The sequence below is a fragment of the Chiloscyllium punctatum genome, chromosome 34 (assembly GCF_047496795.1).
Source record: "Chiloscyllium punctatum isolate Juve2018m chromosome 34, sChiPun1.3, whole genome shotgun sequence".
Classification (NCBI taxonomy): domain Eukaryota; kingdom Metazoa; phylum Chordata; class Chondrichthyes; order Orectolobiformes; family Hemiscylliidae; genus Chiloscyllium; species Chiloscyllium punctatum.
In genome coordinates, this window is record NC_092772.1 from 66106904 (window position 1) to 66178992 (window position 72089).

Here is a 72089-nt window from a genome sequence, read left to right on the forward strand (position 1 = left end):
TGAGGGGTTCAGAGTGGTTTATATACAGATTAACAGATATCCCGGAGTGAATTACAGCCTGGATCTAATTCAGGGGTTCAGAGTGGTTTATATACAGAATAACAGATATCCCGGAGTGAGGTACACCTGGAATCTAATTGAGGGGTTCAGAGTGGTTTATATACAGAATAACAGATATCCTGGAGTGAGTTACACTCTGGATCTAATTGAGGGGTTGAGAGTGGTTTATATACAGAATAACAGATATCCCGGAATGAGTTACAGCCTGGAATCTAATTGAGGGGTTTAGAGTGGTTTATATACAGAATAACAGATATCCTGGAGTGAGTTACAGCCTGGATCAAATTGAGGCATTCAGAGTGGTTAATATACAGAATAACAGATATTCCAGAGTGAGTTACGGCCTGGAATCTAATAGAGGGGTTTAGAGTGGTTTATATACAGAATAACAGATACACTGGAGTGAGTTACAGCCAGGAATCTAATTGAGGGGTTCAGAGTGGTTTATATACAGATTAACAGATATCCCGGAGTGAGTTACAGCCTGGAATCTAATTTAGGGGTTCAGAGTGGTTAATATACAGAATAACAGATAGTCCAGAGCGAGTTACAGCCTGGAATCTAATTGAGGGGTTCAGAGTGGTTTATATACAGAATAACAGATAGCCCGGAGTGAGTTGCAGCCTGGAATCTAATTGAGGGGTTCCGAGTGGTTTATACACAGAATAACAGATATCCCGGAGTGAGTTACAGTCTGGAATCTTATTGAGGGGTTCAGAGTGGTTTATATACAGAATAATAGTTGTCCCGGAGTGAGTTACAGCCTGGAATCTAATTAAGGGGTTCAGGGTGGTTTATATACAGAACAACAGATATCCTGGAGTGAGTTACAGCCTGGAATCTAATTGAGGGGTCCAGGGTGGTTTATACACAGAATAACAAATATCCCGAAGTGGGTTACAGCCTGGAATGTAATTGAGGGGTTCAGAGTGGTTTATATACAGAATAACAGATAGCCTGGAGTGAGTTACAGCCTGGAATCTAATTGAGAGGTTCAGAGTGGTTTATATACAGAATAACAGATATCCTGGAGTGAATTTCAGTCTGGATCGAATTGAGGCATTCAGAGTGGTTAATATACAGAATACCAGATAGTCGAGAGTGAGTTACAGCCTGGAATCTAATTGTGGGGTTCAGAGTGGTTTATATACAGAATAACAGATATCCCGGAGTGAGTAACAGCCTGGAATCTAATTGAGGGGTTCAGAGTGGTTCATATACAGATTAACAGATATCCCGGAGTGAGTTACAGCCTGGAATCTAATTGAGGGGTTCAGAGTGGTTTATATACAGAATAACAGATATCCCGGAGTGAGTTACTGCCTGGAATCTAATTGAGGGGTTCAGAGTGGTTTATATACAGAATAATAGATATCCTGGAGTGAGTTACACTCTGGATCTAATTGAGGCATTCAGAGAGGTTAATTTACAGAATAACAGATAATCCAGATCGAGTTCCAGCCTGGAATCTAATTGAGGGGTTCAGAGTGGTATATATACAGAATAACAGATAGCCCAGTCTGAGTTACGGCCTGGAATCTAATTGAGGGGTTCAGAGTGGTTTATATACAGAATAACACATAGCCCAGACTGAGTTACGGTCTGGAATCTAATAAAGGTGTTTAGAGTGGTTTATATACAGAATAACAGATAGCCCAGGGTGGGTTACAGCCTGGAATCTAATAGAGGGGTTCAGAGTGGTTAATATACAGAATAACAGATATCCCGGAGTGAGTTACAGTCTGGAATCTAATTGAGGGGTTCAGAGTGTTTAATATACAGAATGACAGATATCCTGGAGTGAATTACAGTCTGGATCTAATTGAGGCCTTCATAATGGATAATATAATGAATAACAGATAGTCCAGAGCGAGTTACAGTCTGGAATCTAATTGCGGGGTCCAGAGTGGTTTATATACAGAATAACAGATATCCCGGAGTGAGTTACAGCCTGGAATCTAATTGAGGGGTTCAGAGTGGTTTATATACAGATTAACAGATATCCCGCAGTGAGTTACAGCCTGGAATGTAATTGAGGGGTTCAGAGTGGTTTATGTATTGAATAACAGATAGCCCGGAGTGAGTTCCAGCCTGGAATCTAATTGAGGGGTTCAGAGTGGTTTATATACAGAATAACAGATAGCCCGTCGTGAGTTACAAACTGGAATCTAATTGAGGGGTTCAGAGTGGTTTATACACAGAATAACAGATATCCCGGAGTGAGTTACAGCCTGGAATGTAATTGTGGGGTTCCGAGTGGTTTATACACAGAATAATAGATATCCCGGAGTGAGTTACAGTCTGGAATCTAATTTAGGGGTTCAGAGAGGTTTATATACAGAATAATAGATGTCCCGGAGTGAGTTACAGCCTGGAATCTAATTGAGGGGTTCAGGGTGGTTTATTTACCGAATAACAGATATCCTGGAGTGAGTTACAGCCTGGAATCTAATTGAGGGGTCCAGGGTGATTTATACACAGAATAACAAATATCCCGAAGTGGGTTACAGCCTGGAATCTAATTGAGGGGTTCAGAGTAGTTTATATACAGAATAACAGATAGCCTGGAATGAATTTCAGTCTGGATCTAATTGAGGCCTTCAGAGTGGTTTATATACAGAATAACAGATATCCTGGAATGAATTTCAGTCGGGATCTAATTGAGGCCTTCAGAGTGGTTAATATACAGAATAACAGATAGTCGAGAGTGAGTTACAGCCTGGAATCTAATTGCGGGGTTCAGAGTGGTTTATATACAGAATAACAGATATCCCGGAGTGAGTTACAGCCTGGAACCGAATTGAGGGGTTCAGAGTGGTTTATATACAGATTAACAGATATCCCGGAGTGGGTTACAGCCTGGAATCTAATTGAGGGGTTCAGAGTGTTTTATATACAGAATAACAGATATCCCGGAGTGAGTTACTGCCTGGAATCTAATTGAGGCCTTCAGAGAGGTTAATTTACAGAATAACAGATAATCCAGAGCGAGTTGCAGCCTGGAATCTAATTGAGGGGTTCAGAGTGGTTTATATACAGAATAACACGTAGCCCAGACTGAGTTACGGCCTGGAATCTAATTGAGGGGTTCAGAGTGGTTTATATACAGAATAACAAATATCCCGAAGTGGGTGACAGCCTGGAATCTAATTGAGGGGTTCAGAGTGGTTTATATACAGAATAACAGATAGCCCGGAGTGAGTTGCCGCCTGGAATCTAATTGAGGGGTTCCGAGTGGTTTATATACAGATCAACAGATATCCCGGAGTGAGTTACAGCCTGGAATGTGATTGCGGGGTTCCGAGTGGTTTATACACAGAATAACAGATATCCCGGAGTGAGTTACAGTCTGGAATCTAATTGAGGGTTTCAGAGTGGTTTATATACAGAATAATAGTTGTCCCGGTGTGAGTTACAGCCTGGAATCTAATTAAGGGGTTCAGGGTGGTTTATATACAGAATAACAGATATCCTGGAGTGAGTTACAGTCTGGAATCTAATTGAGGGGTTCAGAGTTTTTTATATACTGAATAATAGATATCCCGGCGTGAGTTACAGCCTGGAATCTAATTGAGAGGTTGAGAGTGGTTTATATACAGAATGACAGATATCCTGGAGTGAATTACAGTCTGGATCTAATTGAGGCCTTCAGAATGGTTAATATAAAGAATAACAGATAGTCCAGAGCGAGTTACAGCTTGGAATCTAATTGCAGGGTTCAGAGTGGTTTATATACAGATTAACAGATATCCCGGAGTGAGTTCCAGCCTGGAATCTAATTGAGGGGTTCAGAGTGGTTTATATACAGAATAACAAATATCCCGAAGTGGGTGACAGCCTGGAATCTAATTGAGGGGTTCAGAGTGGTTTATATACAGAATAACAGATATCCTGGAGTGAGTTACAGTCTGGATCAAATTGAGGCCTTCAGAGAGGTTAATATACAGAATAATAGTTGTCCCGGTGTGAGTTACAGCCTGGAATCTAATTAAGGGGTTCAGAGTGGTTTATATACAGAATAACAGATATTCCGGAGTGAGTTACAGCCTGGAATCTAATTGAGGGGTTCAGAGTGATTTATATATTAAATAACAGATATCCCGGAGTGAGTTACAGCCTGGAATCGAATTGAGGGGTTCAGAGTGGTGTATATACAGAATAACAGATAGCCCAGTCTGAGGTACGGCCTGGAATCTAATAGAGGGGTTTAGAGTGGTTTATATACAGAATAACAGATACACTGGAGTGAGTTACAGCCAGGAATCTAATTGAGGGGTTCAGAGTGGTTTATATACAGATTAACAGATATCCCGGAGTGAGTTACAGCCTGGAATCTAATTTAGGGGTTCAGAGTGGTTAATATACAGAATAACAGATAGTCCAGAGCGAGTTACAGCCTGGAATCTAATTGAGGGGTTCAGAGTGGTTTATATACAGAATAACAGATAGCCCGGAGTGAGTTGCAGCCTGGAATCTAATTGAGGGGTTCCGAGTGGTTTATACACAGAATAACAGATATCCCGGAGTGAGTTACAGTCTGGAATCTAATTGAGGGGTTCAGGGTGGTTTATATACAGAATAATAGTTGTCCCGGAGTGAGTTACAGCCTGGAATCTAATTAAGGGGTTCAGGGTGGTTTATATACAGAACAACAGATATCCTGGAGTGAGTTACAGCCTGGAATCTAATTGAGGGATCCAGGGTGGTTTATACACAGAATAACAAATATCCCGAAGTGGGTTACAGCCTGGAATCTAATTGAGGGGTTCAGAGTGGTTTATATACACAATAACAGATAGCCTGGAGTGAGTTACAGCCTGGAATCTAATTGAGAGGTTCAGAGTGGTTTATATACAGAATAACAGATATCCTGGAGTGAGTTACAGCTTGGATCAAATTGAGGCATTCAGAGTGGTTAATATACAGAATAACAGATATTCCAGAGTGAGTTACGGCCTGGAATCTAATAGAGGGGTTTAGAGTGGTTTATATACAGAATAACAGATACACTGGAGTGTGTTACAGCCTGGAATCTAATTGAGGGGTTCAGAGTGGTTTATATACGGAATAACAGATATCCCGGAGTGAGTTACTGCCTGGAATCTAATTGAGGGGTTCAGAGTGGTTTATATACAGAATAATATATATCCTGGAGTGAGTTACACTCTGGATCTAATTGAGGCATTCAGAGAGGTTAAATTACAGAATAACAGATAATCCAGATCGAGTTCCAGCGTGGAATCTAATTGAGGGGTTCAGAGTGGTATATATACAGAATAACAGATAGCCCAGTCTGAGTTACGGCCTGGAATCTAATTGAGGGGTTCAGAGTGGTTTATATACAGAATAACACATAGCCCAGACTGAGTTACGGTCTGGAATCTAATAGAGGTGTTTAGAGTGGTTTATATACAGAATAACAGATAGCCCAGGGTGGGTTACAGCCTGGAATCTAATAGAGGGGTTCAGAGTGGTTAATATACAGAATAACAGATATCCCGGAGTGAGTTACAGTCTGGAATCTAATTGAGGGGTTCAGAGTGTTTAATATACAGAATGACAGATATCCTGGAGTGAATTACAGTCTGGATCTAATTGAGGCCTTCATAATGGATAATATAATGAATAACAGATAGTCCAGAGCGAGTTACAGTCTGGAATCTAATTGCGGGGTCCAGAGTGGTTTATATACAGAATAACAGATATCCCGGAGTGAGTTACAGCCTGGAATCTAATTGAGGGGTTCAGAGTGGTTTATATACAGATTAACAGATATCCCGCAGTGAGTTACAGCCTGGAATGTAATTGAGGGGTTCAGAGTGGTTTATGTATTGAATAACAGATAGCCCGGAGTGAGTTCCAGCCTGGAATCTAATTGAGGGGTTCAGAGTGGTTTATATACAGAATAACAGATAGCCCGTCGTGAGTTACAAACTGGAATCTAATTGAGGGGTTCAGAGTGGTTTATACACAGAATAACAGATATCCCGGAGTGAGTTACAGCCTGGAATGTAATTGTGGGGTTCCGAGTGGTTTATACACAGAATAATAGATATCCCGGAGTGAGTTACAGTCTGGAATCTAATTTAGGGGTTCAGAGAGGTTTATATACAGAATAATAGATGTCCCGGAGTGAGTTACAGCCTGGAATCTAATTGAGGGGTTCAGGGTGGTTTATTTACCGAATAACAGATATCCTGGAGTGAGTTACAGCCTGGAATCTAATTGAGGGGTCCAGGGTGATTTATACACAGAATAACAAATATCCCGAAGTGGGTTACAGCCTGGAATCTAATTGAGGGGTTCAGAGTAGTTTATATACAGAATAACAGATAGCCTGGAATGAATTTCAGTCTGGATCTAATTGAGGCCTTCAGAGTGGTTTATATACAGAATAACAGATATCCTGGAATGAATTTCAGTCGGGATCTAATTGAGGCCTTCAGAGTGGTTAATATACAGAATAACAGATAGTCGAGAGTGAGTTACAGCCTGGAATCTAATTGCGGGGTTCAGAGTGGTTTATATACAGAATAACAGATATCCCGGAGTGAGTTACAGCCTGGAACCGAATTGAGGGGTTCAGAGTGGTTTATATACAGATTAACAGATATCCCGGAGTGGGTTACAGCCTGGAATCTAATTGAGGGGTTCAGAGTGTTTTATATACAGAATAACAGATATCCCGGAGTGAGTTACTGCCTGGAATCTAATTGAGGGGTTCAGAGTGGTTTATATACAGAATAACAGATATCCTGGAGTGAGTTACAGTCTGGATCTAATTGAGGCCTTCAGAGAGGTTAATTTACAGAATAACAGATAATCCAGAGCGAGTTGCAGCCTGGAATCTAATTGAGGGGTTCAGAGTGGTTTATATACAGAATAACACATAGCCCAGACTGAGTTACGGCCTGGAATCTAATTGAGGGGTTCAGAGTGGTTTACATACAGAACTACACATAGCCCAGACTGAGTTACGGCCTGGAATCTAATAGAGGAGTTCAGAGTGGTTTATATACAGAATAACAGATAGCCAAGGGTGGGTTACAGCCTGGAATCTAATTGAGGGGTTCAGAGTGGTTAATATACAAAATACCAGAAAGCCCAGACTGAGTTACAGCCTGGAATCTAATTGAGTGGTTCAGGGTGGTTTATACACAGAATAACAGATATCCCGCAGTGAGTTACAGCCTGTAATCTAATTGCGGGATTCAGAGTGGTTTATATACAGAATAACAGATATCCCGGAGTGAGTTACAGTCTGGAATCTAATTGAGGGATTCAGAGTTTTTTATATACTGAATAATAGATATCCCGGAGTGAGTTACAGCCTGGAATCTAATTGAGAGGTTGAGAGTGGTTTATATACAGAATGACAGATAGCCCGGAATGAGTTACAGCCTGGATCAAATTGAGGGGTTCAGAGTGGTTTATATACAGAATAACAGATATCCTGGTGTGAGTGACAGTCTGGATCTAATTGAGGCCTTCAGAGTGGTCAATATGCAAAATAACAGATAGTCCAGAGCGAGTTACAGCCTGGAATCTAATTGAGGGGTTCAGAGTGGTTTATATACAGAACAACACATAGCCCAGACTGAGTCACGGCCTGGAATCTAATAGGGGTTTAGAGTGGTTTATATACAGAATAACAGATAGCCCAGGGTGAGTTATTGCCTGGAATCGAATTGAGTGGTTCAGAGTGGTTTATACACAGAATAACAGATATCCTGGAGTGAGTTACAGCTTGGAATCTAATTGAGGGGTTCAGAGTGGTTTCTATACAAAATAACAGATAATCCAGACCGAGTTACAGCCTGGAATCTAATTGAGGGGTTCAGAGTGGTTTATATACAGACCAACACATACCCAGACTGAGTTACGGCCTGGAATCTAATAGAGGGTTTTAGAGTGGTTTATATACAGCATAACAGATAGCCTGGAGTGAGTTACAGCCTGGAATCTAATTCAGAGTTTCAGAGTGGTTTATATACAAAATAACAGATATCCTGGTGTGAATTACAGTCTGGATCTAATTGAGGCCTTCAGAGTGGTTTATATACAGAATAACAGATAGCCCGGAGCGAGTTACAGCCTGGAATCTAATTGAGGGTTTCAGAGTGGTTTATATACGGAATAACAGATATCCTGGAGTGAGTTACAGTCTGGATCGAATTGAGGCCTTCAGAGTGGTTTATATACAGAATAACAGATAGCCCGGAGTGAGTTACAGCCTGGAATCTAATTGAGGGGTTCAGAGTGGTTTATATACAGAATAACAGATATCCTGGAGTGAGTTACTGTCTGGATCTAATTGAGGCCTTCAGAGTGGTTAATATGCAGAATAACAGATAGTCCAGAGCGAGTTACAGCCTGGAATCTAATTGAGGGGTTCAGAGTGGTTTATATACAGAACAACACATAGCCCAGACTGAGTTACGGCCTGGAATCTAATAGAGGGGTTTCGAGTGGTTTATATACAGCATAACAGATAGCCCAGGGTGGGTTACAGCCTGGAATCTAATTGAGGGGTTCAGGGTGGTTTATACACAGAATAACAGATATCCCGGAGTGAGTTACAGCCTGGAATCTAATTGACGGGTTCAGAGTGGTTTATATACAGATTAACAGATATCCCGGAGTGAGTTCCAGCCTGGAATCTAATTGAGGGGTTCAGGGTGGTTTATACACAGAGTAACAGATATCCCGGAGTGAGTTACAGCCTGGAATCTAATTGAGGGGTTCAGAGTGGTTTATACACAGAATAACAGATATCCCGGAGTGAGTTACAGCCTGGAATCTAATTGAGCGGTTCAGAGTGGTCTTTATACTGAATAACAGATATCCCGGAGTGAGTTACAGCCTGGAATCAAATTGAGCGGTTCAGTGTGGTCTATATACTGAATAACAGATATTCCAGAGTGAGATACAGCCTGGAATCTAATTGAGGAGTTCAGGGTGGTTCTTATACAGAATAACAGATAGCCCAGAGTGAGTTACAGCCTGAAATCTAATTGAGGTCTCAGAGTGGTTTATATACAGAAGAACAGATAGCCCGGAGTGAGTTACAGCCTGGAATCTAATCAAGGGGTTCAGGCTGGTTTATGTTACAGAATAACAGATATCCCGGGGTCAGTTAAAGCCTGGAATGTAATCGAGGGGTTTGGGGTGGTTTATACACAGAAAACAGATAGCCTGGAGTGAGTTAAGGCACGGAAACTAATTGAGGGGTTCAGGCTTGTTTATATACAGAATAACAGATAGCCCTGAGTGAGCTAATGCCTTGAACCTAATTGAGGAGTTCACAGTGATTTATATACAGAATAACAGATGCCACGGAATGAGATATAGCCTGGAATCTAATCGAGGGGTTCAGGGTGGTTTATATTCAGAATAACAGATGGCTCGGAGTGAGTTACAGCCTGGAATCGAATCGCGGGGTTCAGGGTGATTTATATACAGAATAACAGATAGCCCAGGGTGAGTTACAGCCTGGAATCTAATCACGGGGTTCAGAGTAGTTTATATACAGAATAACAGATAGCCTGGAGTAAGTTACAGCTTGTAATCGAATCGATGTGTTCAGGGTGGGTTCCATACAGAATAACAGATAGCCTGGAGTGAGTTACAGCCTGGATTTGAATCGAGGTGTTCAAGGTTCCTTATATACAAAATAACAGTTAGCCCAGTGTGAGTTACAGCCTGGAATCTAATCGCGGGGTTCAGGGTGGTTTATAGACACCATAACAGGCAGCCCGGAGTGAGTTACAGCTTGGAATTGAATTGAGGTGTTCAGGGTGGGTTATGTTCAGAATAACAGATAGCCTGGAGTGAGTTACAGCTTGGAATCGAATCGAGGTGTTCAGGGTGGGTTATATACAGAATAACAGATAGCCTGGAGTGAGTTGCAGATTGCATTCAAATTGAGGGTATTTTGCGATTTATCGACAGAGCAACGGGATACGAGAGGAGAGAAAGCAGAGGAGAAATTACCCACCATGGACCAACTCAACAATGAGCTGAGCCAGACAGGATTCAACTGCTTTATGTGGAGGTTTCTATGTGTTCTGAAAGATGGGAGAGAAACAGGCAGATACCCACAGTTTCTATGATGTTGCAGTCAAATATCTGAAAGAAAGGGAATCCCTAAGCAGAGACGCAGAGTTAAACTCAGTTTAAACTCTCTCCATCACACACACACACCCACACATAGAAACTGAATATAATGTGGAGAAATGTCCATGTGCAGCACAGATTTCCAAACTAACTCAGTGACAGACGAAAACCCCGTTCTCTGCCCAGTCCCCACTTCCAGACCCCGGGAGGTTTTATCCCTGACCCAGGGCATGTTTCTGACTGGATACTATTACATTGCAACATGAAGGTACTGAGTGTAACAGTTTGCTACATCCTATCATGTCATCTACCCTGCTGTCAGTGTTTTGTGAATTATATTGAAAACATTGGCAGGTGCAACAGAATATTCTGGAAGGTGATTTGCAGTAGGAATAGAAAAAGCTGAATGTTTCTGTGTAAAATGATGAGAAATTCTGTAGCAGTATTGTTCAGATGCTACAGCTGATCATGTACGTAAACATCAGTAAGTTAACATGATGGTAGTGCCAGCAGATTGGAGGACCAGTGATACATGGATCATTATTAAGATTAGATTGTGTTGGGAACATGAGCTTAACATGACAGGAAGTGGAATCAAATCAATGGGTTCAGGGTGGTTAATATACAGAATAACAGATAGCCCAGAGTGAGTTACAGCATGGAATCGAATTGAGGGGTTCAGGCTTGTTTATATGTAGATTAACAGATAGTCCTGAGTGAGCAAATGCCTGGAACCTAATCGAGGAGTTCAGAGTGGTTTATATACAGAATAACAGATAGTCCGGAGTGAGTTACAGCCTGGAATCTAATTGAGGGGTTCAGAGAGGTTTATATACAGAAAAACAGATATCCCGGATTGAGTTAAAGCCTGGAATTTAATCGAGGGGATCGGGGTGGTTTATATACAGAAATAGATACCCTGGAGTGAGTTAAGGCATGGAATCTAATTGAGGGGTTCAGGCTTGTTTATATACAGAATAACAGATAGCCCTGAGTGAGTTACAGCCTGGAATCTAATCAAGGGGTTCAGTGTGGTTTATGGACAGAATGTAATGAGTCACAAAATCGCGGAGTCATACACTCCTAGGGATGTACAGCATGGAAACACACCCTTTGGTCCAACCCGTCTATGCCGACCAGATATCCTAACCTACTCTAGTCTCTTTTTCAAGCACTTGGCCCATCTCCCTCCAAACCTTTCCCATTCACATACCCACCGAGCTGAATTTTAAATGTTGCAATTGTACTACCCTCCACCACTTCCTCTGACAGTTCATTCCATTCATGGACCACCCTCTGAGTGAACAAGTTGCCCCTTAGGTCTCTTCCTTATCTTTCCCCTCTCACACTAAACCTCTGCCCTCTAGTTCTAGACTCCCCTACAGCGAGGAAAAGACTTTGTCTATTTTTCCTATCCATGCCCGTCTTGATTTTATAAACCTCGATAAAGTCACCCCTCAGCCTCTGATGCTCCAGGGAAAACAGCCTCAGCTTATTCAGCCTCTCCCCGTGGCTCAAATCCTCTGGTTTATGTTACAGAATAACAGATATCCCGGAGTGAGTTACAGCCTGGAATCTAATTGAGGGGTTCAGAGTGGTTTATATACACAATAACAGATATCCCGGAGTGAGTTACAGTCTGGAATCTATTGAGGGGTTCAGGGTGGTTTATATACAGAATAACAAATATCCTGAAGTGGCTTACAGCCTGGAATCTAATTGAGGGGTTCAGAGTGGTTTATACGCAGAATAACAGATAGTCCAGAGTGACTTACAGCCTGGAATCTAATTGAGGGGTTCAGAGTGGTTTATGTGCAGATTAACAGATAGTCCAGAGTGACTTACAGCCTGGAATCTAATTGAGGGGTTCAGGGTGGTTTATATAAAGAATAACAGATATCCCGGAGTGAGTTACAGCCTGGAATCTAATTGAGGTGTTCAGAGTGGTTTATGTACAGAATAACAGATAGCCCAGAGTGAGTTACAGCCTAAAATCTAATTGAGGGTTTCAGATTGGTTTATATACAGAATAACAAATAGCCCAGGGTGAGTTACAGCCTGGAATCTAATTGAGGGGTTCTGAATCGTTAATATACAGAATAATAGATCGCCCAGAGTGTGTAACTGCCTGGAATCTAATTGAGGGGTTCAGTGTGGTTTATATACAGAATAACAAATAGCCCGGAATGAGTTACAGTTTGGAATCTAATTGAGGGGTTCAGAGTGGTTTATATACAGAATAACAGATAACCCAGGGTGAGTTACAGACTGGAATATAATTGAGGGTTTCAGAGTCGTTTATATACAGAATAACAGATAGCCCAGAGTGAGTTACAGTCTGGAAACTTATTGAGGGGTTCAGAGTGGTTTATATACAGAATAACAGATAGCCCAGAGTGAGTTACAGCCTGGAATCTAATTGAGGGGTTCTGAATCGTTAATATATAGAATAACTGATAGCCCACAGTGAGTAACTGCCTGGAATCTAATTGAGGGGTTCAGAGTGGTTTATATACAGAATAACAGATAGCCCAGGGTGAGTTACAGCCTGGAATCTAATTGAGGGGTTCTGAATCGTTCATATACAGAATAACTGAAGCCCACAGTGAGTAACTGCCTGGAATCTATTGAGGGGTTCAGAGTGGTTTATATACAGAATAACAGATAGCCCAGGGTGAGTTACAGCCTGGAATCTAATTGAGGGTTTCAGAGTGGTTTATATACAGAATAACAGATAGCCCGGGGTGAGTTACAGCCTGGAATCTAATTGAGGGGTTCAGAGCGGTTTATATAGAGAATGACATATAGCCCAGGGTGAGTTACAGCCTGGAATCTAATTGAGGGGTTCACAGTGGAGTGTATACAGAATAACAGATAGCCCAGAGTGAGTTACAGCCTGGAATCTAATTGAGGGGTTCAGAGTGGTTTATATACAGAATACCAGATAGTCCAGAGTGAGTTACAGCCTGGAATCTAATCAAGGGGTTCAGTGCGGTTTATGGACAGAATAAAAAGATAGCCCGGAGTGGTTTACAGCCTTGAATCTAGTCAATGGGTTCCCAATTTGAACCCACAGAAGGGCAGTGTGAGATTTGAGAAACCCTTCATTTTGGGATAACACCTCTCCAGGCATTATTCTGATCCAACGCTCCAAATCTACAATTCAGTGGCTGAGCTCTTTCAGGATTTGTATATTATGTTTCTCTCATATATCAGGAGCTTGGAAAGTAAGGCAGACCTGACTGGAATGTCACATTGTCTCTCCGCATTCACTGTAAACAGGTTCTGGGATTTACATTTTAACCACCTTCAAAGAGCTGTCTCCATTTCCTACCTCTGCTGGCATCAATGAATGGAAATGGCTTTTGACACATTGCCCCCTCTCCCTTGCTGAAAGTATTCCTGACACAAATCAGTCAGGCAGACATTTTAGATTTGTCCACAGCCACCATTTTATATCAGCAAAATGATGACATTGAGTTTATAAATAAGGAAAAGCAAGAGAGACTGGTAAAATCAATACAGTTTGAAAATATATAAAACATTGAACATGCACACAGAATCACAGACACACAGAATCACACACACAGAGATACAGACACCTTTCAGAAGCTGTCTCCATTTCCTATCTTGCAAGAGAATTCATGTTATGATGATGCATTCATGCAGGACAGTAAACAGCTTTTGAGACTTTCCCCATTGTGACAGAAATTCAGTCCAATCTGAAACTTGGAGATATGTAACAGGACAGAAATGAACCAGCAGCTTTCTGTGTTCCTGCTCCCAATGTAACATTTGACCATTTACTTTATCTTGTCTTCGGTCTAACATCCAACAAGGATCACTACACAAATCCAATAACAGATCCCCAGGAGTGATTTCCAGACTGGAATCTAATTGAGGGGTTTCGGGTTGACATACAGCATATGAGGTACCCAGGAGTGAGGGACAGACTGGAATCTAATCGAGGGGTTCGGGGTGGTTTATATACAGAATAACAGAAAGGCCAGAAAGAGTTACAGCCTGGAATCTAATTGCTGATTTCGGGGTGGATTACGTACAAAATAACAGGTAAAGCGGAGTGCGTTACAACCTGGAATCTAATTGAGGGGTTCAGAGTGGTTGATATACAGAATAACAGATATCCTGGAGTGAGTTACAGTCTGGATCTAATTGAGGCCTTCAGAGTGGTTAATATGCAGAATAACAGATAGTCCAGAGCGAGTTACAGCCTGGAATCTAATTGAGGGGTTCAGAGTGTTTTATATACAGCATAACACATAGCCCAGACTGAGTTACGGCCTGGAATTTAATTGAGGGGTTCAGAGTGGTTTATATACAGATCAACAGATATCCCGGAGTGAGTTACAGCCTGGAATGTGATTGCGGGGTTACGAGTGGTTTATACACAGAATAACAGATATCCCGGAGTGAGTAACAGTCTGGAATCTAATTGAGGGTTTCAGAGTGGTTTATATACAGAATAATAGTTGTCCCGGAGTGAGTTACAGCCTGGAATCTAATTAAGGGGTTCAGAGTGGTTTATATACAGAATAACAGATATCCTGGAGTGAGTTACAGTCTGGAATCTAATTGAGGGGTTCAGAGTTTTTTATATACTGAATAATAGATATCCCGGCGTGAGTTACAGCCTGGAATCTAATTAAGAGGTTGAGAGTGGTTTATATACAGAATGACAGATATCCTGGAGTGAATTACAGTCTGGATCTAATTGAGGCCTTCAGAATGGTTAATATAAAGAATAACAGATAGTCCAGAGCGAGTTACAGCCTGGAATCTAATTGCAGGGTTCAGAGTGGTTTATATACAGATTAATTATATCCCGGAGTGAGTTCCAGCCTGGAATCTAATTGAGGGGTTCAGAGTGGTTTATATACAGAATAACAAATATCCCGAAGTGGGTGACAGCCTGGAATCTAATTGAGGGGTTCAGAGTGGTTTATATACAGAATAACAGATATCCTGGAGTGAGTTACAGTCTGGATCAAATTGAGGCCTTCAGAGAGGTTAATATACAGAATAATAGTTGTCCCGGAGTGAGTTACAGCCTGGAATCTAATTAAGGGGTTCAGAGTGGTTTATATACAGAATAACAGATATTCCGGAGTGAGTTACAGCCTGGAATCTAATTGAGGGGTTCAGAGTGGTTTATATATTAAATAACAGATATTCCGGAGTGAGTTACAGTCTGGAATCGAATTGAGGGGTTCAGAGTGGTTTATATACAGAATAACAGATAGCCCAGTCTGAGTTACGGCCTGGAATCTAATAGAGGTGTTTAGAGTGGTTTATATACAGAATAACAGATATCCCGGAGTGAGTTACAGCCTGGAATCTAATTTAGGGGTTCAGAGTGGTTAATATACAGAATAACAGATAGTCCAGAGCGAGTTACAGCCTGGAATCTAATTGAGGGGTTCAGAGTGGTTTATATACAGAATAACAGATAGCCCGGAGTGAGTTGCAGCCTGGAATCTAATTGAGGGGTTCCGAGTGGTTTATACACAGAATAACAGATATCCCGGAGTGAGTTACAGTCTGGAATCTAATTGAGGGGTTCAGAGTGGTTTATATACAGAATAATAGTTGTCCCGGAGTGAGTTACAGCCTGGAATCTAATTAAGGGGTTCAGGGTGGTTTATATACAGAACAACAGATATCCTGGAGTGAGTTACAGCCTGGAATCTAATTGAGGGGTCCAGGGTGGTTTATACACAGAATAACAAATATCCCGAAGTGGGTTACAGCCTGGAATCTAATTGAGGGGTTCAGAGTGGTTTATATACAGAATAACAGATAGCCTGGAGTGAGTTACAGCCTGGAATCTAATTGAGAGGTTCAGAGTGGTTTATATACAGAATAACAGATATCCTGGAGTGAATTTCAGTCTGGATCGAATTGAGGCATTCAGAGTGGTTAATATACAGAATACCAGATAGTCGAGAGTGAGTTACAGCCTGGAATCTAATAGTGGGGTTCAGAGTGGTTTATATACAGAATAACAGATATCCCGGAGTGAGTAACAGCCTGGAATCTAATTGAGGGTTTCAGAGTGGTTTATATACAGATTAACAGATATCCCGGAGTGAGTTACAGCCTGGAATCTAATTGAGGGGTTCAGAGTGGTTTATATACGGAATAACAGATATCCCGGAGTGAGTTACTTCCTGGAATCTAATTGAGGGGTTCAGAGTGGTTTATATACAGAATAACAGATATCCTGGAGTGAGTTACAGTCTGGATCTAATTGAGGCATTCAGAGAGGTTAATTTACAGAATAACAGATAATCCAGAGCGAGTTCCAGCCTGGAATCTAATTGAGGGGTTCAGAGTGGTTTATATACAGAATAACAGATAGCCCAGTCTGAGTTACGGCCTGGAATCTAATTGAGGGGTTCAGAGTGGTTTATATACAGAATAACACATAGCCCAGACTGAGTTATGGCCTGGAATCTAATAGAGGTGTTTAGAGTGGTTTATATACAGAATAACAGATAGCCCAGGGTGGGTTACAGCCTGGAATCTAATAGAGGGGTTCAGAGTGGTTAATATACAGAATAACAGATATCCCGGAGTGAGTTACAGTCTGGAATCTAATTGAGGGGTTGAGAGTGTTTAATATCCAGAATGACAGATATCCTGGAGTGAATTACAGTCTGGATCTAATTGAGGCCTTCAGAATGGATAATATAAAGAATAACAGATAGTCCAGAGCGAGTTACAGTCTGGAATCTAATTGCGGGGTTCAGAGTGGTTTATATACAGAATAACAGATATCCCGGAGTGAGTTACAGCCTGGAATCTAATTGAGGGGTTCAGAGTGGTTTATATACAGATTAACAGATATCCCGCAGTGAGTTACAGCCTGGAATGTAATTGAGGGGTTCAGAGTGGTTTATGTATAGAATAACAGATAGCTCGGAGTGAGTTCCAGCCTGGAATCTAATTGAGGGGTTCAGAGTGGTTTATATACAGAATAACAGATAGCCCGTCGTGAGTTACAGACTGGAATCTAATTGAGGGGATCAGAGTGGTTTATACACAGAATAACAGATATCCCGGAGTGAGTTACAGCCTGAAATGTAATTGTGGGGTTCCGAGTGGTTTATACACAGAATAATAGATATCCCGGAGTGAGTGACAGTCTGGAATCTAATTTAGGGGTTCAGAGAGGTTTTTATACAGAATAATAGATGTCCCGGAGTGAGTTACTGCCTGGAATCTAATTGAAGGTTCAGGGTGGTTTATATACCGAATAACAGATATCCTGGAGTGAGTTACAGCCTGGAATCTAATTGAGGGGTCCAGGGTGGTTTATACACAGAATAACAAATATCCCGAAGTGGGTTACAGCCTGGAATCTAATTGAGGGGTTCAGAGTGGTTTATATACAGAATAACAGATAGCCTGGGGTGAGTTACAGCCTGGAATCTAATTGAGAGGTTCAGAGTGGTTTATATACAGAATAACAGAGAGCCTGGAATGAATTTCAGTCTGGATCTAATTGAGGCCTTCAGAGTGGTTTATATACAGAATAACAGATATCCTGGAATGAATTTCAGTCGGGATCGAATTTAGGCCTTCAGAGTGGTTAATATACAGAATAACAGATAGTCGAGAGTGAGTTACAGCCTGGAATATAATTGCGGGGTTCAGAGTGGTTTATATACAGATTAACAGATATCCCGGAGTGGGTTACTGCCTGGAATCTAATTGAGGGGTTCAGAGTGTTTTATATACAGAATAACAGATATCCCGGAGTGAGTTACTGCCATGAATCTAATTGAGGGGTTCAGAGTGGTTTATATACAGATTAACAGATATCCCGGAGTGGGTTACAGCCTGGAATCTAATTGAGGGGTTCAGAGTGTTTTATATACAGAATAACAGATATCCCGGAGTGAGTTACTGCCTGGAATCTAATTGAGGGGTTCAGATTGGTTTATATACAGAATAACAGATATCCTGGAGTGACTTACAGTCTGGATCTAATTGAGGCCTTCAGACAGGTTAATTTACAGAATAACAGATAATCCAGAGCGAGTTGCAGCCTGGAATCTAATTGAGGGGTTCAGAGTGTTTTATATACAGCATAACACATAGCCCAGACTGAGTTACAGCCTGGAATCTAATTGTGGGGTTCAAAGTGGTTTATATACAGAACAACACATAGCCCAGACTGAGTTACGGCCTGGAATCTAATAGAGGGGTTCAGAGTGGTTTATATACAGAATAACAGATAGCCAAGGGTGGGTTACAGCCTGGAATCTAATTGAGGGGTTCAGAGTGGTTAATATACAAAATACCAGAAAGCCCAGACTGAGTTACAGCCTGGAATCTAATTGAGTGGTTCAGGGTGGTTTATACACAGAATAACAGATATCCCGCAGTGAGTTACAGCCTGTAATCTAATTGCGGGATTCAGAGTGGTTTATATACAGAATAACAGATATCCCGGAGTGAGTTACAGACTGGAATCTAATTGAGGGGTTCAGAGTTTTTTATATACTGAATAATAGATATCCCGGAGTGAGTTACAGCCTGGAATCTAATTGAGAGGTTGAGAGTGGTTTATATACAGAATGACAGATAGCCCGGAATGAGTTACAGCCTGGATCAAATTGAGGGGTTCAGAGTGGTTTATATACAGAATAACAGATATCCTGGTGTGAGTGACAGTCTGGATCTAATTGAGGCCTTCAGAGTGGTCAATATGCAAAATAACAGATAGTCCAGAGCGAGTTACAGCCTGGAATCTAATTGAGGGGTTCAGAGTGGTTTATATACAGAACAACACATAGCCCAGACTGAGTCACGGCCTGGAATCTAATAGGGGTTTAGAGTGGTTTATATACAGAATAACAGATAGCCTGGAGTGAGTTACAGCTTGGAATCTAATTGAGGGTTTCAGAGTGGTTTATACACAGAATAACAGATATCCCGGAGTGAGTTACAGCTTGGAATCTAATTGAGGGGTTCAGAGTGGTTTATATACAGAATAACAGATATCCTGGAGTGAGTTACAGCTTGGAATCTAATTGAGGGGTTCAGAGTGGTTTCTATACAAAATAACAGATAATCCAGACCGAGTTACAGCCTGGAATCTAATTGAGGGGTTCAGAGTGGTTTATATACAGACTAACACATACCAGGGTGGGTTACCGCCTGGAATCTAATTGAGTGGTTCAGGGTGGTTTATACACAGAATAACAGATATCCCGGAGTGAGTTACAGCCTGGAATCTAATTGAGGGGTTCAGAGTGGTGTATATACAGATTAACAGATATCCCGGAGTGAGTTCCAGCCTGGAATCTAATTGAGGGGTTCAGAGTGATTTATATATTAAATAACAGATATCCCGGAGTGAGTTACAGCCTGGAATCGAATTGAGGGGTTCAGAGTGGTTTATATACAGAATAACAGATAGCCCGTCGTGAGTTACAGACTGGAATCTAATTGAGGGGATCAGAGTGGTTTATACACAGAATAACAGATATCCCGGAGTGAGTTACAGCCTGAAATGTAATTGTGGGGTTCCGAGTGGTTTATACACAGAATAATAGATATCCCGGAGTGAGTGACAGTCTGGAATCTAATTTAGGGGTTCAGAGAGGTTTTTATACAGAATAATAGATGTCCCGGAGTGAGTTACTGCCTGGAATCTAATTGAAGGTTCAGGGTGGTTTATATACCGAATAACAGATATCCTGGAGTGAGTTACAGCCTGGAATCTAATTGAGGGGTCCAGGGTGGTTTATACACAGAATAACAAATATCCCGAAGTGGGTTACAGCCTGGAATCTAATTGAGGGGTTCAGAGTGGTTTATATACAGAATAACAGATAGCCTGGAGTGAGTTACAGCCTGGAATCTAATTGAGAGGTTCAGAGTGGTTTATATACAGAATAACAGAGAGCCTGGAATGAATTTCAGTCTGGATCTAATTGAGGCCTTCAGAGTGGTTTATATACAGAATAACAGATATCCTGGAATGAATTTCAGTCGGGATCGAATTTAGGCCTTCAGAGTGGTTAATATACAGAATAACAGATAGTCGAGAGTGAGTTACAGCCTGGAATATAATTGCGGGGTTCAGAGTGGTTTATATACAGATTAACAGATATCCCGGAGTGGGTTACTGCCTGGAATCTAATTGAGGGGTTCAGAGTGTTTTATATACAGAATAACAGATATCCCGGAGTGAGTTACTGCCATGAATCTAATTGAGGGGTTCAGAGTGGTTTATATACAGATTAACAGATATCCCGGAGTGGGTTACAGCCTGGAATCTAATTGAGGGGTTCAGAGTGTTTTATATACAGAATAACAGATATCCCGGAGTGAGTTACTGCCTGGAATCTAATTGAGGGGTTCAGAGTGGTTTATATACAGAATAACAGATATCCTGGAGTGACTTACAGTCTGGATCTAATTGAGGCCTTCAGACAGGTTAATTTACAGAATAACAGATAATCCAGAGCGAGTTGCAGCCTGGAATCTAATTGAGGGGTTCAGAGTGTTTTATATACAGCATAACACATAGCCCAGACTGAGTTACAGCCTGGAATCTAATTGTGGGGTTCAAAGTGGTTTATATACAGAACAACACATAGCCCAGACTGAGTTACGGCCTGGAATCTAATAGAGGGGTTCAGAGTGGTTTATATACAGAATAACAGATAGCCAAGGGTGGGTTACAGCCTGGAATCTAATTGAGGGGTTCAGAGTGGTTAATATACAAAATACCAGAAAGCCCAGACTGAGTTACAGCCTGGAATCTAATTGAGTGGTTCAGGGTGGTTTATACACAGAATAACAGATATCCCGCAGTGAGTTACAGCCTGTAATCTAATTGCGGGATTCAGAGTGGTTTATATACAGAATAACAGATATCCCGGAGTGAGTTACAGTCTGGAATCTAATTGAGGGGTTCAGAGTTTTTTATATACTGAATAATAGATATCCCGGAGTGAGTTACAGCCTGGAATCTAATTGAGAGGTTGAGAGTGGTTTATATACAGAATGACAGATAGCCCGGAATGAGTTACAGCCTGGATCAAATTGAGGGGTTCAGAGTGGTTTATATACAGAATAACAGATATCCTGGTGTGAGTGACAGTCTGGATCTAATTGAGGCCTTCAGAGTGGTCAATATGCAAAATAACAGATAGTCCAGAGCGAGTTACAGCCTGGAATCTAATTGAGGGGTTCAGAGTGGTTTATATACAGAACAACACATAGCCCAGACTGAGTCACGGCCTGGAATCTAATAGGGGTTTAGAGTGGTTTATATACAGAATAACAGATAGCCTGGAGTGAGTTACAGCTTGGAATCTAATGGAGGGGTTCAGAGTGGTTTATACACAGAATAACAGATATCCCGGAGTGAGTTACAGCTTGGAATCTAATTGAGGGGTTCAGAGTGGTTTATATACAGAATAACAGATATCCTGGAGTGAGTTACAGCTTGGAATCTAATTGAGGGGTTCAGAGTGGTTTCTATACAAAATAACAGATAATCCAGACCGAGTTACAGCCTGGAATCTAATTGAGGGGTTCAGAGTGGTTTATATACAGACTAACACATACCAGGGTGGGTTACCGCCTGGAATCTAATTGAGTGGTTCAGGGTGGTTTATACACAGAATAACAGATATCCCGGAGTGAGTTACAGCCTGGAATCTAATTGAGGGGTTCAGAGTGGTGTATATACAGATTAACAGATATCCCGGAGTGAGTTCCAGCCTGGAATCTAATTGAGGGGTTCAGGGTGGTTTATACACAGAGTAACAGATATCCCGGAGTGAGTTACAGCCTGGAATCTAATTGAGGGGTTCAGAGTGGTTTATACACAGAATAACAGATATCCCGGAGTGAGTTACAGCCTGGAATCTAATTGAGCGGTTCAGAGTGGTCTATATACTGAATAACAGATATCCCGGAGTGAGTTACAGCCTGGAATCAAATTGAGCGGTTCAGTGTGGTCTATATACTGAATAACAGATATTCCAGAGTGAGATACAGCCTGGAATCTAATTGAGGAGTTCAGGGTGGTTCTTATACAGAATAACAGATAGCCCAGAGTGAGTTACAGCCTGAAATCTAATTGAGGGCTCAGAGTGGTTTATATACAGAAGAACAGATAGCCCGGAGTGAGTTACAGCCTGGAATCTAATCAAGGGGTTCAGGCTGGTTTATGTTACAGAATAACAGACATCCCGGAGTCAGTTAAAGCCTGGAATGTAATCGAGGGGTTTGGGGTGGTTTATACACAGAAAACAGATAGCCTGGAGTGAGTTAAGGCACGGAAACTAATTGAGGGGTTCAGGCTTGTTTATATACAGAATAACAGATAGCCCTGAGTGAGCTAATGCCTTGAACCTAATTGAGGAGTTCACAGTGATTTATATACAGAATAACAGATGCCACGGAATGAGATATAGCCTGGAATCTAATCGAGGGGTTCAGGGTGGTTTATATTCAGAATAACAGATGGCTCGGAGTGAGTTACAGCCTGGAATCGAATCGCGGGGTTCAGGGTGATTTATATACAGAATAACAGATAGCCCAGGGTGAGTTACAGCCTGGAATCTAATCACGGGGTTCAGAGTAGTTTATATACAGAATAACAGATAGCCTGGAGTAAGTTACAGCTTGTAATCGAATCGATGTGTTCAGGGTGGGTTCCATACAGAATAACAGATAGCCTGGAGTGAGTTACAGCCTGGATTTGAATCGAGGTGTTCAAGGTTCCTTATATACAAAATAACAGTTAGCCCAGTGTGAGTTACAGCCTGGAATCTAATCGCGGGGTTCAGGGTGGTTTATAGACACCATAACAGGCAGCCCGGAGTGAGTTACAGCTTGGAATTGAATTGAGGTGTTCAGGGTGGGTTATGTTCAGAATAACAGATAGCCTGGAGTGAGTTACAGCTTGGAATCGAATCGAGGTGTTCAGGGTGGGTTATATACAGAATAACAGATAGCCTGGAGTGAGTTGCAGATTGCATTCAAATTGAGGGTATTTTGCGATTTATCGACAGAGCAACGGGATACGAGAGGAGAGAAAGCAGAGGAGAAATTACCCACCATGGACCAACTCAACAATGAGCTGAGCCAGACAGGATTCAACTGCTTTATGTGGAGGTTTCTATGTGTTCTGAAAGATGGGAGAGAAACAGGCAGATACCCACAGTTTCTATGATGTTGCAGTCAAATATCTGAAAGAAAGGGAATCCCTAAGCAGAGACGCAGAGTTAAACTCAGTTTAAACTCTCTCCATCACACACACACACCCACACATAGAAACTGAATATAATGTGGAGAAATGTCCATGTGCAGCACAGATTTCCAAACTAACTCAGTGACAGACGAAAACCCCGTTCTCTGCCCAGTCCCCACTTCCAGACCCCGGGAGGTTTTATCCCTGACCCAGGGCATGTTTCTGACTGGATACTATTACATTGCAACATGAAGGTACTGAGTGTAACAGTTTGCTACATCCTATCATGTCATCTACCCTGCTGTCAGTGTTTTGTGAATTATATTGAAAACATTGGCAGGTGCAACAGAATATTCTGGAAGGTGATTTGCAGTAAGAATAGAAAAAGCTGAATGTTTCTGTGTAAAATGATGAGAAATTCTGAAGCAGTATTGTTCAGATGCTACAGCTGATCATGTACGTAAACATCAGTAAGTTAACATGATGGTAGTGCCAGCAGATTGGAGGACCAGTGATACATTGATCATTATTAAGATTAGATTGTGTTGGGAACATGAGCTTAACATGACAGGAAGTGGAATCAAATCAATGGGTTCAGGGTGGTTAATATACAGAATAACAGATAGCCCAGAGTGAGTTACAGCATGGAATCGAATTGAGGGGTTCAGGCTTGTTTATATATAGATTAACAGATAGTCCTGAGTGAGCAAATGCCTGGAACCTAATCGAGGAGTTCAGAGTGGTTTATATACAGAATAACAGATAGTCCGGAGTGAGTTACAGCCTGGAATCTAATTGAGGGGTTCAGAGAGGTTTATATACAGAAAAACAGATATCCCGGATTGAGTTAAAGCCTGGAATTTAATCGAGGGGATCGGGGTGGTTTATATACAGAAATAGATACCCTGGAGTGAGTTAAGGCATGGAATCTAATTGAGGGGTTCAGGCTTGTTTATATACAGAATAACAGATAGCCCTGAGTGAGTTACAGCCTGGAATCTAATCAAGGGGTTCAGTGTGGTTTATGGACAGAATGTAATGAGTCACAAAATCGCGGAGTCATACACTCCTAGGGATGTACAGCATGGAAACACACCCTTTGGTCCAACCCGTCTATGCCGACCAGATATCCTAACCTACTCTAGTCTCTTTTTCAAGCACTTGGCCCATCTCCCTCCAAACCTTTCCCATTCACATACCCACCGAGCTGAATTTTAAATGTTGCAATTGTACTACCCTCCACCACTTCCTCTGACAGTTCATTCCATTCATGGACCACCCTCTGAGTGAACAAGTTGCCCCTTAGGTCTCTTCCTTATCTTTCCCCTCTCACACTAAACCTCTGCCCTCTAGTTCTAGACTCCCCTACAGCGAGGAAAAGACTTTGTCTATTTTTCCTATCCATGCCCGTCTTGATTTTATAAACCTCGATAAAGTCACCCCTCAGCCTCTGATGCTCCAGGGAAAACAGCCTCAGCTTATTCAGCCTCTCCCCGTGGCTCAAATCCTCTGGTTTATGTTACAGAATAACAGATATCCCGGAGTGAGTTACAGCCTGGAATCTAATTGAGGGGTTCAGAGTGGTTTATATACACAATAACAGATATCCCGGAGTGAGTTACAGTCTGGAATCTATTGAGGGGTTCAGGGTGGTTTATATACAGAATAACAAATATCCTGAAGTGGCTTACAGCCTGGAATCTAATTGAGGGGTTCAGAGTGGTTTATACGCAGAATAACAGATAGTCCAGAGTGACTTACAGCCTGGAATCTAATTGAGGGGTTCAGGGTGGTTTATATAAAGAATAACAGATATCCCGGAGTGAGTTACAGCCTGGAATCTAATTGAGGTGTTCAGAGTGGTTTATGTACAGAATAACAGATAGCCCAGAGTGAGTTACAGCCTGGAATCTAATTGAGGGGTTTAGGGTGGATAATATACAGAATAACAGATATCCCGGAGTGGGTTACACCCAGGAACCTAATTGAGAGCTTCAGACTGGTTTCTATCCAGAATAACAGATAGCCCAGCGTGAATTACAGCCTGGAATCAAATTGAGGGGTTAAGAGTGGTTTATATACAGAATAACAGATAGCGTGGAGTGAGTTACAGACTGGAATCTAATTGAGGGGATCAGAGTGGTTTATGTACAGCATTACAGATATCCCGGAGTGAGTTACAGTCTGGAAACTAATTCAGGCCTTCAGAGTGGTTTATACACAGAATAACAGATAGCCTGGAGTGAGTTACAGCCTAAAATCTAATTGAGGGTTTCAGATTGGTTTATATACAGAATAACAAATAGCCCAGGGTGAGTTACAGCCTGGAATCTAATTGAGGGGTTCTGAATCGTTAATATAGAGAATAATAGATCGCCCAGAGTGTGTAACTGCCTGGAATCTAATTGAGGGGTTCAGTGTGGTTTATATACAGAATAACAGATTCCCCGGAGTGAGATCCAGCCTGGAATCTAATTGAGGGGTTCAGTGTGGTTTATATACAGAATAACAAATAGCCCGGAATGAGTTACAGTTTGGAATCTAATTGAGGGGTTCAGAGTGGTTTATATACAGAATAACAGATAACCCAGGGTGAGTTACAGACTGGAATATAATTGAGGGTTTCAGAGTCGTTTATATACAGAATAACAGATAGCCCAGAGTGAGTTACAGTCTGGAAACTTATTGAGGGGTTCAGAGTGGTTTATATACAGAATAACAGATAGCCCAGAGTGAGTTACAGCCTGGAATCTAATTGAGGGGTTCTGAATCGTTAATATATAGAATAACTGATAGCCCACAGTGAGTAACTGCCTGGAATCTAATTGAGGGGTTCAGAGTGGTTTATATACAGAATAACAGATAGCCCAGGGTGAGTTACAGCCTGGAATCTAATTGAGGGGTTCTGAATCGTTCATATACAGAATAACTGAAGCCCACAGTGAGTAACTGCCTGGAATCTATTGAGGGGTTCAGAGTGGTTTATATACAGAATAACAGATAGCCCAGGGTGAGTTACAGCCTGGAATCTAATTGAGGGGTTCAGAGCGGTTTATATAGAGAATGACATATAGCCCAGGGTGAGTTACAGCCTGGAATCTAATTGAGGGGTTCACAGTGGAGTGTATACAGAATAACAGATAGCCCAGAGTGAGTTACAGCCTGGAATCTAATTGAGGGGTTCAGAGTGGTTTATATACAGAATACCAGATAGTCCAGAGTGAGTTACAGCCTGGAATCTAATCAAGGGGTTCAGTGCGGTTTATGGACAGAATAAAAAGATAGCCCGGAGTGGTTTACAGCCTTGAATCTAGTCAATGGGTTCCCAATTTGAACCCACAGAAGGTCAGTGTGGGATTTGAGAAACCCTTCACTTTGGGATAACGCCTCTCCAGGCATTATTCTGATCCAACGCTCCAAATCTACAATTCAGTGGCTGAGCTCTTTCAGGTTTTGTATATTATGTCTCTCTCATATATCAGGAGCTTGGAAAGTAAGGCAGACCTGACTGGAATGTCACATTGTCTCTCCGCATTCACTGTAAACAGGTTCTGGGATTTACATTTTAACCACCTTCAAAGAACTGTCTCCATTTCCTACCTCTGCTGGCATCAATGAATGGAAATGGCTTTTGACACATTGCCCCCTCTCCCTTGCTGAAAGTATTCCTGACACAAATCAGTCAGGCAGACATTTTAGATTTGTCCACAGCCACCATTTTATATCAGCAAAATGATGACATTGAGTTTATAAATAAGGAAAAGCAAGAGAGACTGGTAAAATCAATACAGTTTGAAAATATATAAAACATTGAACATGCACACAGAATCACAGACACACAGAATCACACACACAGAGATACAGACACCTTTCAGAAGCTGTCTCCATTTCCTATCTTGCAAGAGAATTCATGTTATGATGATGCATTCATGCAGGACAGTAAACAGCTTTTGAGACTTTCCCCATTGTGACAGAAATTCAGTCCAATCTGAAACTTGGAGATATGTAACAGGACAGAAATGAACCAGCAGCTTTCTGTGTTCCTGCTCCCAAAGTAACATTTGACCATTTACTTTATCTTGTCTTCGGTCTAACATCCAACAAGGATCACTACACAGATCCAATAACAGATCCCCAGGAGTGATTTCCAGACTGGAATCTAATTGAGGGGTTTCGGGTTTACATACAGCATATGAGGTACCCAGGAGTGAGGGACAGAGTGGAATCTAATCGAGGGGTTCGGGGTGGTTTTATACAGAATAACAGAAAGGCCAGAAAGAGTTACAGCCTGGAATCTAATTGCTGATTTCGGGGTGGATTATGTACAAAATAACAGGTAAAGCGGAGTGCGTTACAACCTGGAATCTAATTGAGGGGTTCAGAGTGGTTGATATACAGAATAACAGATATCCTGGAGTGAGTTACAGTCTGGATCTAATTGAGGCCTTCAGAGTGGTTAATATGCAGAATAACAGATAGTCCAGAGCGAGTTACAGCCTGGAATCGAATTGAGGGGTTCAGAGTGTTTTATATACAGCATAACACATAGCCCAGACTGAGTTACGGCCTGGAATCTAATTGAGGGGTTCAAAGTGGTTTATATACAGAATAACACATAGCCCAGACTGAGTTACGGCCTGGAATCTAAAAGAGGGGTTTAGAGTGGTTTATATACAGAATAACAGATAGCCTGGAGTGAGTTACAGCCTGGAATCTAATTGAGGGGTTCAGGGTGATTCATATACAGAATAACAGATATCCTGGAGTGAGTTCAGCCTGGAATCTAATTGAGGGGTCCAGGGTGGTTTATACACAGAATAACAAATATCCCGAAGTGGGTTACAGCCTGGAATCTAATTGAGGGGTTCAGAGTGGTTTATATACAGAATAACAGATAGCCTGGAGTGAGTTACAGCCTGGAATCTAATTGAGAGGTTCAGAGTGGTTTATATACAGAATAACAGATTGCCCGGAGTGAGTTACAGTCTGGATCTAATTGAGGTCTTCAGAGTGGTTAATATACAGAATACCAGATAGTCGAGAGTGAGTTACAGCCTGGAATCTAATTGCGGGGTTCAGAGTGGTTTATACACAGAATAACAGATATCCCGGAGTGAGTTACAGCCTGGAATCTAATTGAGGGGTTCAGAGTGGTTTATATACAGAATAACAGATATCCCGGAGTGAGTTACTGCCTGGAATCCAATTGAGGGGGTCAGAGTGGTTTATATACAGAATAACAGATATCCTGGAGTGAGTTACAGTCTGGATCTAATTGAGGCCTTCAGAGAGGTTAATATACAGAACAACAGATAATCCAGAGCGAGTTACAGCCTCGAATCGAATTGAGGGGTTCAGAGTGGTTTATATACAGAATAACACAAAGCCCAGTCTCAGTGACGGCCTGGAATCTAATAGAGGGGTTTAGAGTGGTTTATATACAGAATAACAGATAGCCCAGGGTGGGTTACAGCCTGGAATGTAATTGAGGGGTTCAGAGTGGTTCATATCCAGAATAACAGATAGTCCAGAGCGAGTTACTGCCTGGAATCTAATTGAGGGGTTCAGAGTGGTTTATATACAGATTAACAGATATCCTGGAGTGAGTTACAGCCTGGATCAAACTGAGGCCTTCAGAGTGGTTAATATACAGAATAACAGATAGTCCAGAGTGAGTTACAGTCTGGAATCTAATAGAGGGGTTCAGAGTGGTTTATATATAGAATAACAGATAGCCCAGAGTGAGTTCCAGCCTGGAATCTAATTGAGGGGTTCAGAGTGGTTTATATACAGAATAACAAATATCCCGAAGTGGGTGACAGCCTGGAATCTAATTGAGGGGTTCAGAATAGTTTATATACAGAATAACAGATAGCCTGGAGTGAGATACAGCCTGGAATCTAATTGAGAGGTTCAGAATGGTTTATATACAGAATAACAGATATCCTGGTGTGAATTTCAGTCTGGATCTAATTGAGGCCTTCAGAGTGGTTAATATACAGAATAACAGATAGTCGAGAGTGAGTTACAGCCTGGAATCTAATTGCGGGGTTCAGAGTGGTTTATATACAGAATAACAGATATTCCGGAGTGAGTTACAGCCTGGAATCTAATTGAGGGGTTCAGAGTGGTTTATATACAGAATAACAGATATCCCGGAGTGAGTTACTGCCTGGAATCTAATTGAGGGGTTCAGAGTGGTTTATATACAGAATAATAGATATCCTGGAGTGAGTTACACTCTGGATCTAATTGAGGCATTCAGAGAGGTTAATTTACAGAATAACAGATAATCCAGATCGAGTTCCAGCCTGGAATCTAATTGAGGGGTTCAGAGTGGTATATATACAGAATAACAGATAGCCCAGTCTGAGTTACGGCCTGGAATCTAATTGAGGGGTTCAGAGTGGTTTATATACAGAATAACACATAGCCCAGACTGAGTTACGGTCTGGAATCTAATAGAGGGGTTCAGAGTGGTTTATATACAGAATAACAGATATCCCGCAGTGAGTTACAGCCTGGAATGTAATTGAGGGGTTCAGAGTGGTTTATGTATTGAATAACAGATAGCCCGGAGTGAGTTCCAGCCTGGAATCTAATTGAGGGGTTCAGAGTGGTTTATATACAGAATAACAGATAGCCCGTCGTGAGTTACAAACTGGAATCTAATTGAGGGGTTCAGAGTGGTTTATACACAGAATAACAGATATCCCGGAGTGAGTTACAGCCTGGAATGTAATTGTGGGGTTCCGAGTGGTTTATACACAGAATAATAGATATCCCGGAGTGAGTTACAGCCTGGAATCTAATTTAGGGGTTCAGGGTGGTTTATATACAGAATAATAGATGTCCCGGAGTGAGTTACAGCCTGGAATCTAATTGAGGGGTTCAGGGTGGTTTATTTACCGAATAACAGATATCCTGGAGTGAGTTACAGCCTGGAATCTAATTGAGGGGTCCAGGGTGGTTTATACACAGAATAACAAATATCCCGAAGTGGGTTACAGCCTGGAATCTAATTGAGGGGTTCAGAGTGGTTTATATACAGAATAATAGATATCCTGGAATGAATTTCAGTCTGGATCTAATTGAGGCCTTCAGAGTGGTTTATATACAGAATAACAGATATCCTGGAATGAATTTCAGTCGGGATCTAATTGAGGCCTTCAGAGTGGTTAATATACAGAATAACAGATAGTCGAGAGTGAGTTACAGCCTGGAATCTAATTGAGGGGTTCAGAGTGGTTTATATACAGATTAACAGATATCCCGGAGTGAGTTACAGCCTGGAATCTAATTGAGGGGTTCAGAGTGGTTTATATACAGAATAACAGATATCCCGGAGTGAGTTACTGCCTGGAATCTAATTGAGGGGTTCAGAGTGGTTTATATACAGAATAATAGATATCCTGGAGTGAGTTACACTCTGGATCTAATTGAGGCATTCAGAGAGGTTAATTTACAGAATAACAGATAATCCAGATCGAGTTCCAGCCTGGAATCTAATTGAGGGGTTCAGAGTGGTATATATACAGAATAACAGATTGCCCAGTCTGAGTTACGGCCTGGAATCTAATTGAGGGGTTCAGAGTGGTTTATATACAGAATAACACATAGCCCAGACTGAGTTACGGTCTGGAATCTAATAGAGGTGTTTAGAGTGTGTATATACAGAATAACAGATAGCCCAGGGTGGGTTACAGCCTGGAATCTAATAGAGGGGTTCAGAGTGGTTAATATACAGAATAACAGATATCCCGGAGTGAGTTACAGTCTGGAATCTAATTGAGGGGTTGAGAGTGTTTAATATACAGAATGACAGATATCCTGGAGTGAATTACAGTCTGGATCTAATTGAGGCCTTCATAATGGATAATATAATGAATAACAGATAGTCCAGAGCGAGTTACAGTCTGGAATCTAATTGCGGGGTTCAGAGTGGTTTATATACAGAATAACAGATATCCCGGAGTGAGTTACAGCCTGGAATCTAATTGAGGGGTTCAGAGTGGTTTATATACAGATTAACAGATATCCCGCAGTGAGTTACAGCCTGGAATGTAATTGAGGGGTTCAGAGTGGTTTATGTATTGAATAACAGATAGCCCGGAGTGAGTTCCAGCCTGGAATCTAATTGAGGGGTTCAGAGTGGTTTATATACAGAATAACAGATAGCCCGTCGTGAGTTACAAACTGGAATCTAATTGAGGGGTTCAGAGTGGTTTATACACAGAATAACAGATATCCCGGAGTGAGTTACAGCCTGGAATGTAATTGTGGGGTTCCGAGTGGTTTATACACAGAATAATAGATATCCCGGAGTGAGTTACAGCCTGGAATCTAATTTAGGGGTTCAGGGTGGTTTATATACAGAATAATAGATGTCCCGGAGTGAGTTACAGCCTGGAATCTAATTGAGGGGTTCAGGGTGGTTTATTTACCGAATAACAAATATCCCGAAGTGGGTTACAGCCTGGAATCTAATTGAGGGGTTCAGAGTGGTTTATATACAGAATAACAGACAGCCTGGAATATATTTCAGTCTGGATCTAATTGAGGCCTTCAGAGTGGTTTATATACAGAATAACAGATATCCTGGAATGAATTTCAGTGGGGATCTAATTGAGGCCTTCAGAGTGGTTAATATACAGAATAACAGATAGTCGAGAGTGAGTTACAGCCTGGAATCTAATTGCGGGGTTCAGAGTGGTTTATATACAGAATAACAGATATCCCGGAGTGAGTTACAGCCTGGAACCGAATTGAGGGGTTCAGAGTGGTTTATATACAGATTAACAGATATCCCGGAGTGGGTTACAGCCTGGAATCTAATTGAGGGGTTCAGAGTGTTTTATATACAGAATAACAGATATCCCGGAGTGAGTTACTGCCTGGAATCTAATTGAGGGGTTCAGAGTGGTTTATATACATAATAACACATATCCTGGAGTGAGTTACTGTCTGGATCTAATTGAGGCCTTCAGAGAGGTTAATTTACAGAATAACAGATAATCCAGAGCGAGTTGCAGCCTGGAATCTAATTGAGGGGTTCAGAGTGGTTTATATACAGAATAACACATAGCCCAGACTGAGTTACGGCCTGGAATCTAATTGAGGGGTTCAGAGTGGTTTATATACAGATTAACAGATATCCCGGAGTGAGTTGCAGCCTGGAATCTAATTGAGGGGTTCAGAGTGGTTTATATACAGAATAACAAATATCCCGAAGTGGGTGACAGCCTGGAATCTAATTGCGGGGTTCAGAGTGGTTTATATACAGAATAACAGATAGCCCGGAGTGAGTTGCCGCCTGGAATCTAATTGAGGGGTTCAGAGGGGTTTATATACAGATCAACAGATATCCCGGAGTGAGTTACAGCCTGGAATGTGATTGCGGGGTTCCGAGTGGTTTATACACAGAATAACAGATATCCCGGAGTGAGTTACAGTCTGGAATCTAATTGAGGGTTTCAGAGTGGTTTATATACAGAATAATAGTTGTCCCGGAGTGAGTTACAGCCTGGAATCTAATTAAGGGGTTCAGGGTGGTTTATATACAGAATAACAGATATCCTGGAGTGAGTTACAGTCTGGAATCTAATTGAGGGGTTCAGAGTTTTTTATATACTGAATAATAGATATCCCGGCGTGAGTTACAGCCTGGAATCTAATTGAGAGGTTGAGAGTGGTTTATATACAGAATGACAGATATCCTGGAGTGAATTACAGTCTGGATCTAATTGAGGCCTTTAGAATGGTTAATATAAAGAATAACAGATAGTCCAGGGCGAGTTACAGCCTGGAATCTAATTGCAGGGTTCAGAGTGGTTTATATACAGATTAACAGATATCCCGGAGTGAGTTCCAGCCTGGAATCTAATTGAGGGGTTCAGAGTGGTTTATATACAGAATAACAAATATCCCGAAGTGGGTGACAGCCTGGAATCTAATTGAGGGGTTCAGAGTGGTTTATATACAGAATAACAGATATCCTGGAGTGACTTACAGTCTGGATCAAATTGAGGCCTTCAGAGAGGTTAATATACAGAATAATAGTTGTCCCGGAGTGAGTTACAACCTGGAATCTAATTAAGGGTTTCAGAGTGGTTTATATACAGAATAACAGATATTCCGGAGTGAGTTACAGCCTGGAATCTAATTGAGGGGTTCAGAGTGGTTTATATATTAAATAACAGATATCCCGGAGTGAGTTACAGCCTGGAATCGAATTGAGGGGTTCAGAGTGGTTTATATACAGAATAACAGATAGCCCAGTCTGAGTTACGGCCTGGAATCTAATAGAGGGGTTTAGAGTGGTTTATATACAGAATAACAGATACACTGGAGTGAGTTACAGCTAGGAATCTAATTGAGGGGTTCAGAGTGGTTTATATACAGATTAACAGATATCCCGGAGTGAGTTACAGCCTGGAATCTAATTTAGGGGTTCAGAGTGGTTAATATACAGAATAACAGATAGTCCAGAGCGAGTTACAGCTTGGAATCTAATTGAGGGGTTCAGAGTGGTTTATATACAGAATAACAGATAGCCCGGAGTGAGTTGCAGCCTGGAATCTAATTGAGGGGTTCCGTGGTGGTTTATACACAGAATAACAGATATCCCGGAGTGAGTTACAGTCTGGAATCTAATTGAGGGGTTCAGAGTGGTTTATATACAGAATAACAGATAGCCTGGAGTGAGTTACAGCCTGGAATCTAATTGAGAGGTTCAGAGTGGTTTATATACAGAATAACAGATATCCTGGAGTGAATTTCAGTCTGGATCGAATTGAGGCATTCAGAGTGGTTAATATACAGAATACCAGATAGTCGAGAGTGAGTTACAGCCTGGAATCTAATTGTGGGGTTCAGAGTGGTTTATATACAGAATAACAGATATCCCGGAGTGAGTAACAGCCTGGAATCTAATTGAGGGGTTCAGAGTGGTTTATATACAGAATACCAGATAGTCCAGAGTGAGTTACAGCCTGGAATCTAATCAAGGAGTTCAGTGCGGTTTATGGACAGAATAAAAAGATAGCCCGGAGTGGTTTATAGCCTTGAATCTAGTCAATGGGTTCCCAATTTGAACCCACAGAAGGTCAGTGTGGGATTTGAGAAACCCTTCATTTTGGGATAACGCCTCTCCAGGCATTATTCTGATCCAACGCTCCAAATCTACAATTCAGTGGCTGAGCTCTTTCAGGTTTTGTATATTATGTTTCTCTCATATATCAGGAGCTTGGAAAGTAAGGCAGACCTGACTGGAATGTCACATTGTCTCTCCGCATTCACTGTAAACAGGTTCTGGGATTTACATTTTAACCATCTTCAAAGAGCTGTCTCCATTTCCTATCTCTGCTGGCATCAATGAATGGAAATGGCTTTTGACACATTGCCCCCTCTCCCTTGCTGAAAGTATTCCTGACACAAATCAGTCAGGCAGACATTTTAGATTTGTCCACAGCCACCATTTTATATCAGCAAAATGATGACATTGAGTTTATAAATAAGGAAAAGCAAGAGAGACTGGTAAAATCAATACAGTTTGAAAATATATAAAACATTGAACATGCACACAGAATCACAGACACACAGAATCACACACACAGAGATACAGACACCTTTCAGAAGCTGTCTCCATTTCCTATCTTGCAAGAGAATTCATGTTATGATGATGCATTCATGCAGGACAGTAAACAGCTTTTGAGACTTTCCCCATTGTGACAGAAATTCAGTCCAATCTGAAACTTGGAGATATGTAACAGGACAGAAATGAACCAGCAGCTTTCTGTGTTCCTGCTCCCAAAGTAACATTTGACCATTTACTTTATCTTGTCTTCGGTCTAACATCCAACAAGGATCACTACACAGATCCAATAACAGATCCCCAGGAGTGATTTCCAGACTGGAATCTAATTGAGGGGTTTCGGGTTTACATACAGCATATGAGGTACCCAGGAGTGAGGGACAGAGTGGAATCTAATCGAGGGGTTCGGGGTGGTTTTATACAGAATAACAGAAAGGCCAGAAAGAGTTACAGCCTGGAATCTAATTGCTGATTTCGGGGTGGATTATGTACAAAATAACAGGTAAAGCGGAGTGCGTTACAACCTGGAATCTAATTGAGGGGTTCAGAGTGGTTGATATACAGAATAACAGATATCCTGGAGTGAGTTACAGTCTGGATCTAATTGAGGCCTTCAGAGTGGTTAATATGCAGAATAACAGATAGTCCAGAGCGAGTTACAGCCTGGAATCTAATTGAGGGGTTCAGAGTGGTTTATATACAGAACAACACATAGCCCAGACTGAGTTACGGCCTGGAATCTAAAAGAGGGGTTTAGAGTGGTTTATATACAGAATAACAGATACCCTGGAGTGAGTTACAGCCTGGAATCTAATTGAGAGGTTCCGAGTGGTTGAGACACAGAATAACACATATTCCGGAGTGAGTTACAGAATGGAATCTAATTGAGGGGTCCAGGGTGGTTTATACACAGAATAACAAATATCCCGAAGTGGGTTACAGCCTGGAATCTAATTGAGGGGTTCAGAGAGGTTTACATACAGAATAACAGATAGCCTGGAGTGAGTTACAGCCTGGAATCTAATTGAGAGGTTCAGAGTGGTTTATATACAGAATAACAGATATCCTGGAGTGAATTTCAGTCTGGATCTAATTGAGGCCTTCAGAGTGGTTCATATACAGAATAACCGATAGTCGAGAGCAAGTTCCAGCCTGGAATCTAATTGCGGGGTTCAGAGTGGTTTATATACAGAATAACAGATATCCCGGAGTGAGTTACAGCCTGGAATCTTATTGAGGCCTTCAGAGTGGTTTATATACAGATTAACAGATATCCCGGAGTGCGTTACAGCCTGGAATCTAATTGAGGGGTTCAGAGTGGTTTATATACAGAATAACAGATATCCTGGAATGAGTTACAGTCTGGATCTATGTGAGGTCTTCAGAGAGGTTAATATAGAGAATAACAGATAATCCAGATCGAGTTACCGTCTGGAATCAAATTGAGGGGTTCAGAGTGGTTTTTATACAGAATAACACATAGCCCAGTCTGAGTTACGGCCTGGAATCTAATAGAGGGGTTTAGAGTGGTTTATATTCAGAATAACAGATAGCCTGGAGTGAGTTACAGCCTGGAATCTAATTGAGAGGTTCCGAGTGGTTTATACACAGAATAACAGATATTCCGGAGTGAGTTACAGCCTGGAATCTAATCGAGGGGTCCAGGGTGGTTTATACACAGAATAACAAATATCCCGAAGTGGGTTACAGCCTGGAATCTAATTGAGGGGTTCAGAGTGGTTTATATACAGAATAACAGATATCCTGGAGTGAGTTACAGCCTGGAATCTAATTGAGGGGTTCAGAGAGGTTTACATACAGAATAACAGATATCCTGGAGTGAATTTCAGTCTGGATCTAATTGAGGCCTTCAGAGTGGTTCATATACAGAATAACAGATAGTCGAGAGCGAGTTCCAGCCTGGAATCTAATTGCGGGGTTCAGGGTGGTTTATATACAGAATAACAGATATCCGGGAGTGAGTTACAGCCTGGAATCTAATTGAGGCATTCAGAGTGGTTTATATACATATTAACAGATATCCCAGAGTGCGTTACAGCCTGGAATCTAATTGAGGGATTCAGAGTGGTTTGTCTACAGAATAACAGATATCCCGGAGTGAGTTACAGCCAGGAATCTAATTGAGGGGTTCAGAGTGGTTCATATACAGAATAACAGATATCCTGGAATGAGTTACAGTCTGGATCTAATTGAGGCCTTCAGAGAGGTTAATATACAGAATAACAGATAATCCAGATCGAGTTACAGTCTGGAATCAAACTGAGGGGTTCAGAGTGGTTTATATACAGAATAACACATAGCCCAGTCTGAGTTACGGCCTGGAATCTAATAGAGGGGTTTAGAGTGGTTTATATACAGAATAACAGATAGCCTGGAGTGACTTACAGCCTGGAATCTAATTGAGAGGTTCAGAGTGGTTTATATATAGAACAACAGATATCCCGGAGTGAGTTACAGCCTGTAAACTAATTGAGGGGTTCAGAGTGGTTTATATACAGAATAACAGATATCCTGGAGTGAGTTACAGTCTGGATCTAATTGAGGCCTTCAGAGTGGTTAATATACAGAACAACAAATAGCCCAGACTGAGTGACGGCCTGGAATCTAATAGAGGGGTTTAGAGTGGTTTATATACAGAATAACAGATAGCCCAGGGTGGGATACAGCCTGGAATCTAATTGAAGCGTTCAGAGTGATTAATATACAAAATACCTGAAAGCCCAGGGTGAGTTACAGCCTGTAATCTAATTGCGGTGTTCAGAGTGGTTTATATACAGAATAACAGATATCCCGGAGTGAGTTTCAGCCTGTAATCTAATTGCGGGGTTCAGAGTGGTTTATATACAGAATAACAGATATCCCGGTGTGAGTTACAGTCTGGAATCTAATTGCGGGGTTCAGAGTGGTTTATATACAGAATAACAGATATCCCGGTGTGAGTTACAGTCTGGAATCTAATTGAGTGGTTCAGGGTGGTTTATACACAGAATAACAGATATCCCGGAGTGAGTTACAGCCTGGAATCTAATTGCGGGGTTCAGAGTGGTTGATATACAGAATAACAGATATCCCGGAGTGAGTTACAGCCTGGAATCTAATTGAGAGGTTCAGAGTGGTTTATATACAGATTAACAGATATCCTGGAGTGCGTTACAGCCTGGAATCTAGTTGAGGGGTTCAGAGTGGTTTATATACAGAATAATAGATATCCTGGAGTGAGTTACAGTCTGGATCTAATTGAGGCATTCAGAGTGGTTAATATACAGAATAACAGATAGTCCAGAGTGAGTTACAGCCTGGATCTAATTGAGGGTTTCAGAGTGGTTTATATACAGAATAACAGATATCCCAGAGTGAGTTACAGCCTGGAATCTAATTGAGGGGGTTAGAGTGGTTTATATACCGAATAACAGATAGCCCAGACTGAGTTACATCCTGGAATCTAAATGAGGGGTTCAGAGTGGTTTATGTACAGAATAACCGATATCCCGGAGTGAGTTAAAGCCTGGAATGTATCCGAGGGGTTCAGTGTGGTTAATATACAAAACACTACCACACAAGCTCAGGAACTGGAATCATATCCAGAGCTCTGGCTCAGAGACAGGGACACTACCCAATACAACTACCATACTCAGATTTTGGGTCATATTTTAGTGCCCATTTTCAGTTCGGTGTGGATGATTATAATCAGGTTGCCATTACTGAATTACAAAAAATACTTTGTATTATTAAACAAATGCAAGATATTTGTCTCAACTGTAGGATATTGATTCTATATGCTATGCTATCGAAATTAACTATGACCATCTTTAATTGCTATTATCTGAAGTCTGCAATATTAAGGAAAGAAATCCTGCAGCCACACTCTGCCCAATGAAGGGTCTCAAATAGATATTTATTACTGAACACCAGAGACGAAGGAAGAGCTTAATTTCTGGTCCCAAAACACCGATCACTCTTACCCACCTCTAACTTGCGACTGCCCTCTTCCTAAAACCATGAAGTGACACCAGGCCACTGATTACTGTACAGCCTCTCCTCCCCACTGACTGTGTCTGCAATTTGTTCCTCCTCCCCCTAACCACACAAGGCAACCCAAGCTCAGGGTCTTTGTGAAAATCAAGGCCGGAGTGTGTAGGCCTCCTGGAAAGGGATGGGCATTTTAAAATTGAAGGGGGAGGGTGAGGTGACAGTAATGTCACTCACTGGGCTGAGGGGTGGCGGATGGAGTTTAGTTTGGATTAATGCGAGGCATTGGATTTGGTAAATCAAACAACAGCAGGACCTATACAATTAAAAGCAGGGCCTTTGGCAATGTTGTAGAACAGAAACATAGGCCGTCAGATTTAATTCTTTAAAATTTGAATCTCATATAGATAGTACGGTTAAGAAGGTGTTTAACACACTTGTCTTCATTGATCAGACCTTTGAGTATCAGAATTGGGACGTCATGTTGTGGTTGTACAGGTTATTGGTGAGACCTCTTCTGGAATACTGTGTCCAGTCTGGTCATCCTGCTCGCTCATTCCATAGGCACACCACCCTCTGGGTGAAAAAGCTGCCCCTTAGGTCACTTTTAAATGTTTCCCCTCTCACCTTAAGCTGATGTCCGCTAGTTTTGGTCTCCCCGTACCCTAAGAAAATACCTTGACTATTCACTTTGATATTACTGACCTTGATATTATTAAGCTGGAGAGGATTCAGAAGAGATTAACCTAGATGTTTCTGGGAAAGGAGGGATTGAGCTAGGCTGGGATTTTTTTCACTGAAGAATATGAGATTAATCAGTAACTTTACAGAGGTTTATAAAATAATGGGGGGTACAGAGAAGCTGAAGGGAGGGCTGATGTCTTTTCCCTAGAGTTGGGGATTCAAAACTGAGGGATATTTTAAGTTGTGAGGAAAAATGATTCACAAATGTCACGAGAGGTAATTATTTTAGACCAAATCTGGCTTGTGTGTGGAATGAACTTCCAGAGGAAGTGGTGAAAGCAGGGACAGTTACAACATTTTAAGGACATTTAGATCAGTCCATGGATAAGACATCAGTTTGGATGGTGCTGTGAGCAGCTGCCCTCTCCCTCCCCATCTCTGAATGAATCCCTGTTGGTTTTCACCCTCTGCCAATGTCTGTGCAGTGGCGTGTGGAGGCCAGCAGAGGGTGGCATTGTATCACTTTAAGCACCACAGAGACTGCCAGACCTGCCCCACACAGATACACAGATACACACAGCAATTGGTAGGACACAACATTGAGCTCATCTGGTAATATAAACTAAACATAAAGAAATGCTCAATTGGCCTTGTAAACTGTTAAAATATGAGTGACAGAGGACTCCCAAATTCCACTGTTTAAATAAAAACATCAATTTATTTTTTAACTCTGAAACTGAACATTTTACATCAACTATTCACAACTCTGAGACCCCCTTTCCTTAACTGCTTATTACCCGACTCCAACTCTACAGTAATGTACTGTTTCAAAAAGACACTTATTAAAATTACATAAACATAATTTTAAAACCACACAGCAGCTGTTGTTTCATCTGACCTCACACCAAGATCCTTTTTTCCCATCTTTCCTGGGAAGACTGGCTCTTGTTACAGAATGCTATCAAAGTGTCCACATTTCAGTATTCTGCAACCTGGGAACACATCCTTCCATGACACTGTCTCTCAGTTTCCCCCTCTCTGTCTATTTCCTAAACCCCTCCCATGTCATGATATTTAAACTGATTCCCCCGCCACCTCTCTCTGGAAGTGATGTTAACACCCACAGCACCCCCTTGTCAGGGCAACAATGGAGATATGGAGCTGTAAATGGGTGGGAGCTGTACATCCTGTCACTTCCAGCCCGGGCTGCTAGTTTCCCCACACTGGGCAGGGATCTAACACAGTGTTACTGAGGAATGCAGTGGGATGGGGTACAGAGCTCTACATGCTGGGAGTGTAACTGCTCCTGGTTTACAGATCAATGTACTGGGGTGGTGTACACAGTCCTACATACTGGGAGGGTAACTGCTCCTGGGTTACAGATCAATGTACTGGGGTGGGGTACACAGTCCGACATGCTGGGGGGGTAACTGCACCTGGGTTACAGATCAATGTACTGGGGTTGGGGTACACAGTCCTACATGCTGGGGGGGTAACTGCTCCTGGTTTACAGATCAATGCACTGGGGTTGGGGTACACAGCCCTACATGACTGGGAGGGTAACTGCACCTGGGTTACAGATCAATGTACTGGGGTTGGGGTACACAGTCCTACATGCTGGGGGGGTAACTGCTCGTGGTTTACAGATTAATTCCCGTGCGATCATTGCACATCCTGCTGTGTTGGTCAGACTATCTGCGGTTTATAGAGAATGCAATGATGTGGTCAGTGCAGCTCCCCACGCTGGATGGATCTGTGGCCTTTGCTCAGTACATCATGTTGGTGGGGTGGATAGGGGGGGGAGGTCATGGACAGGTCAAGGAATTCCCCGGAACGTTCTGTCCCTGACATTCTATAACTGACATTCCCCGGAACGTTCTGTCCCCGACATTCTATAACTGACATTCCCCGGAACGTTCTGTCCCCAACATTCTATAACTGACATTCCCCGGAACGTTCTGCCCCTGACATTCTATAACTGACATTCCCCGGAACGTTCTGTCCCCGACATTCTATAACTGCCATTCCCCGGAACGTTCTGTCCCCGACATTCTATAACTGACATTCCCCGGAACGTTCTGTTCCTGACATTCTATAACTGACATTCCCCGGAACGTTCTGTCCCCGACATTCTATAACTGACATTCCCCGGAACATTCTGTCCCCAACATTCTGTAAGTGACATTCCCCGGAACGTTCTGTCCCTGACATTCTATAACTGACGTTCCCCGGAACGTTCTGTCCCCAACATTCTATAACTGCCATTCCCCGGAACGTTCTGTCCCCAACATTCTATAACTGCCATTCCCCGGAACGTTCTGTCCCTGACATTCTATAACTGACATTCCCCGGAACGTTCTGTCCCCAACATTCTATAACTGCCATTCCCCGGAACGTTCTGTCCCTGACACTCTATAACTGACATTCCCCGGAACGTTCTGTCCCTGACATTCTATAACTGCCATTCCCTGGAACGTTCTGTCCCCGACATTCTATAACTGACATTCCCCGGAACGTTCTGTCCCTGACATTGTTTGTGAACGGCCAGACATCAGTGAATTGAACAAACGATAAGATCCCAAGGGAAGAGATCCCGTTCCAGGGAGAAGGAGACACTGTTCCGAAGGACCCTCAGGCAGTTAAAGGGGTGAATACGTTTTCCCTGCGTTTACATTTCTCCACGACACAGGATCGACCACAATTTAGACCAAAATACAGGAATTCCCAAACTCCATTTGTCTTCAGGAAACTGGGAGAGAATCCTTCAGGACAGCAACGTTCCCACTTTCCGTATTAGGAACTGGGAAGGAGTGACCTGTGTCTGCTCTCGAGTGATCGAGTGTGTGGGAATGTTCTAGAAACCATCTGTCCTTATGGATGTGTCTCTGTGTGTTTGGGGAGGGAGGGTTTCTTGTGGTTTATGTCACATTTTTGTCAGTAATTCCGACCTTCCCATTTGTTATTCCAGCTCCAATTATTTTAATAAATCCCTGAATACAGGGACACATTTGAAAATCTCACTGGGTCCCCGATCAAACGGGTTCCTTTGCCTCCAGGCTGATGGATAATGGGTTTGTTTTCCTTCCTCACAGTTAACGTAGTGACCATCTACGTCCTGCTTTATAAAGATTGTGGATTGTCTCCATGTGTCAGACGTTACCTGGGGGCCATGGCAGCGGCGGATCTCCTGGTCATTATCCTCGACCTGATCCTGAGACACATTCCCATTGTTTATCGGGAACAGTTTTATTTCCTGTACTCCGTCCCCGTGTGTAATATCCACGCCGTCCTGCTTTATGCAGCCACTGACTGCTCTGTCTGGTTCACCGTCACTTTCACCTTTGATCGGTTTGTGGCCATTTGTTGCCAGAAGCTGAAAAGTAAATATTGCAGTGAGAAAACGGCGGCTGTGGTTCTGGGAGCAGTGACTGTGCTGAGCTGTTTAAAGAACATTTCCTGGTATTTTATGCTCGAGGCTCGGTATTGGCTGGTGAACGACCCCTGGTTTTGTGATGTAACAGTCGCTGCTCGATCCTCCAGTGTCTGGGGCACAATCGAGTTCCTCCACCACATTCTAACCCCGTGTGTCCCATTTCTCCTGATTCTGCTGCTCAATGTTCTCACCGTCAGACACATTATAGTGACCAGCAGAGCCCGCAGGAGACTCCGCGCTCACACCAATGGGGACGCTCAGTCTGACACTGAAATGAGAAACCGAAAAAAATCCATCATTTTACTGTTTGTGATCTCGGCCAATTTCATCCTGTTATGGTCAATGTTAATGCTGTATTCTATATGGTACCGGATGTGGTGGATTGTGGATACCCCTCTGTATCTCCATGAGTTTGTGCAGGAATTGGGCTTCATGCTGCAGCTCCTCAGTTGCTGCACAAACACCGCGATTTATGCCGTGACCCAGACTAAGTTCAGGCAGCAGCTGAAGAATGTGCTGAAATATCCCTTCACCCAAATCCATCCATCAATCAAATTCCCTCATTAATCAATCCATCTGGGATTTTCTCATTTCAATTCAGTGTTTCAGCGATGGAGCAGCCTGTCGCTATGGTAACAGACTGAGGGTAGCGCTGGTTTGTCCATCCTTATCCCACAGGGGGGTTACAGGGAAACATTTCAATGTTTCTCACAACTCAGGGGCCAGTGAGAAAAGGCACCATCCCACTGACTGTATCCATCACTTCCATTTGTAACCAATAACAATGTTGATTAAATCGTGCCGAGCAGCAGAGTGACCGATGTTGTTGTGTGTCTTTGTGTTGGAGAAGCTGAGCTGGAGAGAGACAGACTCAGCCCCAAGTCCTGGTCCTCAGGGAAGGGGAGGGCACGGCGCCCTGAGCTCAGGAGCTGGGTTTAACTCCCTCTAACCGCCCCCCCATTCCAACCTGGCCTCCCCAATTCCTCACCCCCACTTTTCCTCCTCAATTCTCTCCATCTCTCCCTTCCTGCACAATCTCTCTTTCTCACCACCTCTCCCTTTCACTCTCTCTGGTCCCCTCTCAGAGCCCCCAACCCCAGTTTCTCCACCTGCCTCCACTATTCTTTCTGCCTCACTCTCCCCCTCTCTCTCTCTCACACCCCCAACATGAGTTTATCCACCTGCCTCCATTCTTCTCTCTCCCCCTCACCCTCTCTCTCTCTCTCTCTCTCTCTCTCTCTCTCCTGCCGTCTCTATCTCCTTCTCACAATTCTGGCTCTACCCCATTTTCCCCACCTCCCACTTCCCACATCTCTCGATCATCTCACACCCACAAGCCCCCCACCCCCCCAAACCCCACAAGCAGACTCACCACCAACCTGCAGTCTCTGGGTCAGAGGGAGAGGGAAGGACCAGCGACACAGAGTGTGTCAGAGAGAGAGAGAGTAAGGGCGGGACAGAAGGGAGAGAGATTCAGTTAGAGAGAAACGGAGGGTGGTGGGAAAAGAGAGACCAAGATAGGGAGATCGAGAGTGAGAGAAGATGGAGAGAGAGCGAAGGAGCAGGGAAAGACAGAGAGAGAGGGAAGGGAGAAATAAGGTGAGGGAGGGAGGGAGAGAGAGAGAAATAGGGGAGGACATAATGAGAGAGGGGTCAGAGAGAGGGGGGGCAGAGAGAGAGGGTGACAGAGAGAGAGGGAGACAGAGAGAGAGGGGGGCAGAGAGAGAGGGGAACAGAGAGAGAGGGGGACAGAGAGAGTGGGGGATAGAGAGAGAGGGGGGCAGAGAGAGAGGGGGACAGAGAGAGGAGGGACAGAGAGAGAGGGGGACAGAGAGAGAGGGGGGCAGAGAGAGAAGGGGACAAAGAGAGAGGGGAACAGAGAGAGGGGACAGAGAGAGAGGGGACAGAGAGATGGGGCAGAGAGAGCGGGGGCAGAGAGAGAGGGGAGCAGAGAGAGAGGGGGAGGGGGGGCAGAGAGAAGGCGAGAGAGAGAGGGAGGCAGAGAGAGAGGGGGGAGAGAGAGAGGGTGACAGACAATGTGGGGGACAGAGAGAGAGAGACACACAGAGAGAGGGAGACAGAGAGAGAGGGAGACAAAGGGAGAGGGGAACAGAAAGAGAGGGGAACAGAGAGAGTGGGGGACAGAGAGAGAGGGGGGCAGAGAGAGAGGGGCAGAGAGAGAGGGGGGCAGAGAGAGAAGGTACAGAGAGAGAGGGAGACAGAGAGAGAGGGGAACAGAGAGAGAGGGGACAGAGAGAGATGGGGACAGAGAGAGGGGGGACAGAGAGAGGGGGACAGAGAGAGAGGGGACAGAGAGTGATGGGGACAGAGAGAGGGGGGACAGAGAGAGGGGGACAGAGAGAGAGGGGGACAGAGAGAGAGGTGGCAGAGAGAGGGGGGCAGAGAGAGAGAGAGAGAGAGAGAAGGGGACAGAGAGAGGGGACAGAGAGAGAGGGGGACAGAGAGAGGGGGGGAGAGAGAGAGGGGGGCAGAGAGAGAGGGGGGCAGAGAGAGAGAGAGAGAGAAGGGGACAGAGAGAGGGGACAGAGAGAGAGGGGGACAGAGAGAGAGGGGCCAGAGAGAGAGGGGGGTCGGAGAGAGAGGGGGACAGAGAGAGAGGGGGGCAGAGAGAGAGGGGGACAGAGAGAGAGGGGGGCAGAGAGAGAAGGGGACAGACAGAGAGGGGGGCAGAGAGAGAAGGGGCAGAGAGAGAGGGACAGAGAGAGAGGGGGGCAGAGAGAGAGGGGACAGAGAGGGGGGGGGCAGAGAGAGGGGTACAGAGTGGGGTGAGAGAGGGGGTCAGAGAGTGGGGGAGAGAGAGGGGTACAGAGTGGGGTGGCAGAGGGGTTCAGAGAGAGAGGGGGGATGGAGATAGTAGGGGACAGAGAGAGTGGGGAACAGAGAGAGTGGGGGACAGAGAGAGAGGGGGACAGAAAGTGAGGGCGACAGAGGGGGGGCAGAGAGGGGGGAGAGAGAGAGGGGGAGAGAGTGAGGGGGCAGAGAGAGAGGGGGACAGAAAGAGGGGGACAGAGAGAGAGGCAGGTGGGAGAGAGAGAGGGGTCAGAGAGAGGCTGGTGGGAGAGAGCGTGGGACAGAGAGAGGGGGGCAGAGAGAGAGGGGGCCAAAGAGGGGGGATAGAGGGAAGCGGATGGGAGATGGGTGGGGCAGAGAGAGGGCGACAGACAGAGGGGGGCAGAGAGCGGGGGTGAGAGAGGCAGGTGGGAGAGAGAGGGGGACAGAGAGAAGGGGACAGACAGATGGAGACAGACAGAGGGGGACAGAGAGCGGGGAACAGAGAGAGGCGGGTGGGAAAGAGAGGGGGACAGAGAGAGGGGGATCAGAGACAGGGGGACAGAGAGAGGGGGACAGAGAGAGCATGACAGAGAGAGAGGGGGAAAGAGAGAGAGGGGGACAGAGGGAGGGGGGACAGAGAGACGGTGACAGAGAGGGCGTACAGAGAGGGCGACAGAGTTAGAGGGACAGAGAAAGGGGGGTCAGAGAGAGGGGGAGAGAGAGAGGGGGAGATAGAGAGGGGGAGAGAGGGGGGGGAGAGAGAGGGGGACAGAGAGAGGGGGACAGAGGGAGGGGGGACAGAGAAGGGGCAGAGAGAGGGGGACAGAGAGAGGGAGACAGAGAGAGGAAGGCAGAGATAGGGGGTGAGGAGAGAGGCAGACAGAGAGAGGGGACAGCGTGTGGGGGAGATGGAGGGGGTCAGAGAGAGGGGGACAGAGAGAGAGGGGACATATAGAGGCGGGACAGAGAGGGGGGACAGAGAGAGGAGGGCAGAGAGAGGAGGACAGACAGAGGGGGGACAGAGAGAGGGGGGACAGAGAGAGGGGGAACAGAGAGAGGGAGAAAGAGAGAGGCAGGTGGGAGGGAGGGGAGCAGAGAGAGTGGGGCAGAGAGAGGGGGGACAGAGAGAGGGGGGGACAGAGAGAGAGGGGGACAGAGAGAGAGGGGGACAGAGAGAGAGGGGGGCATAGAGGGGGGGACAGAGAGAGGGGGGAACAGAGAGAGGGAGAAAGAGAGAGGCAGGTGGGAGGGAGGGGAGCAGAGAGAGTGGGGCAGAGAGAGGAGGACAGACAGAGGGGGGACAGAGAGAGAGGGGAACAGAGAGAGGGGGACAGAGAGAGGGGGACAGAGAGAGGGGGGAGAGAGAGAGGGGGGGGGGACAGAGAGAGGGGGACAGAGAGAGCGGGACAGAGAGAGGGGGACAGAGAGAGAGGGGGAACAGAGAGAGAGGGGGACAGAGAGAGAGGGGGACAGAGAGAGAGGGGGACAGAGAGAGAGGGGGACAGAGAGAGATGGGCAGAGAGAGGAGGACAGACAGAGGGGGGACAGAGAGAGAGGGGAACAGAGAGAGGGGGACAGAGAGAGGGGGACAGAGAGAGGGGGGAGAGAGAGAGGGGGGGGGACAGAGAGAGGGGGACAGAGAGAGCGGGACAGAGAGAGGGGGACAGAGAGAGAGGGGGAACAGAGAGAGAGGGGGACAGAGAGAGAGGGGGACAGAGAGAGAGGGGGAGAGAGAGAGGCGGAGAGAGAGAGGGGGGCATAGGGGGGGGCAGAGAGGGGGGGGAACAGAGAGAGGGAGAAAGAGAGAGGCAGGTGGGAGGGAGGGGAGCAGAGAGAGTGGGGCAGAGAGAGGAGGACAGACAGAGGGGGGACAGAGAGAGAGGGGAACAGAGAGAGGGGAACAGAGAGAGGGGGACATAGAGAGAGGGGGAGAGAGAGAGAGGGGACAGAGAGAGAGGGGACAGAGAGAGAGGGGGACAGAGAGAGTGGGGGACAGAGAGAGAGGGGGGACAGAGAGAGGGGGACAGAGAGAGAGGGGGACAGAGAGAGGGGGGCATAGAGGGGGGGGCAGAGAGAGGGGGGAACAGAGAGAGGGAGAAAGAGAGAGGCAGGTGGGAGGGAGGGGAGCAGAGAGAGTGGGGCAGAGAGAGGAGGACAGACAGAGGGGGGACAGAGAGAGAGGGGAACAGAGAGAGGGGAACAGAGAGAGGGGGACAGAGAGAGGGGGAGAGAGAGAGGGGGACAGAGAGAGAGGGGACAGAGAGAGAGAGGGGGACAGAGAGAGAGGGGGACAGAGAGAGAGGGGGGGACAGAGAGAAGGGGGGGACAGAGAGAGAGGGGGAAGAGAGAGAGGGGGGACAGAGAGAGAGTGGGACAGAGAGAGGGGGACAGAGAGAGAGGGGGGACAGAGAGAGGGGGACAGAGAGAGGGGGACAGAGAGAGAGGGGGGACAGAGAGAGGGGGCAGAGAGAGGGGGGGACAGAGAGAGAGGGGGAAGAGAGAGGGGGGACAGAGAGAGAGGGGGACAGAGAGAGGGGGGACAGAGAGGGGGGGGAACAGAGAGGGGGAACAGAGAGAGGGGGGACAGAGAGAGAGGGGGACAGAGAGAGGGGGGACAGAGAGAGAGGGGGACAGAGAGAGAGGGGGACAGAGAGGGGGGGGGACAGAGAGGGGGGACAGAGAGAGAGGGGGACAGAGAGAGGGGGAGAGAGTGAGGGGGGACAGAGAGAGGGGAACAGAGAGAGAGGGGGACAGAGAGAGGGGGAGAGAGAGAGGGGGACAGAGAGAGGGGGACAGAGAGAGAGGGGGAAGAGAGAGAGGGGGGACAGAGAGAGAGTGGGACAGAGAGAGGGGGACAGAGAGAGAGGGGGACAGAGAGAGGGGGAGAGAGAGAGGGGGGACAGAGAGAGGGGAACAGAGAGAGAGGGGGACAGAGAGAGGGGGAGAGAGAGAGGGGGGACAGAGAGAGGGGGACAGAGAGAGAGGGGGAAGAGAGAGAGGGGGGACAGAGAGAGAGGGGGACAGAGAGAGAGGGGGACAGAGAGAGAGGGGGACAGAGAGAGGGGGGACAGAGAGAGAGGGGGAAGAGAGAGAGGGGGACAGAGAGAGAGGGGGACAGAGAGAGAGGGGACAGAGAGAGGGGGACAGAGAGGGGGGTATAGAGAGAGGGGGAAGTAGAGGGGGTGAGAGAGAGGGGGAAGAGAGAGAGGGGCACAGGGAATGGGGGGATAGAGGGGGTCAGAGATGGGGACAGAAAAAGTGGGAGGTAGAGGGGGTCAGAGAGATGGGCACAGAGAGAGGGGCACAGAGAGTGGGGGAGATAGAGGGGGACAGAGAGAGGGGGAGATAGAGGGGGACAGAGAGACATAGGCAGAGAGAGATCGGGGCAGAGAGAGTGGGACAGAGTGAGGGGGTCAGAGAGAGAGAGGGGGACAGAGGGAGGGGGGGACAGAGAGAGGGGGGGACAGAGAGAGGGGGACAGAGAGAGGGGCACAGAGAAAGGGGGGCAGAGAGAAGGGGAGATAGAGGGGGTCAGAGAGAGGGGGACAGAAAAGGCGGAGGTAGAGGGGGTCAGAGAGAGGGGGGATAGAGGGGGACAGAGAGTGGGGGGACAGAGAATGGGCGTCAGAGAAAGGGATACAGAGTGGAGGTGAGAGAGGGGGTCATATAGTGGGGGGATGGGGGGGACAGAGAGAGAGGGGACAGAGAAAGTGGGGGACAGAGAGAGGGGGACAGAGAGAGGGGGACAGAGAGAGGGGGACAGAGAGAGAGGGGAGCAGAGAGAGAGGGGGAGGGGGGGCAGAGAGAAGGCGAGAGAGAGAGGGAGGCAGAGAGAGAGGGGGGAGAGAGAGAGGGTGACAGACAATGTGGGGGACAGAGAGAGAGAGACACACAGAGAGAGGGAGACAGAGAGAGAGGGAGACAAAGGGAGAGGGGAACAGAAAGAGAGGGGAACAGAGAGAGTGGGGGACAGAGAGAGAGGGCGGCAGAGAGAGAGGGGCAGAGAGAGAGGGGGGCAGAGAGAGAAGGTACAGAGAGAGAGGGAGACAGAGAGAGAGGGGAACAGAGAGAGGGGGGACAGAGAGAGGGGGACAGAGAGAGAGGGGAACAGAGAGAGAGGGGACAGAGAGTGATGGGGACAGAGAGAGGGGGGACAGAGAGAGATGGACAGAGAGAGAGGGGGACAGAGAGAGAGGTGGCAGAGAGAGGGGGGCAGAGAGAGAGAGAGAGAGAGAGAAGGGGACAGAGAGAGGGGACAGAGAGAGAGGGGGACAGAGAGAGGGGGGGAGAGAGAGAGGGGGGCAGAGAGAGAGGGGGGCAGAGAGAGAGAGAGAGAGAAGGGGACAGAGAGAGGGGACAGAGAGAGAGGGGGACAGAGAGAGAGGGGCCAGAGAGAGAGGGGGGTCGGAGAGAGAGGGGGACAGAGAGAGAGGGGGGCAGAGAGAGAGGGGGACAGAGAGAGAGGGGGGCAGAGAGAGAAGGGGACAGACAGAGAGGGGGGCAGAGAGAGAAGGGGCAGAGAGAGAGGGACAGAGAGAGAGGGGGGCAGAGAAAGAGGGGACAGAGAGAGGGGGGGGGGCAGAGAGAGGGGTACAGAGTGGGGTGAGAGAGGGGGTCAGAGAGTGGGGGAGAGAGAGGGGTACAGAGTGGGGTGGCAGAGGGGTTCAGAGAGAGAGGGGGGATGGAGATAGTAGGGGACAGAGAGAGTGGGGAACAGAGAGAGTGGGGGACAGAGAGAGAGGGGGACAGAAAGTGAGGGCGACAGAGGGGGGGCAGAGAGGGGGGAGAGAGAGAGGGGGAGAGAGTGAGGGGGCAGAGAGAGAGGGGGACAGAAAGAGGGGGACAGAGAGAGAGGCAGGTGGGAGAGAGAGAGGGGTCAGAGAGAGGCTGGTGGGAGAGAGCGTGGGACAGAGAGAGGGGGGCAGAGAGAGAGGGGGCCAAAGAGGGGGGATAGAGGGAAGCGGATGGGAGATGGGTGGGGCAGAGAGAGGGCGACAGACAGAGGGGGGCAGAGAGCGGGGGTGAGAGAGGCAGGTGGGAGAGAGAGGGGGACAGAGAGAAGGGGACAGACAGATGGAGACAGACAGAGGGGGACAGAGAGCGGGGAACAGAGAGAGGCGGGTGGGAAAGAGAGGGGGACAGAGAGAGGGGGATCAGAGACAGGGGGACAGAGAGAGGGGGACAGAGAGAGCATGACAGAGAGAGAGGGGGAAAGAGAGAGGGGGGACAGAGGGAGGGGGGACAGAGAGACGGTGACAGAGAGGGCGTACAGAGAGGGCGACAGAGTTAGAGGGACAGAGAAAGGGGGGTCAGAGAGAGGGGGAGAGAGAGAGGGGGAGATAGAGAGGGGGAGAGAGGGGGGGGAGAGAGAGGGGGACAGAGAGAGGGGGACAGAGGGAGGGGGGACAGAGAAGGGGCAGAGAGAGGGGGACAGAGAGAGGGAGACAGAGAGAGGAAGGCAGAGATAGGGGGTGAGGAGAGAGGCAGACAGAGAGAGGGGACAGCGTGTGGGGGAGATGGAGGGGGTCAGAGAGAGGGGGACAGAGAGAGAGGGGACATATAGAGGCGGGACAGAGAGGGGGGACAGAGAGAGGAGGGCAGAGAGAGGAGGACAGACAGAGGGGGGACAGAGAGAGGGGGGACAGAGAGAGGGGGAACAGAGAGAGGGAGAAAGAGAGAGGCAGGTGGGAGGGAGGGGAGCAGAGAGAGTGGGGCAGAGAGAGGGGGGACAGAGAGAGGGGGGGACAGAGAGAGAGGGGGACAGAGAGAGAGGGGGACAGAGAGAGAGGGGGGCATAGAGGGGGGGACAGAGAGAGGGGGGAACAGAGAGAGGGAGAAAGAGAGAGGCAGGTGGGAGGGAGGGGAGCAGAGAGAGTGGGGCAGAGAGAGGAGGACAGACAGAGGGGGGACAGAGAGAGAGGGGAACAGAGAGAGGGGAACAGAGAGAGGGGGACATAGAGAGAGGGGGAGAGAGAGAGAGGGGACAGAGAGAGAGGGGACAGAGAGAGAGGGGGACAGAGAGAGTGGGGGACAGAGAGAGAGGGGGGACAGAGAGAGGGGGACAGAGAGAGAGGGGGACAGAGAGAGGGGGGCATAGAGGGGGGGGCAGAGAGAGGGGGAACAGAGAGAGGGAGAAAGAGAGAGGCAGGTGGGAGGGAGGGGAGCAGAGAGAGTGGGGCAGAGAGAGGAGGACAGACAGAGGGGGAGAGAGAGAGGGGGACAGAGAGAGAGGGGACAGAGAGAGAGAGGGGGACAGAGAGAGAGGGGGACAGAGAGAGAGGGGGGGACAGAGAGAAGGGGGGGGGACAGAGAGAGAGGGGGAAGAGAGAGAGGGGGGACAGAGAGAGAGTGGGACAGAGAGAGGGGGACAGAGAGAGAGGGGGGACAGAGAGAGGGGGACAGAGAGAGGGGGACAGAGAGAGAGGGGGGACAGAGAGAGGGGGCAGAGAGAGGGGTGGACAGAGAGAGAGGGGGAAGAGAGAGGGGGGACAGAGAGAGAGGGGGACAGAGAGAGGGGGGACAGAGAGGGGGGGGAACAGAGAGGGGGGACAGAGAGAGGGGGGACAGAGAGAGAGGGGGACAGAGAGAGGGGGGACAGAGAGAGAGGGGGACAGAGAGAGAGGGGGACAGAGAGGGGGGGGACAGAGAGGGGGGACAGAGAGAGAGGGGGACAGAGAGAGGGGGAGAGAGAGAGGGGGGACAGAGAGAGGGGAACAGAGAGAGAGGGGGACAGAGAGAGGGGGAGAGAGAGAGGGGGACAGAGAGAGGGGGACAGAGAGAGAGGGGGAAGAGAGAGAGGGGGGACAGAGAGAGAGTGGGACAGAGAGAGGGGGACAGAGAGAGAGGGGGACAGAGAGAGGGGGAGAGAGAGAGGGGGGACAGAGAGAGGGGAACAGAGAGAGAGGGGGACAGAGAGAGGGGGAGAGAGAGAGGGGGGACAGAGAGAGTGGGACAGAGAGAGAGGGGGAAGAGAGAGAGGGGGGACAGAGAGAGAGGGGGACAGAGAGAGAGGGGGACAGAGAGAGAGGGGGACAGAGAGAGGGGGGACAGAGAGAGAGGGGGAAGAGAGAGAGGGGGACAGAGAGAGAGGGGGACAGACAGAGAGGGGACAGAGAGAGGGGGACAGAGAGAGGGGGTATAGAGAGAGGGGGAAGTAGAGGGGGTGAGAGAGAGGGGGAAGAGAGAGAGGGGCACAGGGAATGGGGGGATAGAGGGGGTCAGAGATGGGGACAGAAAAAGTGGGAGGTAGAGGGGGTCAGAGAGATGGGCACAGAGAGAGGGGCACAGAGAGTGGGGGAGATAGAGGGGGACAGAGAGAGGGGGAGATAGAGGGGGACAGAGAGACATAGGCAGAGAGAGATCGGGGCAGAGAGAGTGGGACAGAGTGAGGGGGTCAGAGAGAGAGAGGGGGACAGAGGGAGGGGGGGACAGAGAGAGGGGGGGGAACAGAGAGAGGGGGACAGAGAGAGGGGCACAGAGAAAGGGGGGCAGAGAGAAGGGGAGATAGAGGGGGTCAGAGAGAGGGGGACAGAAAAGGCGGAGGTAGAGGGGGTCAGAGAGAGGGGGGATAGAGGGGGACAGAGAGTGGGGGGACAGAGAATGGGCGTCAGAGAAAGGGATACAGAGTGGAGGTGAGAGAGGGGGTCATATAGTGGGGGGATGGGGGGGACAGAGAGAGAGGGGACAGAGAAAGTGGGGGACAGAGAGAGGGGGACAGAGAGAGGGGGAGAGAGAGAGGGGGACAGAGAGAGGCGGGTGGGGGACAGAGAGTGGGTCAGACAGAGGGGGTCAGAGAGAGGGGGTCAGAGAGAGGGTGCAGAGGGAGGGCGACAGAGAGAGGGGGACAGAGAGAGGGGGACAGAGAGAGGCGGGTGGGATAGAGCGTGGGACAGAGGGGGGGGGACAGAGAGAGGGGGACAGAGAGAGAGGCGTGTGCGAGAGAGAGGGGGTCAGAGAGAGGCGGGTGGGAGGGAGTGCAGGACAGAGATAGAGGGGGAGAGGGAGAGGGGGACAAAGAGGGGTGATAGAGGGAGGCGGGTGAGAGAGAGAGGAGCAGAGAGAGGGGGTCAGAGAGAGAGGGACAGAGAGAGGTGGACAGAGAGAGAGGGACAGAGAGAGGGGGACAGAGAGAGGGTGACAGAGAGAGAGGGGGACAGACAGAGAGGGGGACAGAGAGAGGGGGGACAGAGAGAGGGGGTCAGAGAGAGGGGGGACAGAGAGGGGGGACAGAGAGGGGGGACAGAGAGAGAGGGGGAAGAGAGAGAGGGGGACAGACAGAGAGGGGGACAGAGAGAGAGGGGGACAGAGAGAGGGGGGACAGAGAGAGGGGGGACAGAGAGAGGGGGACAGAGAGAGAGGGGGGACAGTGAGAGAGGGGGACAGAGAGAGGGGGGACAGAGAGAGAGGGACAGAGAGAGAGGGGGAAAGAGAGAGGGGGACAGAGAGAGGGGGGGACAGAGAGAGGGGGGACAGAGAGAGGGGGACAGAGAGAGGGGGACAGAGAGAGGGGGAAGAGAGAGAGGGGGACAGAGAGAGAGGGGGACAGAGAGAGGGGGGACAGAGAGAGGGGAACAGAGAGAGAGAGGGGGGACAGAGAGAAAGGGGGACAGAGAGAGAGGGGGGACAGAGAGAGGGGGGACAGAGAGAGGGGGAAAGAGAGAGAGGGGGAAAGAGAGAGGGGGGACAGAGAGAGGGGGGGACAGAGAGAGGGGGGACAGAGAGAGGGGGACAGAGAGAGAGGGGGTCAGAGGGCATGGGACAGAGAGAGAGGCGGGTGGGAGAGAGAGGGGATCAGAGAGAGGTGGGTGGGTGGGAGAGCGGGACAGAGAGAGGGGGACAGATAGAGGGCGACAGAGAGAGTGGGTCAGAGAGAGGGGGACAGAGAGAGAGGGGGACAGAGAGAGAGAGGGACAGAGAGGGGGGAAGATAGAGGGCGACAGAGAGGGGGACAGAGAGCGGGGGTAAAGAGGGAGGGGGACAGAGAGAGAGGGGGACAAAGAGGGGGGATAGAGGGAGATGGGTGGGATAGAGGGGGGGACAGAGAGTGGGTGAGATAGATGCGTTCAGAGAGAGGGGGATAGAGAGAGGGGGTCAGAGAGAGGTGGGTGGGAGGGAGAGCGGGACAGAGAGAGGCGGACAGAGAGAGTGGGTCAGAGAGAGGGGGACAGAGAGAGAGGGGGGACAGAGAGAGAGGGGGACAGAGAGGCGGGACAGAGAGAGAGGGAAAAGAGAAATGGGGGACAGAGAAATGGGGGACAGAGTGGGGAGGACAGAGAGAGAGGGGGACAGAGATAGAGGGGAACAGAGAGAGAGGGGGACAGAGAGAGGGGGCAGAGAGGGACAGAGAGAGGGGGTCAGAGACAGAGTGTGGGGGACAGAGAGAGAGGACAGAGAGAGGGACAGAGAGAGAGGGGGTTAGATAAAGGGCGACAGAGAGAGGGGGGGACAGAGAGAGGGGGGGACAGAGAGTGGGGGGACAGAGAGTGGGGGAGGTACAGGGGTTCAGAGACAGGGGAACAGAAAGAGAGGGGGACAGTGAGAGGAGGAGGGGGTTCAGAGAGGGTTGGGACAAAGAGGATGGACAGATAGAGGCGGGATAGAGAGGGGGACAGAGAGAGGGGGAACAGCTAGAGGGAGGGACAGAGAGAGAGAGGGGGACAGAGAAAGGGGGGAGAGAGGGAGTGGAGAGAGGGAGGGGGGGACAGAAAGACGATGACAGAGATGGGGGAGAGAGAGGGGGACAGAGAGAGGAGGGACACAGAGAGGGGGGACGGGGGGGGCAAAGAGACAGTGACAGAGAGGGGGCGGAGAGAGGGCGACATAGAGAGGGGTCAGAGAGAGGGGGGCAGAGAGAGGGGACAGGGAGGGGGGACAGAGAGAGGGGGGGACAGAGAGAGGGGTCAGAGAGCGAGGGACAGAGAGGGCATCAGAGAGAGGCGGGTGGGAGAGAGCGCGGGACAGAGAGAGAGGGGACAGAGAGAGAGGGGGTCAAAGAGGGGGGATAGAGGGAGATGGGTGGGAGAGAGGGGGGTGAAAGAGTGGGTCAGACAGTGGGGGTCAGAGAGAGGGCGACAGAGAGGGGGACAGAGAGTGGGGGAGAGAGAGGGGGAGAGAGGGAGGCGGGTGGGAGAGAGAGCGGGGCAGAGAGAGGGGACAGAGGGGGGCAGAGAGCGGGGGTGAGAGAGAAGCGGGTGGGAAAGAGGGGGTCAGAGAGAGGGGGGGACAGAGTGAGAGGCGTACAGAGAGAGGGGTACAGAGAGAGAGGGGGACCAGAGAGAGGGGGGACAGAGAGAGGGGGGACAGAGGGAGGGGGGACAGAGGGAGACGGACAGAGGGAGGGGGTCAGAGAGAGAGCGGGAGGTCAGAGAGAGAGGGGGTCAGAGAGTGGGGGAGAGAGAGGGGGAGAGAGGGAGGCGGGTGGGAGAGAGAGCGGGGCAGAGAGAGGGGACAGAGGGGGGGGGACAGAGGGAGACGGACAGAGGGAGGGGGTCAGAGAGAGAGCGGGAGGTCAGAGAGAGAGGGGGTCAGAGAGAGGGGGACAGAGAGAGATGGCACAGGGACAGGGGGGACAGAGTGAGAGGACAGAGAGTGGGGGAGGTAGAGGTGGTCAGAGAGAGGGGGACAAAGAGAGGGGGACAGAGAGTAAGGGACAGAGTGAGGGGGATAGAGAGAGAGGGGGACAGAGAGAGAGGGGGAAAAGAGAGGGCGACAGAGAGAGGGCGACACAGAGAGGGCGACAGAGAGAGAGGGGGAACAGAGAGAGGGGGACAGAAAGAGGGGGAGGTAGAGGGGTTCAGAGAGAGGGGGACAGAGAGAGGGGGAGATAGAGGGGGTCAGAGAGAGGGGACAGAGGGAGGGGCACAGAGAGTGCGGGAGGTAGAGGGGGTCAGAGAGAGGGGTACAGAGAGAGGTGCACAGATAGTGGGGGAGATAGTGGGGGACAGAGAAAGAGTGGACAGAGAGAGTGGGGCAGAGAGAGTGGGACAGAGTGAGGGGGCAGAGAGAGAGGGGAAAGAGAGAGAGGGGAAAAAGAGAGAGGGGGAGATAGAGGGGGTCAGAGAGAGGGGGGGCCGGAGAGAGGGGGGACAGTGAGGGGGGACAGAGAGGGGGTGGGACAGAGGGGGGGGGAAGAGAGGGGGGGAACAGAGAGAGAGCGGGGCAGAGATAGAGGGGAAAAGAGAGATGGGGCAGACAGAGGGAGACAGAGTGAGGGGGGCAGAGAGAGAGGGGGCAGAGAGAGAGTGAAAAGAGAGTGGGGGACAGAGAGAGTGGGGCAGAGAGAGGGCGACAGAGAGAGGGGGACAGAGAGAAAAGGGGGCAGAAAGAGAGGGGGACAGAGAGAGAGGGGGACAGAGAGAGAGGCGGTCATAGAGGGGGGTACAGAGAGAGAGGCGGGTGGAAGGGAGAGGGGGCAGAGAGGGGGGACAGAGAGAGGAGCACAGTGTGTGGGGGAGATAGCGGGGCTCAGAGAGAGGAGGACATAGAGGGGGACAGAGAGAGGGGGACAGAGAGGGGGACAGAGAGTGGGGGACAGATAGTGGGGGACAGAGAGAGGGGACAGAGAGAGGGGTAAAGAGTGGGAGAGAGAGGGGGTCAGAGAGAGGGGGACAGAGAGTGGGGGGATGGAGAGAGTGGGGGACAGAGAGAGAGAGGGTGTCAAAGAGAGAGGGGCAGAGAGAGACGGAGCAGAGAGAGGGAGCAGAGAGCGGGGGAGAGATAGAGGGAAAGAGAGAGAGGGCGACAGAGAGAGGGGGACAGAGAGAGGGGAGTTCAGAGAGAGGGGGACAGAGAGAGGGGGCAGAGAGAGCGCGGGACAGAGAGAGGGGGACAGAGAGTCGGGAGATAGAGGGGACAGAGAGATGGGGTGGACAGAGAGTTGGGGGGACTGAGAGTGGGGGGGCATGGGGGTAGAGAGAGGGGCAGAGAGGGGGTGACAGAGAGAGGGGGGACAGAGAGAGGGCGACAGAGAGAGTGTCACAGAGAGTGGGGGAGATAGAGGGGGTCAGAGAGAGGGGGACAGAGGGAGGGTGATATAGAGGGGGACTACGAGAGAAGGAGTCAGAGACAGAGGGGGACTGTGAGAGGGGGGGCAGAGAAATGGCGACAGAGAGACGGTGACAGAGAGAGTGGGGGACAGAGAGAGAGGGGCAGAGAGAGGGCAACAGAGAGAGGGGGACAGAGAGAAAAGGGGGCAGAGAGAGAGGGGGACAGAGAGAGAGGGGCAGAGAGAGATGGGGCAGACAGAAGGGGACAGAGAGAGGGGGACAGAGAGAGAGGGGCAGAGAGAGGGCAACAGAGAGAGGGGGACAGAGAGAAAAGGGGGCAGAAAGAGAGGGGGACAGAGAGAGAGGGGCAGAGAGAGGGCAACAGAGAGAGGGGGACAGAGAGAAAAGGGGGCAGAAAGAGAGGGGGACAGAGAGAGAGGGGCAGAGAGAGGGCAACAGAGAGAGGGGGACAGAGAGAAAAGGGGGCAGAAAGAGAGGGGGACAGAGAGAGAGGGGCAGAGAGAGATGGGGCAGACAGAAGGGGACAGAGTGAGGGGGCAGAGAGAGAGGGTCAGAGAGGGGGACAGAGAGAGAGAGGGACAGAGAGAGGGGACAGAGAGACGGAGATATAGAGGGGGACAGAGAGAGGGGACAGAGAGTGAGGGACAGAGAGAGGAGTACAGAGTGGGGGAGAGAGAGGGAATCAGAGAGATGGGGGCAGAGAGAGAGCGACAGAGAGAGGGGGACAGAGAGTGGGGGGGACGGAGAGTTGGGGGGACGGAGAGTTGGGGGGACGGAGAGAGAGGGGAACAGAGAGAGAGAGGGACAGAGAGAGATGTGGACAGAGAGAGAAGGACAGAGAGAGGAGGTCAGAGAGAGAGGAGGACAGAGAGAGGCAGGTAGAAGGGAGAGAGGGGCAGAGAGAGGGCGACAGAGAGAGGCACCGAGAGTGGGGGAGATAGATGGGGTCAGAGAGAGGGGGAGACAGACAGTGGGGAGATGGAGAGAGTGTGGGACAGAGAGAGAGAGAGAGAGAGGGGGTCAGAGAGGGGGACAGGGAGAGACGGAGCAGAGAGAGGGCGAAAGAGAGGGGCGCAGAGAGCGGGGTAGAGATAGAGGGGACAGAGAGAGGAGGACAGATAGAGGGGGACAGAGAGAGGGGAACAGAGAGAGGAGGCAGAGAGCGAGGGGGACAGAGAGAGGGGGACAGAGTGAGGGGGACAGAGAGAGGGGGAACAGAAAGGGGGACACAGAGAGGGGGGCACACAGAGGGGGGCACAGAGAGGGGGACAGAGAGGGGGACAGAGAGAGAGAGGGGGACAGAGCGAGAGCGGGGCAGAGAGAGAGGGGGCAGAGAGAGGGGGGGACAGAGAGAGAGGGGGACAGACAGAGGGGGGACAGAGAGAGAGGGGGGGACAGAGAGAGAGGGGGACAGAGGGGAGGACAGAGAGAGAGGGGGGACAGACAGAGGGGGGACAGAGAGAGGTGGGACAGAGAGGGGGGGGGCAGAGAGAAGGGGACAGAGAGAGAGGGGGACAGAGTGAGGGGGACAGAGAGAGGGGGAACAGAAAGGGGGACACAGAGAGGGGGGCACAGAGAGGGGGGCACAGAGAGGGGGACAGAGAGGGGGACAGAGAGAGAGAGGGGGACAGAGAGAGCGGGGCAGAGAGAGAGGGGGTCAGAGCGAGGGGGGGAAGAGAGAGGCAGGTGGAAGGGAGAGGAGGGCAGAGAGAGGGCGACAGAGAGACGAGCACAGAGAGTGGGGGAGCTAGAGTGGGTCAGAGAGAGAGGGTCAGAGAGAGGGGGACAGAGAGAGGGAGGGACAGAAAGAGGGGTGGACCGAAAGAGGGGGGACAGAGAGAGGGGGGACAGAGAGGGGGGGACAGAGGTGGGGGGAACAGAGAGAGGGACAGAGAGGGAGAGGCGGGTGGGAGAGAGAGGGGGTCAGAGAGAGGCTGGTGGGAGAGAGAGGGGGACAGAGAGAGGGGGACAGAGAAAGGGGAGATAGAGGTTGACAAAGGGAGGGGGACAGAGAGAGAGGCACAGAGAGAGGGGTAGATAGAGGGGTTCAGAGCGAAGAGTACAGAGATAGTGGTACAGCGAGTGGGGGAGATAGAGGTGGACAGAGAGTAGGACAAAAAGAGGGGGTGATAGAGGGGGTCAGAGAGAGGGGGAGATAGAGGGGGACAGAGAGAGTGGGGGAGACAGAGGGGGGACAGAGAGAGAGGGGGTACAGAGAGAGGGTGACAGAGAGAGGGCGACAGAGAGAGGGGCACAGAATGTGGAGGAGATCGAGGGGGTCAGAGAGAGGGGGACAGAGAGAGGGTGATATAGAGGGGGACAGCAAGAGAGGGGGTCAGAGACAGAGGGCGACAGTGAGAGAGGGGGGCTGAGAAATGGCGACAGAGAGAGGGTGACAGAGAGAGAGGGGACAGAGAGAGAGGGGACAGAGAGACAGAGGGGGCAGAGAGAGAGGGGGACAGAGAGAGAGGGGATAGAGAGAGGGGGGACAGAGAGAGGTGGGAGATAGCGGGGCTCAGAGACAGGGTGACAGAGAGAGAGGGCAATATAGAGTGGGGGACAGAGAGATGGGTACAGAGTGGAGGAGAGAGGGGGGGTCAGAGAGAGGGGGTCAGAGAGGGGGACAGAGAGTGGGGGGGATGGAGAGAGTGGGGGAGAGAGAGAGAGGGGGGGTTAGAGAGAGGGGCAGAGAGTGACGGAGCAGAGACAGGGCGACAGAGGGGGTGGCAGAGAGCAGGGGAGAGAAAGAGGGGACAGAGAGAGGGGGACAGAGAGGGGGGACAGAGAGAGGGGGGACAGGGAGAGGGGGGACAGAGAGAGGGGGACAGAGAGAGGGGGACAGAGAGAGGAGACAGAGAGAGGGTGGACAGAGAGAGGGGGGACAGAGAGAGGGGGACAGAGAGAGGGGGACAGAGAGAGTTGCGGTGGGTGAGAGAAGGGGTATGAGAGAGCCGAACTGAGAGAGAGGGGGGACGGGGGGGGGGGCACGGAGAGGGGTGCACGGAGAGGGGGGCACGGAGAGGGGTGCACGGAGAGGGGGGCACAGAGAGGGGGGCACGGAGAGGGGGACAGAGAGTGGGACAGAGAGAGGGGGGTACTGAGAGTCGGGGAGATAGAGGGGGACAAAAAGAGGGGGAAAAAGAGGGGGAGGTAGAGATGGTCAGAGGGAGGGGGACAGATAGTGGGGTACTGAGAGTGGGGGAGATAGAGGGGGACAAAAAGAGGGCGAGGTAGAGGGGGTTAGAGGGAGGGGGAGATTGAGGGGGCAGAGAGGGGGCACAGAGGGGGGGACAGAGGGGGGACACAGAGGGGGAGAGAGAAAGGGGGGGACAGAGAGAGGCGGGTGGAAGGGGAGGGGGCAGAGAGAGGGCGATAGAGAGAGGGGCACAGAGAGTGGGGGAGATAGAGGGGGTCAGAGCGAGGGGGACAGAGAGTGGGGGACAAAGAGTGGGGAGATGGAGAGAGTGAGGGACAGAGAGAGAGAGGGGGTCAGACTGGGGGCAGAGAGAGACGGTGCAGAGAGAGGGCGACTGAGAGGGGGGCAGAGAGCGGGGTAGAGGTGGAGGGGACAGAGAGAGGGGGACAGAGAGAGTGGACAGAGAGAGGTGGGACAGAGACAGGGTGGACAGAGAGAGGGGGAGACAGAGAGAGGGGGACAGAGAGAGATGTGGTGGGAGAGAGAGGGGGTCTGAGAGAGGCGGTGGGAGAGAGAGGGCGACAGAGATAGGGGGAACAGAGAGAGCCGGACTGAGAGAGAGGGGAACAGAGAGAGAGGAGGACAAAGAGGGGGGATAGTGAGGCGGGTGGGAGAGAGAGGGGCACAGAGAGAGGGGGACAGAGAGAGGGGGACAGAGAGAGGGGGACAGAGAGAGGGGGACAGAGCGAGAGGGGGACAGAGAGAGAGGGGGGACAGAGAGAGGACTACAGAGCAGGGGCACAGAGAGTGGGGGAGATAGAGGGGGACAGAGAGTCGGGGGCAGAGAGAGGGGTACAGAGTGGGGAAGAGAGAAGGGGTCAGAGAGAGGGGGACAGAGAATGGGGGATGCAGAGAGTGGGGGACAGAGGGGGACGGGGGGACGGTAGGGAGAGGACAGAGAGATGAGGCACAGAGAGTGGGCAGAGAGAGAGTGTGGGGGAGAGAAAGTTCGGGGAGAGAAAGAGGGGAAGGAGAGAGAGGGGCGAGAGTGCAGAGAGAGAGGGGAGAGAGAGTGAGAGAGAGAGAGAGCAAGAGAGAGAGAGAGTGGGAGAGAGAGGAGGCGAGAGGAGGGAAGAGAGAGGTGCGAAGAGAGAGGAGGGAGAGAGGATAAGGGAGAGATAGAGAAGGAGAGCAATGAGGAGAAAGAGTAGGGGAGAGAGGAGGGGGAGAGAGGAGGAAAGAGAGGAGGGGAGAGAGGAGGGTCAGAGAGGAAGGAAGAGAGAGGAGGGAGGAGAGAGAGGAGGGGGAGTGGAGGGCGTGAGACAGGTGAGAGGGGGAGGGGGGTAGAGAGAAGAGGGGAGAGAGCGTGGGAGAGAGCGGGTGGGAGAGAGAGTGGAGGCTGGGTGGGTGGAGGGGGAGGGAGAGTAAGAGGGGAGGGAGATTGAGAGGGGAGGGAGAGTGAGAGGGAGGGGAGGGCAAGAGAGGGGAAGGAGAGTGAGGGGGACGGAGAGAGATGGGAGGGCCAGTGAGGGGAGGGAGAGAGAGAGGGGGCAGGGAGAGAGAGGGGAGAGCCAGTGAGGGGTGGGCGAGTGAGAGGGGAGGGCGAAAGAGGGGAGGGCGAGAGAGGGGAGGGAGAGAGAGTGGGGAGGGCGAGAGAGAGGGGAGGGTGAGAGAGAGGGGAGGGCGAGAGAGGGGGGAGCGAGAGAGTGGAGAGAGCGGGAGGGGGGAGAGAGATGGGTGAGACAGAGGGGGTGAGGGAGTGGGGGTGAGAGAGAGGGGGTGGTGAGAGAGAGGGGGAGTGAGAGAGAGGGGGGTGAGAGTGGGGGGGTTTAGAGAGCAAGGGGTTGAGAGAGAGGGGGTGAGAGACTGAGGGAATGAGAGAGTGTGGGGGGTTGAGAGAGGGGGTGTGAGAGAGAGGGGGGTGAGAGAGAAGGGTGAGAGAGGGAGTCTTTAGAGAGGGTCACAGCATTTGGGTTTTAATTCCACCCTGAGAGAGTCCTACCTCTCAGATCCTGGGGATTGACAAACTTTAACCCCAGGCTTCAAACCTGTTTTAAAAATGACAGGGCCACAATCTGACAGGAGCCAGTTACCCAGAGGCCCCTAAAACCCAGGGTCCCCCAGAGGAGATTAAACCTCGGGGTAAATAAACACACAACTCACTGTGGGCCCCCACGGGGTGCAGCCTGTCGACCAGGCCTCAGGCCTCAGGCCAGTGCTCCCCCTCTGGAGGTTGTTCTTTCCTGGACTCGAACATTTTGGATCTTCACGTTGCAGCTTTCCAAACAAAGGTTCCTCGGGATAAAAGAGGGAAAAGATTAGTTGAAAGGGGGAGCAAGAGCATTTTGGAGGCAAGTTACACAGCAAGATCCCAGGGTTAAAAGCACCTCTGCCCAGCTCCAATGTATTAATGTATGTAACACAGTCAGCAGTTGGGATGGAACATGGTGTGGGAGCAGATCTTCCCAGGGATTGGAGGGGGATAGTGAGGGAAAGGCATCAGATTCTTACACTCTGCAGTGACCTGGGATCAATTGCCTTTTACTGAAAACAGTTCCCAACTTGTATGTGCCTGTTGCTCCCTCCAGTCTGAAACCCTCATGACCCTCTCTCCTGTCTACTCTCTCTGAGCCAATGGTGTCTTCATTCTGCTACTGACCCTTCAGTCCCACTGGTATCATTTTTCCCCACCTTCTCTCATCCACGTGAAGGAATTGGATCCTGACAATTCCATTTACACTGTCTCCCATCAATCTTCATAGGATCCATATCACAGAGGTTAGACAGTGATCCCAGCAAACACTCCCAGGGCAGAGGGAGCACAGGGTTCCAGACAAAATAAAGCTCCCATTAAACTGTCTCCATTTAAATCCCCAGGGCAGGTAGAGAATGGGGTCAGATACAGAGTAAATCTCCCTCTACACTGCAGCATTTCAAATTCCCAGGCCATTTTGAGCTCGGCGTTAGGTACTGATTAAATCTCCCACTTCCCCCATCCTGTTCACATCAAACTCAATCAGGATAGCTCCATCACTGGGTTAGATACAGAGTATGTGTCTGTTTGGATTTCAGCCCCAATCCAGTTGGTGATGATCACGGCCTTGTTAAGTGTGTTTGGGAATGGGGAGGGAGCTGCGAGCAGGGTGATGGTGGGATAGTGGGGAGCAGAGGTGCCTTCCAAGCAATTGATCTAGGTTCAATTCCCGGCCATTGCAGTGTCACGATTGGTAAATAGTCTTTAAAAGGAAAAGCACTGGAATGAAACGAGGCAATAAATCTTTCATTCTGTGGTAAACCGGATCTGTCAGATTGCTCCTTGCTTTTCCTGGCGGTGGTTCCTGTGAATTGCAGTGTGGAACCAGGCAGCATTGCTCGGCATCTCGGAAGCTTTCCCCTCTGCTGCTTCCCATTTCTTATTGAAATATTGGTTGCAGCACAAAGATGGGTTTGTTTTGTTCGAAAAGTGAGAGACTGCTCCCGTCAGGAACCTGAAATAATTACAGAAGCCGCAGGAAACACTGAACACTTCCAACAGCTTCTGTAGTGGTGGGGAGGGAGGGTTAATGTGGCAAATCTACACAAGGATAAAATAAACTCCAGCCACAAAACAATCAGAAATCCTGACTCTGCAAACATCCTTGTAAATCTTTTCTGAATCTTTACAAGTTTCACACCATTCTCCCAATAGCAGAAAGACCAGAATTATGTGGTTTATGGAATGTTACTGTATCCGAACAGTTACTGTTTATAGTTAAATAATGTTCATTTAGTTAAGTTTTCCAATCGAGTTCGGTTTGTCCAATCTTTCTTCCTTATGTTTGTGTTCCAACGATAGTGTGGAGTAAAGTATGTTTTGATTCAGGCCTGGCAGTTTGACCAATCACATTGTAACGCCTTACACTTCCCTTCAGGAAATCAGGAAAAGGGGTCGAGACCATTTCCTTAAGGCAGAGGAGTTTGGTCTGGTTCATAACATCCTCAATGTCATCAATCCATGTCCCTCCAGCCCTGAGCAATGATGTTTACAGATTAATGGAGGATACACAGACACATTAATCGGGATTATCTTGGACAGGAGTCATTTGGGAATGATATTCCTCAGACCATCAACTCTCAGCTCGGCCAAGGATAAAGGCCAGGAATCCGGCACAATTGGGAAACAGCCCATTTCCCGGGAGACTGAGAGGTCACTAACAGAGTGGGAGCTGGAGAGTCAGGAACAGAATAACAGGGACAGTCCACTCTGTTCACTGACCCTTCACCCCTCAGTGAATCCAGTGTCAGGAATGACTGCTATTAGTCAGACTGACAGAATGTGATCAGATACACACACTGTCCTTCCACATCATCAATATCTCCCAGCTCCCACCCTGTCTCAGCTCATCTGCCCCTCTGCCATCTTCAATATTTTAATCGGGGCAGCATTAAGTGCCGTGCTTTGAGCTGAGCTGTCTTACCTTCTGTACTCTCTCTCTAAACGGCTCCAATTCCCCCCTGATCCCTCTCCGGTTTAAGATGCTCCTTGGTATCTGCCCCAATGAATGAGGTAGACCCTCACCTGACCCAATATCCCCTTCGTTGGGTCAACATCTACTGTATTTAATACAATGAACTGCAGATCCTGGAGAGCTGACAGATAACACAGAAATTACTGGTGGGAATTAGTGGGAGTGGCCTCATTTCTGGGAGAAATCCGAGTGAACCTCTAGAGTCCAGGGATTGTCCTTCAGAACTGAAGGGATCTGATGCTGATGCTGTCAGACCTGCTGAGCTCCCCCAGCAGTTTCTGTTTGGATTTCAGTCCCAATCCAATTGGTCCTGATCACGGCCTCGGGAATACCTTGCCAATTACTGGGAAAGGGTTGGACATGTCTCCTTCCCAGCAGTTAACCCGGGCTCGAACCCCTGCCATCTCACTGTTGCACTTTGAAAGCAATCTTAAACGGGGAAAAACGCTGAGATGGAATGAATGAGATTGGACTCTCCGAGGTTTCCCAAACATGCCCACATTAGGGGGGACAGGGTGGGTCCCACCTGCTATTACATTCTCAGAGCTGGATTACAGGATTAGGGCTCATGTGCCTGACTGGGATAGTTCAGCTGAGACAAGATGAACTGGAGAAATTCCCCAAGGTTCCTTCCAGAGCAGCTTCCAGACCCACGGCACTATCATGTGGAATGCTGAACACAGCAGATACACGGGAACACCACCAGGTGACAATTCCACATCAAGCCACCCCCCCACCCTGGCTTGGAAAAACATCTCAGTCCCACAAGTGCCATTGGTTGGAAATCCTGGAACTCCCTCCGTTACATCATTGTGGTATTATCTGACCCAAATAAATGGCAGCAGTTCAAGGCAATAACTCACCGTCACCTTCACCAGAGCAATTATATCTGAGCAATCGGTGGGGACCCAGCGGCAATGACCCAAACACATGAATGAATCACAAAATAAAGCTCAGTATTTGGGACCCGTGTGCTCCAGGGCTGAATATCTGAATAAATTGGGTCGATATTCTAGAAAATTAAAAGGTGGTTTCAATGGAATGTCTCAGATTGTGAAGAGGCTTGAGAGGGGAGATGCTGAGAAATTAATCCTGTGGGTCTGGGAATCTGAAACACAATAACACAGTCTCAGGGGTTACTGGAAAAGCTCAGCAGGTCAGGCAGCATCTGTGCAGAGAAATCAGCGTTAATGTTACAGCATCCGCAGTTCATTCGGGTTTGATTACCACCCTCTCAGGGTTAGGGGCAGGTTATTTGGGACTGAGATGAGGAGACAGCGCTTCACTCTCAGGCTCTGTCAGACCTGCTGAGATTCCCCAGCAATTTCTTGTTTGGATTTCAGTCCCAATCCAGTTGGTTATGATCACGGCCTTGTTAAGTGTGTTTGGGAATGGGGAGGGAGCTGGGAGCAGGGTGATGGTGGGATAGTGGGGAGCAGAGCTGCCTTCCAAACAGTTGACCCGGGTTCGATTCCCGGCCATCGCAATCTTGCGGCTTTTAAATCAGTTTCTAAAGGAAAGCCCCCGGGATATAACCGGATCTGTCAGATTGCTCCTTCGTTTTCCTGGTGATGGTTCCTGTGAATTGCAGTGTGGAAACGGGCAGCATTGCTCGGCATCTCGGAAGCTTTCCCCTCTGCTGCTTCCCATTTCTTATGGAAATATTGGGTACAGCACAAGGATGGGTTTGTTTTGTTCGAAAAGGGAGGGACTGCTCCCGTCAGGAACCTGAAATAATTACAGAAGCTGCTAGAAACACTGAACAGTTCCAACAGCTTCTGTAGTGGTGGGGAGGGAGGGTTAATGTGTCAAATCTATAAAAGGATAAAATAAACTCCAGCCTCAAAACAATCAGAGTTCCTAAGTTTTACAAACATCCGTATAACATTTTTCTGAGCCATCAATTCCCCTTAAACCCTTCCAATGTGGAATAGCATCTTTCTGACTCTCACTTTGAGAGATGTCCCTCACTGAGCTCCTCCACCATTCTTTCCATTTCACTGGGGACCCACTATCCACAGTCTCCAATCAAATGACCTGAACTCAGACACACAGAGATCTTAAAGAGTGACACAATGCAGATAGGAAGTTGATTTCATTTCTGTTTCTGAGTCCAATCTTCACTCAGTGAGACAGAGTCAGGTATTCAAGGCTCCAACAAGAGCTGGATTCTGTTTCTGGTGATTGTCTTCATTCAGTGAGAAGGAGGGCCGTGGGCCAGAAGGAGCTCATCATTGTACTTCGGGTTGTCTGCTCAGTCTGCAGCATTGCAGGCCATGGGAGCAGGGCACTGGGAAAGGTACCTCGTGTGGACTGCAATAGGACTTTCAACACATTGTTCCAGGTCAGTTACAGAGCTCCAGGAATTCTGAATGAGGATCGGAAAAATGCATTGATTGAAGGAGGAGGATTAAGGAAACAGGATAAAGCTGATGGGATCAGCAGGATTTCTCGGTCTAACTCTGTACCATACTTTATTTTCTGCTTCATAAATCTACAATCAGGAGCTCAACCCACTCAGAGCAATATAAACTCGGAAACAAATCATTCAGTCCAACACATCCATGCTGAACTGATATCCGATGTCAATCTCATCCTATTTGTCAGAATTTGGCCCATGTTCCTCTGAACCCTTTTTAATTCCTACACCCACCCAGATACCTTTTAAATGTTGTAATTGTACCAGCCTCCACTACTTCCTCTGGCAGCTCATGCACACAGTGCCCTCTGTGTGAAAAATGTTCCCCTTAGGTCCCTTTTATGTTTCCCCTCTCAACGTTAACATGTACCATCTGCTTCTGGACTCCCACACCACAGGGAAATCACCTTGACTTTTTACCCTATTGAGGGTCCTTCATGATTTTGTGAACCTCTATAAGGTTGCCCCTCAGCCACTGACACTCCAGGGATAATAGCCCCAACCTATACAGTCTTACCCTCCAGCACACACCCTCCAACCTTGGCAACATCCTTGTAAAACTTTTCTCAACACTTTAAAGTTTCACAACATCCCTCTTACAGGATGGAGTCCAGAATTGCACATTATATACCAAAGGTTGTCGAACCAATACCACAACATGACCTCCCAACCCCTTTACACAATTAACTGAGCAATAAAGACAAAAATGCCAAACGCCTTCTTCACCATAGAACATAGAACATAGAACAATACAGCACAGAACAGGCCCTTCGGCCCATGATGTTGTGCCGAACTTCTATCCTAGATTAAGCACCCATCCATGTACCTATCCAAATGCCGCTTAAAGGTCGCCAATGAATCTGACTCTACCACTCCCACGGGCAGCGCATTCCATGCCCCCACCACTCTCTGGGTGAAGAACCCACCCCTGACATCTCCCCTATACCTTCCACCCTTCACCTTAAATTTATGTCCCCTTGTAACACTCTGTTGTACCCGGGGAAAAAGTTTCTGACTGTCTACTCTATCTATTCCTCTGATCATCTTATAAACCTCTATCAAGTCACCCCTCATCCTTCGCCGTTCCAACGAGAAAAGGCCGAGAACTCTCAACCTATCCTCGTACGACCTACTCTCCATTCCAGGCAACATCCTGGTAAATCTTCTCTGCACCCTCTCCAAAGCTTCCACATCTTTCCTAAAGTGAGGCGACCAGAACTGCACACAGTACTCCAAATGTGGCCTAACCAAAGTCCTGTACAGCTGCAACATCACCTCACGACTCTTGAATTCAATCCCTCTGCTAATGAACGATAATACTCCATAGGCCTTCTTACAAACTCTATCCACCTGAGTGGCAACCTTCAAAGATCCTATCGAAATGTTAGTCCACCTTCAATAGTCTATGAAAAAGCACTCCAGGTCTATTTGTTTCACAACATCCCTCATACCTTGTCATTCAGTGTGTAAGTCCTGCTCTCTTTTGCTTCTCCAAAATGCAGCACTTCAGACTTATCTAAATTAATCTCCATCTGCCACTCCTCAGCCCAGTGGCCCATCTGATCGAGATCCTGTTGTAATCTGAGATAATCATCTTCACTGTCCTCGACACCTCCAATTTTACTGTCATCTGCAAACTTACTAACCATTCGTCCTATGGTCACATCCAAATCATTTATATAAATGACAAAACAACAGTGGACCCAGCACCGATCCTTGTGACACACCACTGGTCACAGGCCTCCAGTCTGAAAAGCAACCCTCCCCCACCACCCTCTGTCTTCGACCTTTAGAAAAAAGAAGTGTTGCAAGTATCAGTTAACTGGAGATTCAGATCAGTGCATCACGAAATGAAAAAAAAATGCAGGGCATCATTAATTGGAGAATTCATGCAGGTGCCATTTAAATTCGAAGTGGGAGAATTGGTGCAGTTCCAGGATGTGTGCAGGATACGGAAATGGGGGAAATAGCCATAAATAGAGTCATACAATCATAGAGATTTACAACACAGAAACAGATCCTTCGGTCCAACTTGTCCATGCCACAATTAAAGAATTCTGGCAGCGCTCAAATAAATTGGAGAATCATTGCAAGGAAGTACTTACTGGGAGAATTGGGGAAGGGCTTATCGAAATGTGAGAAATGTAACAGGGCATCAGTTAATGGGAGAATTGGTGCAGTGTAACACTAAATGGGAGAATTCGGGCAGGACAATACTTGATGGGAGATTGAGAGTTGGACACCCTAAATTGTTCAAGGACATCAGTCAGTATGAGGTTTGGTGTAAGGCAACACTGTGAGGAGAACTTGTTCCAGACTTCAGTAATTTAGGAAAGTGGTGCTCAGCAACACTGAATTGGAGAATTGGTGTGGGGCATCAGTAAAAGAGAGACCTGGTGCAGGGTGCTGATAACTTCGAGAATTGGAGCAACTGGGAGAACACGGGCAGTGAATCAGTAAATAGGACAAATGTTGCAAAGGATTAGTGGTCGAGATTCAATACAGTGCACCACGAAATGGGGGAGTTGGTGCAGTTCACCACTAAAGGGAAGATATGTGTAGGATCGGTAATTTGGAGATTTCATGCAAGAATCGCAAGATTAGAGAATTCTGGCAGCAGACTACTAAATGGGAGAATTTTTGCAGGGAAATACTGAATGGAAGACCTGGTGCACAGTGGAGCTCAATTAGAGAATGGGTGCATGGCAACAGGAAATGGGAGAATTAGAGTAGCGCACCCTTAAATGGTAGAATCAGCTAGGCCATCAGTCAATGGAAGGATTAGTACAGGGGTATGAGTAAATGGGAGATTTGGTGGGAATCAATAAATGGGATATTCCGTGCACAGTGCCATTACATTAGAAAATTGGTGGGAGTGTCAATATATTAGAAAAGTGGAGCACAGTTTGTCTAAATTGGGGAATAGGGGCCAGAGAATCAATAAAAAGAAGAAATGGTGCAAGCATCGGGAAATTGGAGATTCAGTTCAGTGCATTACTGAATGAAAACAATTCAGCAGGGCACCCGTACGTGGAAGAAGTGTTTCAGGGAACAATTAAATGTAAGGAATTGATACAGGATAACAATAATTGGAGAATTCATGCAGATGCTATTAAATTCTAAATGGGAGGACTGGGACAGGATAACCTCAATGGGTGAGTTGGTGAAATTCCCGAATTAGTGCAGGATTGGTAAATGGGAGAATTGGTGCAGGGAAGTAGAGCACTAATTACAGCCTTAGAGATGTACAGCACGGAAACAGATTCCTCAGTCCAACTTGTCCACGCCTAAATTTAAGAATTCTGGCAGGTCTCCACGAAATTGGAGAATCATTGCAAGAAACTACTAAATGAAAAAAAACTGGGAAAGTGATTATGGAAATGTGAGAATTTGCAACTGGGCTTCAGATAATGGTTAATTAGTGCAGTTCAGCACTGAATGGGTGAGTCGTGCTGTGTTGCACTAAATGGGAGAATTGGGGCAGGACATTACCTCTTGGGAGATTTAGAGTAGCGCACCCCTAAATTGGGCGAGGGCATCAGTCAGTATGAGGATTGGTGTAAGGCAACACTGAATGGAGAACTTGTCCAGGACGTCAGTAATTGGGGGAAATGGTGCTCAGCAACACGGGATTGGAGAATTGGTGTGGGACCTCAGTAAATGAGAGACCTGGTGCACAGTGGAGCTAAATTAGAGAATTGGTGCATGGCGACAGTAAATGGGAGAATTAGAGTAGTGCACCCTTAAATGGTATTATCAGGCTCGGGCATCAGTAAATGGAAGGATTAGTACAGGGATATGAGAAAATGGGAGATTTGGTGGGAAACAATAAATGGGAGATTGGTGCACATTGCCGTTACATTAGAAAATTGGTGGGAGTGCCAATATATTGGAAAATTGGAGTAGAGCCTGTCGAAATTGGGGAATAGGGGACAGGGATTCAATAAAAAGAAGAAATGTTGCAAGCATCGGGAAATGAAAAAAAATCAGCAGGGCATCCGTACGTGGAAGATGTGTATCAGGGAATAACTAAATGGAAGGAATTGATGTAGGGCAACAATAATTGGAGAATTCATGCAGGTGCCATTAAATTCTAAGTGGGAGACCTG